Raw genomic sequence first — 72,089 nt, forward strand, 5'->3', positions numbered from 1 at the left:
TTTCCCCTATTGAACAGAGGTATTCATCCATTTTCTGCAAGACTACTGTACTTATTCTTTAGCGATATGATTTGTTGCCAGTATAAGCAGGTATCACTGTGAGAATAAGATAATCTTATAACCCCAGTTATACTGTACCCAATGTAGGGAGAAATCTATTCTAAATCAATTAAAGGCAGAATAATCGATGAGAAGAAAGAATATTGTAACATCACAGTCCATTACAATGCACTCAAATTCTAATGGGCAAAATGAGGGGGTGGTGATCATGATTCTTTTAGTTACCGATTTGATATTATCACTGATAATATTCCTTCAGAATTAGACATATTGTTTCACTTTTTTTTAAGGTAAAGCTTTACTTCTTAGCTAAAGGCTTTTAAAAACTATTTTATTTATCTTTAGAGGGGAAGGGAAGGAGAGAGGAAGGAAACATCAATGTATGGTTGCTTCTCATGCACCCCTTGCAGAGAACTGGCCCCTGCCGGAAACTGGCCTGCAACCCAAGCATGTGCCCTGACTGGGAATCAAACCACGATAGTCTGGTTCTCAGGCCCGCACTCAATCCACTGAACTACACCAGCCAGGGCTTGTTTCACATTGTATTAGAAACAGAGATAAAACATGTTGCCTTTGGAGAGCCAAACACATTTGGGAATTTCACACAGCTGTACCAAAGGTGTAATATAATTGCCTCAACCATGCAAGACATTATTTTAGTTGGGGACCTGAGCATTTATTTTTGTCTAGAAATAAAGTACAACTTCAGCCCTCGCTGTTGTAGCTCAGTGGATTGAGCGCAGTCTGCAAGCCACATAATCGCGGTTCGATTCTCAGTCAGGGCACATGCCTGGGTTGCAGGCCAGTTCCCAGGAGGGGACTCACGAGAGGCAACCGCACATTGATACTTATCGCCTTCTCTCCTTCCCTTCCCCTCTAAAGATAAATAAATAAAATCTTAAAAAAAAAAGTACAACTTCATTCACTCAAGTGTGAATTATGTGGGAACAGTCCACAGGGCCACAGCCTCTATATTATATATAATATCTACAAAATTGTTGATGGTCAGAAAAGATGAAGCAAAACTAAAAAATTTAAACATGTTCTGGCTTAAAATATACATTTGTAAAAACCTATTTGTTTTCAATGTGTATATTCCAATCCATTTTGTTGTTGTTGGTATTCAGTTGTTTTAGAATGTTTTGTCTTAAAAAACTCATCTTAAGGACTTCTGGCCAAGATGAAGGCATAGATGGAAACACTGTGCCTCCTCGCACAACCAAAATTAAGGACAACAAAGATTTAGAAACGAAAACACAACCAGGACAGAAAGAAACTTGAACTGTACAGAAGTCCTACAACCATTCATCCAGACCAGTAAGAGGGGCGGAGTCGGTGGCGGGTGGAGAAAGGCTGCTGCAGGAAAAAGTGGTAGCTGGCAGACCTGGGCATACAGACAGCATGGGGCTAGCAGATGCCAGGCACAGGGAGGAAATGAGCATACCCAGTGAGGCGTGCAAGGCCACTGGCTGACTATGGTCACACATTGAAGCCCAGATAAACAAGGCAAAAATGGGCAGCCAGACAGACTGTGATACCCAGGGCCCCAGTGCCAGGAAATAAAGCCTAAAAGCACTGATTGAAAACATGTGTGGGGGCAGAGGTTCCGGGATAGACTCCCAGCCTCATAGGAGAGTTTGTTGGAGAGACCCACAGGGTCCTAGAAAGTACACAAGCCACCCACATGGTAACCAGCACCAGAAGGACACAATTGGCTTGTGGGAAGCTGCAGGAGGGACTGAAATACGTGTGGAGCAAGCGCCATTGTTCCTTCTGGTTTCACAACCCAGCGACTAGGTTGCCTCGCCCTGGTGAACAACTAAGGCTCCGCCCCTCATCCATAACAGGCATGTCAAGACCAAAAAAAAAAAAAAAGGCCCAAATGAAAGAACAGATCCAAGCTCCACAACAAATACAACTAAGTAACAAAGAGATAGCCAACCTATCAGATGCACAGTTCAAAACACTGGTCATCAGGATACTCACAGAACTGGTTGATTTTGGTCGCAAATTAGATGAACAAATGAAAGCTACACTAAGGGAAACGAAGGGAAATGCACAGGGAACCAACAGTGATGGAAAGGAAATTGGGACTCAGATCAAGGGAGTAGACCAGAAGGAAGAAAGAAACAACCAAACAGAAAACAATGAAGAAACAAGAATTCAAAAAAATGAGGAGAAGCTTAGGAACCTCCAAGATATCTTTAAACATTCCAACATCCAAATTATAGGGGTACCAGAAGGGAAAGAGGAAGAGCAAGAAGTGGAAAAGTTATTTGAACAAATAATAAAGGAGAACTTCCCCAATCTGGAAAAGGAAATAGACTTCCATGAAGTCCAGAAAGCTCAGAGTCCCAAAGAAGTTGGACCCAAGGAGGAACACACCAAGGCACATTATAATTACATTGCCCAAGATTAAAATGAAGGGGAGCCCTGGCTGGTGTAGCTCAATGGATTGAGTGCGGGCCTGTGAACCACACGATCGCGGTTCGATTCCCAGTCAGGGCATATGCCTGGGTTGCAGGCCAGTTCCCAGCAGGGGACTCACAAGAGGCAACCATACACTGATGTTTCTCTCCTTCTCTCCTTCCCTTTCCCTCTAAAGATAAATAAATAAAATCTTTTAAAAAATAAAATAAAATGAAGGGGAGAATTCTAGAAGCAGCAAGATATAAGGGGACAGTCACCTACAAAGGAGTTCCTACCAGACTGTCAGCTGATTTCTCAAAAAAGACCTTATAGGCAAGAAGGGGCCAGAAAAAAAGTATTTCAAGTCATGAAATGCAAGGACCTCCACCCAAGGTTGCTCTGTCCAGCAAAGCTTTTATTTAGAATGGAAGGGCAGACAAAGTGTTTCTCAGATAAGTACAAGTTCAAGGAGTTCATCATCACCAAGCCCTCATTATATGAAATGTTAAAGGGACTTATCTAAGAAAAAGAAGATAAAAATATGATCAGTGAAAGGACAGCAAACTCACAGTTATTAACAACCACACCTAAAACAAAAACAAACTAAGCAAACAAATAGAACAGGAACAGAACCACAAAACTGGAGATGACATGGTGGGTTAGCAGCAGGGGAGTGGAAGGAGGAGAGGGGGGGTAAAGGTACAGAGAATAAGTAGCATAGATGGTGGGGAGAAAATAGACAGGGGGAGGGCAAGGGTAGTGTGGGAAATATAGAAGCTAGAGAACTTATGACACATGGACATGAAGTAAAGGGGGGGAATGTGGGTGGGAGGGGGTGTGCAGGGTGGAGGGGAATGAAGGGGGGAATGGGACAACTGTAATGGCATAATCCATAAAATATAAAAAACTCATCTTAAACATATTTATATTCAGATTGAAAACTTATTAGATTTTTTTGAAAGATGCTCAGAATTTAGTTAAATATCATTTACTTTACACACTGCTACATTTTAGAGAAAAACAAACTTGTTTTAATCACCATAGTCTTATATAAACATATCAAAATTGTTTTTTGTTCAAAATAACATAATTTTTGTGTTAAATTTTAAATATCCCATACCGCTCTGTACTCTACCTAATGATTATTTTTATAAGCTAAGTTAAAATTGCATTTTAAACTAGAGATAGTCTTTCTTATGTTTTTATTTGATCTTAATTGTGATCCATGGTTATCATATAAAAAGTGAATTTATAAACCATATTAATATTATTGCTTCATCTCTGTAAGTCAATGTTTTAAAAATATATCAGCCTAGTTCTGTAGTTTAGAAGTGAACCATCTCAATTCTGACTTCTTGTTAAGTGTATGGTCAATATAGCATTCATTACTAAGTATTAAGCAAATTTGCATTTAAAAAACATTTTTGATATATTGACCAAAAGTGATTTTTGAGGCTTTTATTGATAAATGCATTAACAATTATATTTCAGCATTTACTCAGAGTGCCCTTACACTGTGAACGGCACAGCCCATGGGTATCCACGCCAGTCAGAAATAGATCTTTTTTATGATAATCTCTGATAAGTGAACTGGCCACAGAGTCTGAGGGGCCACGCCTGCCCTGACTGGGCAGGGCTAGCCCATGCCCACGTGAGCATCGTTGGCGAATGTCATGGAGGTACAGCAGCACAACGTGGACAGATCCTGAACATCGCTGGGTCACCAGGATAATTCTCACCATTTTGCACAGTTTAGAGGTAAGCTATTTATTTTATAAATAAAGCCTAGAAACAATCTTAAGTGCCTCTCTTTTAACAGCTAAGAGGTTAAAAAATCAAAGTGTTTTTAAAATTCTAACAGAAAAAGAATGAGTGTTTCAAGTCCAGAGAAACAGTCAATGCAGAAAACGCTTGCATAGAAGTACATTGGCAGTCCCGTAGTCCTGCTTACAGCCACCTCCTGAGCCCACTTTCAGGTAGCAAGTCTACGCATAGCCTGTGGAAACAAAAGAGAAACAGAATGAATTCCCAAGTCTTTTTACACATATGTTTTGATAATGCTGATTGCTTACATTGAACCATCTCAGGTGTATATTGTCATAATTTATTATGATGGGTAAAAATTTTGTAACTTAACATATTTTAAGTATATTTTATTGAATATGCGATTACAGTTGTCCCACTTTTTTCTCCCCTTTATCCCCCTTGGCTGTGCACCCCCCTCACTATCATTCCCCCCCCCCCAACCATTGTTCATGTCCATGGGTCATACATAAGTTCTTTGGCTTCTCCATTTCCCATACTATTTATAACATTCCCCTATTTTGTACCTACCAATTATGTTTCTTATTCCCTGTACCTTTTCCCTTATCCTCCTCTTCCCTACTCCCCACTGATAGCCCTCCATGTGATCTCCATTTCTGTGATTCTGTTCTGTTCTAGTTGTTTGCTTAGTTTGTTTTTGTTTTTGTTTGTATCAGTTGTTGATAGTTATAAATTTGTTGTCATTTTACTGTTCATATTTTTGATCTTCTTATTCTTAGAAGGACCCTTTAACATTTGATATAATTTAACAGGGCTTGGTGATGATGAAGTCCTTTCACTTGACCTTATCTGGGAAGCACTTTATCCGTCCCTCCATTCTAAATGATTGCTTTGCTGGACAGAGTAATCTTGAATGTAGGTCCTTGCCTTCCATGACTTTGAATACTTCATTCTAGCCCCTTTTTGCCTGTAAGATTTCTTTTCGGAAATCAACTGATAGTCTTATGGAAATTCCATGTAGGTAACTCTCTTCTTTTCCCTTGCTGCTTTTAAGATTCTCTCCTTGTCTTTAATCTTGGGCAATTTAATTATGATGTGTCTTGGTGTATTCCTCCTTGGGTCCAAATTCTTTGGGACTCTCTGAGCTTCCTGGACTTCCCAGAAGTCTATTTCCTTTGCCAGATTAGGGAAGTTCTCCTTCATTATTTTTTTAAATAAGTTTCCAATTTCTTGCTCTTCCTCTTCTCCTTCTGTCACCCTTATGATTCAGATGTTAGAACATTTAAAGTTGTCCCAGAGGTTCCTAAGCCTCTCCTCGTTTTCTTGAATTCTTGTTTCTTCATTCTGTTCCAGTTGAATATTTATTTCTTTCTTTTGTTCCAAATCATTGATTTGAGTCCCAGTTTCCTTCCCTTCACCTGTTCCCTGTATATTTTGCTTCGTTTCACTTTGCATAGCCTTCACTTCTTCCTCAAATTTGTGACCAGACTCAACTATTTCTGTGAGCATCCTCATTACTAGTGTTTTGAACTAGTTCTATTTTTGGAGCTTTGATCTGTACCTTCATTTTTTTTCTCAGCACACCTGTTAAGGAGTGGAGCCTTAGGTATTCACCAGGGCAGGGCAACCCACTTTGCTGCTTGTGCAGCTGTATGTTGGGGAGGGGTCTGAGAGGGAACAATGCTGCTTGCTCTGCTCTCCCCCGGCTTTCAGCCATTTTCTCCACTACCCACAAGCAAATTTGGCCCTTCTAGTGCTGATTCCTGTGTGGGTGGATCTGGTACATTCTAGGACCCTGTGGGTCTCTCCAACAAACTCTTCTGTGAGGCTGGGAGTTTCTCCTGCTGCCAACCCCCCACAGGTTTTTACAACCAGAGGTTTTGAGGCTTTAGTTTTCCACGCTGGAACCCTCGGTTCTGTTCTCAGTCTTGCTCCCCAGTTGTTCCTCTCAGCTTATCAGCACACAAATGTGAGACTGCCTGGTCTGTCGCCTTGCTGCATGTCCTTTCCACCCCTCTTACCGGCCTGAATGAACGTTTCTTCTTTAACTCCTTGGTTGTTGGACTTCCACACAGTTCAATTTTCTGGCAGTTTTGGTTGTCTTGTTTTTGAATTTGTTGTTGTTCTTTTGGTTTTGCAAGGAAGCAGTGTGTATACACCTGTGCCTCCTACTTGGCCAGAAGTCCACTGTAACTCATCATACTTTAATTTGAATTATTTAAAAACGGTTAATACTACTTATTGAGTACTTACTATGTATCCTTTAATTTTCACAATTCTTTGAAGTATTATTATCTGTAGTTTACATGAAGACAGGATAAATAATTTGCCCTGGGCTACATAGCCCGTTAAGTAGCAGAATCATGGTTTGCACTCAAATCCATCCATTTCTAAAGTCCATGCCCTTAAAATCATACTGCTATACTGCCTCATGGTCTACAGGACTCATACCTGAATAATCTTTTTATGTGGCAATCAAAAGTGCTTCTACTAATGGCAGTTTCTTAGGTCCCAACTGTGATGTATGAGTTTCTACTCAACTGAGTTGGCCCGCTATCCATCGTCACGAAGTGACACTGAGCTGACACTACACAGCTCAGTGACTATGTTCCTGGGCTCCCTAAGCTGATGGGCTAAGATGCAGAACCTCAGATTTCACCCTAGCAGTGTATTTCCCCCTCAGAAGTTTTCTCTCCTGTCATGCTCACTATCTGGTTTTACCACAGGGCTTTGAATATATGCTTTTCAACATTTTTATCAGGACCTGGCATAAGGCAGAGAAGGAATGCTTCTCAGATTTACATATGATACCAGTGGGGGTGCATAATTATTATGCTGGATGATAGATTCAGAATTCAAGAGGATGTCAATCAATGGGAACAAACAAGATGTAATTTATCAGAAATGTGTGGTCCTGCGCTAGAGGTCAAAAGTCAATTACATAAATGTAAATGGAGAACCCAGCTGGATGACAATGTGTGTAAAAATGCCCAAGTCTCTTAGCTGACCCCTGTAATAGCAGCATAGATTTTGAGGTTACTATAAACACATTTTTAAGTCATCAAGGTAGGTCGCGGTCGTGTAATCATCATGTTGGCCCGTCCCTGTCTGAGGCGTTGTGTTCCCTTCTTTGGCAGAGGAGCATCGACAAAGTTTGTGTCTGAAAGGAATGATGGGGGGGTCCCACCTGGGGCAGAGTTTGGTGGAGACCTGAGAGATACTCTCAGATATTCAAGGGCTGTTTAGTGGAAGGGCTTGTGTTGCTGGAAAAGAGAGAGCTCAGTCGCCAGTTTAACTTGGTATTAGAGAAAGGCCAAATCTAATTTTGTAAGCACAAGTAACACTTGGACACGTTCAAGCATGCAACAAGCTCCCTGGAAAAGCTCCTAGCTACCAATGTCTGGAAACACTCACACAAAACCTGAATGAACATCCTTAGACATCGTGTATGAGGGATTTCTGCATGGGCTAAGGTGTGAGACTATTTGCTTTCTCAGGCATCTTTCATCTTTAAAATTCTGTGATCTTCTTTTGTTAGTCTCATTTTACCCTGTGGTGGAGCCACAAAGTTTATCCAGATTACTACAAGTTTCAATCAAGTTTCCTAGGAATTGACTCATGCCCCCAAGGGCATCAGAAATACATAAAATCAGTCTTTTCTAAGCCATTATCAGTCAGGTGAGGAAAGTCATGAGGTTCCTGTGTCACACAGACTATTTCTGAAGTTTATGAAACTTCTGGATTAGAAATTTCCTCCACTGGGGCGGGGGTCGGGTGGGGAGTGTGGGCTGGGATGGGAGTAAAAGACAGAAAACTGTACTTGAACCATAATTAAATAAATTTTTAAAAAATTTAAAAAAGAAATTTCCTCCAATCACCCTTCCTCTGTTCTTTAGGTCTCTGGAAGAAAAAGTACACTGAGGCTTAGACAAAAAAAACAGGACTAAAGTGTTGGCTGCTTCCGGTCACGGATTATCCTGTAAACCTGGGCCAGGAGGTCCCCAGGTTCTTTCTGTCTTCAAGGGGAAATTCTTGTTTTCTATTTCCCTCATTCTATTACACCATCCTTTAGGTATCTTTTAAAATTATTTTTTATGAATAGCTTGTATCAGACATAGTTACTACATGTATTATTCTATTTATTCAAGATTTCATCTAAATTATTTTCTTTGAAAGAAAATAATGCTCATACCTCATCCTCAGCATTAAGTTCTTCTTCAATCCGTTCAGCTTCCATTAATTCAAGAGGATCTTTGTGGTCTTGGATGAGGGAGATCTTGACAAAGAGAACACAGAGAATATTTGCTGAAAATATAATAGCAACAACCCACCCGATAAACCACTGAAAATTACTCAAAGCCCTGCTGGTGCTTCTCATATAATAATCTTCTTGTCCTTTTGTATTTCTCACTTACAATTTTCCCTGTACCCCTTTTCTCACATTCAAGTTTGAACTGCCACAGTTTTCCATCGTTAACCTCCTTTCAACTCTCTTTCCCAGGCTCTGAAGGGCAGTTACCCTTCTGCCTGAGTGACGCAATAGTCAAAGTGTCTTTATTTCAAAGGCTAAACTGAGAGCACTTAGTGCAGTGTTAAGCATGCACCGAATGGGCTCCTGACTGATGACGATAACCAGTCACAAGTTAAACTGGTTGGATATTAATTTTGTTGGAGATGGAAATCAACATCTATGGAGCAAGATGGTTTTTCAAGAAAGTTCTGCTTTTTAACAGTAAATCAACAACAGAGGAAACCAATAACATTTTGAGCTTTATCTGATACATAAAGAAGGATATTCCCAAAGCAACTCCAAATGTATATCAAGATAAAAGTGACATTTCAAAGAGCTTTTCAGCTATTTTTCACCTCACAAATAAATAATCCAATTCTCTTTGCTAGCATGGAAATGAATTAGATCCCAGGCCCTGTGCAGATGGTCAAACATAATGAAAAAAAGAGGATAGGTGTAACTACAAATTGGGACAGTCCTGGGATAGCCCTTGTGATGGTCCCATCACTGCATCCACAACATCCATAACACACGTTACCCTTCCTGAAGAAAAGGAAACTGCCCCATGCAGGGCTTTGTGCTAGACACTGAGGGTACGCAGACGCATGAGGCTGCCGACCTGAGAGGCTACCCCTAGTGCTCAACCCACTATCCAGTGAACCAGTAAGTGTATTCAGTTATACTCAGTTATACTCAGTCTGACACTCGTTCAGGGTGAAAAATCCATCCAAGGCCCGATGATGCCTCCCTGATTACAAACGGTGTTGAGTCTAATGCTGGTAGGGGCTCTGTCATCGGTGGGTTTTGTGACATTTGTGGGATCCAAGATCTTGGATCAGAGCAAGGTATAAACAAACAAAATAACTGTTTTCACATTGAGAAAGAAGTTGACACTTTGGTTCTATTTTACTTTTAATGAGAGGCCTTTTTAAGATACTTTATAAGATCCTGTTTTGTTGTCACCTATAAGTTAGAGAGTTTTAAGTTAGATAGAAAAAGTTTTATGAGTTTTCAAAAATGAGCATTTTGCTTGCATGTAGCTTTTCCCCCCATAGATTTGTGGTTTTACTACTTCCCTTTTTTTTCCCTTTTTTGTATTTCAGATACAGATCTTGGTGTTTAGAACCCCTAGGTTTCTCTCCCACAGCAGTAGGCTGAGCAATATCTCCACTAACAATAGCTTAAAAGCATAATGTGCTATTGTTTTCGAAATTAGTGTTACTTCAGACATTAACTTCCAGTTCACAATAAGAATCTATCTTAACTTGGTGGGGTAAGGAAGCAATTTAAAATATAGCAGATTGGGTCACTGAAATAATTATTATTGTTATTTTTATAGGTATTTGGAGACCAAAATGGTTTCCAAAATTCTCTGGCAGGGCTGATGAGAGAAGAGATTCTTATATCAGGCCCACCAGTAGGCTCAGGCCCATGCCCAGACCAGAAAGCTCAGTGACCCCCGGCATCTGACAAGAGAACTAACAAAATAAAGAATTTCATAGGAAATCAGGCTTTATTGTGTTTTGTGGGGGATAACTGAGTCCTGGCTAATTCATGTCCTTTATTTTTTTCTTTTTCAAAGATCACTTATGACCTTTGACATATATAATAAAGAGTTTCTAGATTGCTAAGAATTTAAACTGCATTTGTAGATACAAATCCGAGAAGACCTGAGATTCAGTGCCTACATTCTAAAAAGGCAGTATAGCTAAAGCTACTTTTATTAGTAAAAAACCTACATGTGATAGAACTATCATGTATTGAGTACTAGGTCGTCCCAGGTGCTTTCATATAAACTATCATATTTAGTCTTCATATCTACCCAGCAAAGTAAATGTTTTCACTTCCATTTTACTGATGAGAAAACTTAGGCTCTGAGAAGTTAACCACTGGCTTGACATCCCACTAGAATGGAATTTAAACCCAAATTTGTGGAACTCCTGCCACTTACAGAAATAATGATAGCTCAGGAAAGACACATAGGTAGAAAGATTAAATGTTTACCGTTTCTAGAATGGAATCTTGAATTTCTCGGGATTTAACTTGGTGCTGTACATGGAGGACAGCATCGTGGACAGTCAGAAAAAATATGTCCTTTCTGTTATCATTAAAGAAGCCACATTTCTCCAGCTTTTCTATTACATGATCTTCAAAAGAAAGATATAGTGCTTAGTTAGTTTCCAACAAAAGATAATTTTGTAACATGAACCAATACTAAGGTTTGGTAGTTCCTTCCTGCTTTTAATTCTTTTCTCATTTCCAAAATGTGACCCTGCTATACACTGAGTTTCATTTCCAGTAGCACACGTCATGGTTATACCGTAACTGGTTGTAGTAAATGGCCCTGGTTCCTGACCAGATCCCTTTTGCTAGAGTCCCCATCCTCCAGCTGCTAATGTGAGTCTGGCTGCTAACGGTTCTAGCTGTGGCCTTCTCTGGAGAACATTCCTGGACCAACGGGCACCGTGTCACCTGAAAAGGCCTGGGAGGTTGACACCCCCACCCTTGGGTGGCCTGCAGCACTGACGGACTGATATGGGGGTAAAAAGGCCTGCTTTGCTGCCTCCAGGAGGAATAACCCTCTGGTGCTTTTCCTGCTGTGTGGCCCCTGTGAAATTAGGCTAAGGTAGACTTTTGCAACCATATCTTTGTCCAGCTTCTTCCCAGCCCTATCCTGCTCCCCTCACTCCTTCATGAATTTTTCTGACAGCCAGTTTTTTTTCAGATCTCAGTAAATCACTTGTGCAACAGCCCTTAACTCAGCCTCTGGTTCTAGAGAACTCGGCCTAAACATTAGTATTTCCCCACATGCATACACTTGCCCATAGACACAGAATCACACCCTGGAGGATCCTCTAGCTTTAAGGGATCTAAGTCATCTCCAGCTCTGCTCTCCCTAAGACAGTTCTCCCACGGCGATCGGCACTGTTGGCAGGATCAGCTGCCATGCGTTACCAGCTCTGTGGCACAACTGGAAGTAACACCTCCCTAGGTACAAATATGCCCTCAGTGGGGCTGCTTAGTGGGTAGAGTTCTGTGTGTGGCGATGAAAACTTTTGGTGAGAGATAGTTGTGGTGGTTGCACAACATTGTAAATATACTTACTGTGCCACTGAAACAAATGCCACTCGAATGTGACTCAAAGAACAAATGCTATTATGCACTTTACCATAATAAAAAAACATTGGTCATGATATATCCATATTCCCAGATAGGAGAAAGGGCTTAGGGAAAAGTCTTATAGATAGATATGTACATATACGCAGTTACCTTGAAACGATGCAAAGTACACATTTACATCAATTCTTTGGAATTCTTTGACAATCTAAAAATTTAAAAAGGAGAATTTGAGTAACTTGACCTGCCCATAATTTAGTAGCATTCAGTTACTTGCTCAGAAGAAGCTTCAATATTTTCATGCTTAAATGGGACTTTGAGGAAAGTTCATTATTGGAAAACCACAGAGGTTTTCAACGTGGAGTGATGACATGATTAGGGATGAAAAGACCATATCTCAAGAGGTGGCAACATCCAGTGCTGGATGCCACAAAGGTGCCTGATAAATATCTGGAGAAGAAAGTAAAGAAGGGGGCACAGGGGGCTTCCTGATACAGCCTCCGAAGATCAGAGACAACACTGAGTTTCTATCTTTGAATGGAAAATATGTGGCTGTAGATATGTGGCCATCAGATCCAGAATGTAAAACCTGACCTAAAAACAAAAGGCTCTGTATTTTGACTATAGCAGTCTTAGTGTCCTGATTGTGATTTTGGATGTTAGTTTTGCAAGATGTTACCATTGGGAGAAACTGGGTACGGGGCACAGAGGATCTCTCTGTATTTCTTAAAACTTCATGGGAACCTACAGTTACCTCAAACTGAAAAGTTCAATTTAAAAAATCAATATGCAAGACCTGTAGGCAATAATAAAATAGAACTTGGAAGAGAAGTTTCTGGGGAGAAGATCATGACCTCTATGTAAGTATAAATGTTGAATTGTTCACAATTATCATTATAGCATTTGAAAGCAATTATTTGTTAAGTGTGAAAAATATTCTGTCATGAAATATATCAAGACTCTTCCCAAAAGTCAGTCACTAAACCTTTGGCCAACACAACCTACAACGCATCTGAGCCAATGCCCAGAGTGAAATGCACAATGAAAACAAGAAAATGCTCTCAAATGAGCTAATGACCAGGTCTGCTAAGAGAACTGGAAGAGGACCTGTCACCATTGTATCATTTTCTTTTGTCAAGTATAAATACTTTCTATAGTACCTGCATTCTGGAATGATTTCCTACTCTTGCAAAGCAGCCAAAAAGCCCCAGCTAAGCTAAACCTCAGCTGAGGGTCAGTTCCATATTATTGTATCTGATTGTTGGTGTCTTTAACCTTCTTACTTTTCTGCCTAACCTGCTTGATACCTGCTGGAAGCTTCACTTAAACTTAACACTCCTAATCAAATGGGGACCCCAGTCTGTCTGCTTTGGAGCACTTAGTACAGTTGTTATTTAAAAGATTACTTAATGTCCAGCCAGGTCAGAGGCCTAGGTAGATACACCGCCTACTCACAGAACCAAAAGAAGGACAACAAGTATAAAAACAAAAAATAACCAGAACTTCCAGAAAAATCAAGTTGTATGGAACTCCAACAACCAAGGAGTTAAAGAAGAAACATTCATTCAGGCTGGTAGGAGGGGGCGAGATGGGTAGCCAGGGAGAAGAGGAGATGGCAAGGTGGCAGCTGGCCGTCCCACATTTGTGTGTAGATAAACCAAGAGGAACAACTGGGAAGTGAGACATACTGGGCAACCCAGGGTTCCAGTGTGGGGAAATAAAGCCTCAAAACCTCTGAGTGTAAAAACCTGTGGGGTTGCAGTGGTGGGAGAAACTCACAGCCTCACAGGACAGTTCATTGGAGAGACCCACAGGGTCCTAGAATGTATACAAACCCACCCATCCAGGAATCAACACCAGAGGGCCCAATTTGCTTGTGGGTAGCAGGGGAAGTGACTGAAAGTTAACAGAGAGATGAGCAAGTTCCCTTTCTGACCCCTCCCCCACAAACAGCAACACAGTGCAGCAAAGTGGGTTGCCCCACCCTGGCAAATACCTAAGGCTCCACCCCTTACAACGTATCAGCTGCATCAAGACAGAAAAATATGGCCCAAATGAAAGAACAAATCAGAACTCCAGAAATAGAACTAAGTGATGAAGAGATAGCCAACTTATAAGATGCACAGCTCAAAACACTGGTTGGTAATCAGGATGCTCACAGAATTGGTTGAGTATGGTTGCAAAATGGAGCCCCCATTTTTTTTGCATTTTTAAATATATTTTATTGTTTATGCCATTACAGTTGTCTCATTCCCCCCTTCCCTCCCCTCCACCCTGCACACCCCTCCCCCACCATTTCCCCCCTTTCGTTCACGTCCATGTGTCACAAGTTCTTTAGATTCTGTATTTCTCATAGTATTCCTACCCTCCCCCCTGTCTATTGTCTACTTACCGTCTATGCTACTTATTCTCTGTACCTTCTCCCCCCTTCTCCTCCTCCCACTCCCCTGTTGCTAACTCTCTATGTGATCTCCATTTCTATGTTTCCGCTCCTGATCTAGCTGTCCTCTTAGTTTGCTTTTGTTTTAGGTGTGGTTGTTAATAACTGTGAGTTTGATGTCCTTTCACTGTTCATATTTTTTATCTTCTTTTTCTTAGATAAGTCCCTTTAACATTTCATATAATAAGGGTTTGGTGATGATGAACTCCTTGAACTTGACCTTATCTGAGAAGCATTTTATCTGCCCTTCCATTCTAAATGAAAGCTTTGCAGGATAGAGCAATCTTGGATGTAGGTCCTTGCCTTTCATGACTTGGAATACTTCTTTCCAGCCCCTTCTTGCCTGTAAGGTCTCTTTTGAGAAATCCGCTGACAGTCTGATGGGAACTCCTTTGTAGGTGACTGACCCCTTACCTCTTGCTGCTTCTAGAATTCTCTCCTTCATTTTAATTTTGGCTAATGTAATTATGATGTGCCTTGGTGTGTTCCTCCTTGGGTCCAACTTCTTTGGGACTCTCTGAGCTTCCTGGATTTCCTGGAAGTCTGTTCCCTTTGCCAGACTGGGGGAGTTCTCCTTTATTATTTGTTCAGATAACTTTTCCACTTGTTGCTCTTCCTCTTCCCCTTCTGGTACCCCTATAAGTCAGATGTTGGAATATTTAAAGATGTCCTGGAGGTTCCTGAGCCTCTCCTCATTTTTTTGAACTCTTGTTTCTTCATTCTTTTCTGTTTGGTCATTTTTTTTCGTGCTTCTGGTCCACTCCATTGATTTTAGTACCAGTTTCCTTTCCATCACTATTGGTTTCCTGTGCATTTCCCTTCATTTCAATTAGTTTAGCCTTCATTTGTTCCTCTAATTTGTGACTAAAATCAACCAATTCTGTGAGCATCCTGATGACCAGTGTTTTGAATTGTGCATCTGAAAGGTTGGCTATTTTTTGGTCACTTAGAATTATAGGCTCTGGCGCTTTGAGCTGTTCTTGAGCCATACTGTTTTGGTCTGTTCACACCTGTTATGTTCACCAGGGAGGGGCAACCCAGTCTCTGGGTTGTGATGTTGTATGTGGGTGCAGGGTCAGAGAGGGAAAAAATGGCGCTTTGCTCTGCTCAGCTCTCTCTCAGATTTCTGTCCCCTCTGTGGCTTCTCACAAGCAAATTGGGCCCTTCTGGTGCTGGTTCTCAGGTGTGTGGGCCCATGTACTCTCCAGGACCCTGTGGCTCTCTCCAATGAACTCTCTGTGAGCCTGGGAGCGTCTCCCGGCACCCCGACCCCGAAAGTCTTTCCAATTGTTGCTTTCAGGCTCTAATTCCCATCGCTGGGGCCCTGGCCTGCAGGGTCTGTCTCACTGTTGGCTCCTTTGCTTGGTTTATCTGCGAGCGAATGTGTGACCGCAGTCAGCCAGCCTCCCAGCACCCTCACTGGGTCCACCCGTTGCCACCCCACACCTGGGATCCGCCAACCACCGCCTACGCTCCTGGGTTGGTTCCACCAAACAATCTTTCCTGCCCAGCCCTGCTCCGCTGCTGACTCCGCCCCTCTTATCAGTCCGGCTGAATGGTTCGTTGTTGTCGGACTTCCTTACAGTTCAGTTGTCTGCGTTTTGGCTGTGTTTTTGTTACTAAAACTTCATTGTCTTTAAACTTAGTTGTGCAAGGAGGCACAGTGTTTCCACCTATGCCTCCATCTTGGCCAGAAGTCTGGAGCCCCCATTTTGATGTGGCACTTCTTTGGAAGCTCAGAGAGTCACAATGAAGCTGGACCCAAGGAAACACATACTAAGGCACATCATAATTACATTACCAAAGACTAAAAATAAGGAGAGAATCTTAAAAGCAGCAAGAGAAGAGGAGACAATTACCTACAAAGGAGTTCCCATAAGACTGTCACTTGATTTCTGAAAAGAAACTTTGTAGTCTTCTAGAAGGGGCTGGACAGAAGTATTCAAAGTCATGAAAGGCAAGGACCTACATCCAAAATTTCTCTATCCAGCAAAACTATCATTTAGAATGGAAGGGCATATATAGTGCTTCCCAGATAAGGTCATGTTAAAGTAGTTCATATCACCAAGCCCTTATATGAAATGTTAAAGGGACTTATGTGAGAAAAAGAAGATGAGCAAAAATATGAATAGTAAAATAAGAACAAACTCACAACTATCAACAGCTGAGCCTAAAAAATAACATGCCCTGGCTGGTGTGGCTCAGTGGATTGAGCATTGGCTGGTCATCCAAAAGGTCACTGGTTCAATTCCCAGTCAAGGTACATGCCTGTGTTGCAGCCCAGATGGGGGCATGTGAGAGGCAACTGATTGTTTCTCTCACTCATCAATGCTTCCCCGCCCTTTCTCTCTCCTTTCCCCTAAGTCTAAAAATAGATAAATATAATCTTTAAAAACAAAAGCAAACTAAGCAAACAACTAGAACAGGAACAGAATCACAAAAATGAAGGGTTATCAGCAGAGTAGGACTGGAAGGCAGAGATGGGGAGGGGGAATGAGGGCGAACAGGGAATAAGAAGCACACATGGTAGGTACAAAATAGATGGGGAGGTTAAGAATAGTATAGGAAATGGAGAGGCATAAGAACTTACATGTACAACCCACGGATATGAACTAAGGCTGGGGAGAATGCTAGTGGGGGCGGGGGTACAGGGTGGAGGGGAATAAAAGGGAGAAAAAACAGGACAACTGTAATAGCATAACCAATAAAATATACTTTAAAAATAAGTTTAAAAAAGATTATGGAATGTTTTCCTCTCCCTCTAGACTGCTTAGTCCCATGAGGACAGGGACTATGACTACTTCATCATTTGTCTCTTGTGCCCGGCTGAGTGCTTGGCATATATTAGGCTATTCACCTCTATTGTTGAAAGAATAAACTCAACCTTCCATGACTGGTGTCTGATATCATGCATGTTCCCGCCCTACATGCTCCTCAATCCTTTGACTGCCTAGATGACTGACCTGCTACCTGCTCCAGCCTCTTGATAATGCCTGGCTTTTTCAGTCCTATCATGTGCTCAATATTCCTCATTCTGCTGCTGTTTACATAACAAATAAAAACATAATACTTCACATAAACTTCCTCCTTTTCATATTCAATTTCCTATATACTCTCAGGAAAATAAAACATAATAAATGTTAATATTTTCTGAAGGGTGACTGGGTGCCAGATACTGTTCTAAACCATTACCATGCATGTGCTGATTTAATCCTCATGAAAACCATAAATAGGTACTGTTATTATCCTCATATTAGAGTAAAGAAATTGAGGTACAGACCAATTAAGCAAATTGTCTGTAGTCACACTACAGCAAATAGTAGAGCCAAAATTCAACCCCATGTAGTCTGGCTCCATAACCTGTGCTTTAATATATTAAACTCTATTGCAAAAGTATTCCCCTAGAAACAGGGGAATACTTATTGCATAGTGCAGAGCCTATGCAATCAGTCACCCTTTTGCCAGACTGGGCATCCCATGTGGTTTTATTATTGCCAAAGCTCCTAATCTTTTATTCAGAAACACTTAGAACCTTACCACTCGCAATGATCTCACTCCGACAACATCCAAGAAAGACACAGCTGCACAATCAAGCACAAGGCTATGGATGGGCACTTTCGGAACATTCACTTTCACTGGAATCTCAGAATTCCAATCCACTTGAATCTCTACTTCCTTGGTTGGGATATCAAGTTCTTCCGGATCTTCAATATCTTCATCAGGCTCGAAAGCGTTGTTTGATGAACCAGCATCACTTATAATACCATTCTAAACAAAGAAAATGCTGCCAACTTAATTGCCAATGATTTGGGATTTTTAAAAACAATTTATTTCAAATTACTTAAAAGTGCTACACACTTGATAAGCAAAACATTGAGGGGATGAACACTTAATGAATGTGCTTTATCTCAGTCCAAACTTTCATGTTCTCTAGGAAGAAAAATGGAAGAGCAGAGAAGCCAGAAAACTCTTGATTTCTGGAAGGTTGTGGAATTGGCCAAGAGACACATTGGCAGGAGAATAAAAGTAATTCCTATAAATGTTTATGAACTCACACCCTATGTTTTTTCTGATTTCATTTTATTTTCTCCCATTCCCTTTTGGCTATAAGGAAAACTCAGCTGTTCTCTGACAAGTGTATGTCATCTGCTTGTACACATCTGGGTACCAAAGGGGGTAGATTTAATTTTAGACTAATTGCTTTCATTTTCATCTGAGAAAGGGAGAAATTTAAGAGGGGGGAAAGCTGTTGTCTCACCTTTCTTGCTCTTAATTGCCCTTTTTTGATGAGTTTCTGTATTTTCCTCAGTGCTTTCAGCCTCTTATTATACACTCTAATGGCATCAAATCCAACCTTTGGAAAGAAATGTCAAGTTACTTAAAACATCTGGTTCTTAATGCTCATTAATGGCAATTGTCATCTGGAAAGGTAATTTCTCGAGTAGTATTTTTCCTTTAGACATTCTGCCAAATAAGAAATTCTTAATTGAGGTCTCCACTAGTGGCTCATCTACCCCACCCACCCAGAGACTCAGGGAAGACAAGAGCATATTAAAGACTCCAAGACAGTAGAAAACAAAATAGGAAAAAATAACTTCATTTATTTTAAGTCAGTGTTTCCAAATTTCTTTAACATTACAGAGCTATTTTGTTATTGCAAAATCTATGATTGTCCTTCTAGGATGAACCAGTAATTTACCCTAGAATGCACATAATAAAACACTGACCTAGAAACAAAACCCAACTTTGAAGCACAGCATGGAATTCAAGGATGAATTCCAGAATTTCCTGCCTTCAGATTCTGCATATACTGTTTAACCTCTTACCCCACGGGGCAACCTCTCCCCAGTACATGTTTCCACCTTTTCCTCTCTGTTCTCATAGTTCCCAACACCTGCTATAATCTCCTTCCTTCTGCTCACTGCCACACTGCCTGATGAGGTCCAACTAACATGGCTCACTCCCTACTATGAACTCTTAGCAAGTACTGTCTATACTATTCATTTGGAACTTACTCAAATTCTGCCTGGAGACAACTCTAGTGTTTTTGCCCAGCAGCATAGTTATTGCTACCTGGATTTTAACATCTGTTACTATTTCTTTCCTATCCCCAAAAGAGCATAAGTTATTTTAGGGCAAGGATGTTATGTTATAATTCTTACTGCCCTATACAAAGGGAGTAGTATATAGGGTCTTGTGTCCACTTTGAGCCCAATAAATACCTGTAGAATGAATGAAGTCTCAAAGGAGGTTAGCAAACAAATTTTTAGGGATAAAGCACTTACTGTAGACTTGATACATTTTTTAAAAACATCAACGTTGCCATAAAAAATAGGACTTGAAAACCTAAGAATCTTCATTCCTTCAGGTTCTTCAATCTAGTATTAAAAAGAAATTGAGGTTAAATAATTTCAGGCCTCAAATACTCAATTAAACTTCTGGCTCTTCAGGTAGAGGCTGAGTTACAATTGCCCTGAGGAGCTGGGTAGCAGCAGCACTGGACTCCCTCGTTAGGGCCTCATCCCGGCTGGCAGGCGGTAGGTCCCCCACACTCCTGAACCTCCACCATCCAGGAGAAGCTGATGAAAGAAAGGGCCTTGAAAAGCAATTATTCAACCCTTTGATTTCTGGATGAAGAAAAGCTCAGAACAATGACATGAGTTGCCTCAGGTTCATACCACTGCCCCTCTCTTTATCTCCCCAAATGCCTTTAAAACAGAAAAAAGGTAGCAAATTCAAGGGGATCTGCTGGGGCTGAGGCCTATGATGTCATTTGCTAGTAGTTCTTACACTGACACAGTAGTCAGACCCAAAGTAAAACCAGAATCACAGGCTTGTCTGGTGTTTAGGAACCATAACAATTTTAGTCCAGCCGATCAGAGAAGAAAATGCAGGCCCTGGGGGCCTGGGTGACTTGGGCAAGGTCTCTACAAGCAGGAGCCCAGAGTTCAGAACTCAGAACCTAAAGCTGAGAGATTTTCTAGAATCATTTGTAGTTCTTGATGGCACTTGGCTCAACATAACTGAGGACAGCTGTGGAAGTAAATTAAGTGGCAGCTACTGGAATTCCAGATTCAGTGTCTGACTTCTTTTTTGTCTTCTGCAATTTTGCCTTTATTATTTCTTTTTTAAATTTTATTTTAATTGTTGTTCAAGTACAGTTTTCTGTCTTTTACTCCCATCCCAGCCCACCCACACAGCCCTCCTCCCCACCTCCCATTTATACCCCATAACATTTTTTTTTAATGTTAAGGTAAAATTAGACTACAATTTCCTAGGGTTCACATTTTTAAATTTTTTGAAAACTTTTTTTTGCTAAATTAGCATTTTCTTCATTTTCTCTGCTTTTTCATCTTTGTTTCCCTTGCTGGGCACTAAGCAATCTTATTTGCAGGTACTACAAGCCTATCGGTAAGATGTTTCTTTTTTTTTTCTTTTTTAATTTTTTGTATTTTATATTATTTCTTCCAATTCCAAGCATAGAGCACAATGTCCACCAAGCTTCTTGGAGACAGAGAACGTGAAAGTCTCTTATTAAAAATTAGTGAAGCCCTGGCTGGTGTAGCTCAATGGATTGAACATTGGCCTGCAAACCAAACAACTATGGTTCGATTCCCAGTCTAGGCACATGCCTGGGTTGCAGGCCAGTTCCCAGCAGGGGACGCACAAGAGGCAACCACACATTGATGTTTCTATCCTTCTCTCCTTCCCTTCCCCTCTAAAGATAAATAAATAAAATCTTTTAAAAAATGAGTGAAAAAATCTTCCAGGGATTTTAGACAATTTCATAGATGATAAGGATTACATAGCAAAGAAATAGTGTTTTTTTTTTCTTCCTCTTACTGCTATAGAATTTTTTTAATGCCATGGCTTTCAGCAGTGTTACTTTAACGTGCCTAGGTGTAGACCTCCTTGTGTGCAGTAATTGGGTCCAATGGACCTTTTGGATTTGTATGTGATGTTTTTCATCAGTTTTGGAGAAGTTTTGATACTTATTTAAATATTTTGTCTGTCTTTTCCTTTCCTCCTCCTTTGAGACTCTCATTATGCATATCTCAATATGTTTTATTTTGTTCTAGATGTCTGTAAGATTCTGTCCACATTTTTTATTGAGGTATAATTGACATATAACATTTTATTAGTTTCAGGTGTACACCATAATTTGATACTTGTATATATTGCTAATGATCATCACAATAAGTTTAGTTAACATCTGTCATCCTACATAATTAAATTTTTGGGGGGATGAGAATTTTTAAGAGCTGATCTCTTAGCAACTTTCTACTATGTGATGTGCTGTTATTAACTATAGCCACCACGCTGTACATCACATCCCCAGGACTTATTTTATAACTAGAAATTTGTACCTGTAACTCCCTTTATCAAAAGAACTAGAATTTGATTCAACTTCTCAAAATAACTTAATTGCCTATATTTAAAAAAAATTTTACAGCCGTTTGACATTAAAACGACATTCAACTAGCATCGACAAAATTCATGTAAACCATGGATGTCAGGAGGCACATTGAGTCAAAACACCCCAGGGGACTTTTGGAACTTCCTGACAGAAGGCCCCCACCTGTGCCTACTTTGTCCCTAATATACTGGAAGAGAAATATGTGACCCAGGCCAGCAAACCCCAGTCCAGCAAATATCTCATACAGGCACTCACGTTTTTGTAGTTCTTGGTACTTTTGTAGATGTCTGTGCTAAGGATGCTTCCAAGACCATTCCAGGAGGGACTAAAACGAAATTACAGTCAGCATTTTTTGCAACAAGCATATGTTGGAATAAAAAGAAATCACAGAAACTAAAGAGCTCATCCTTCTGATGTTTTTGGACACTGTCTCTACTGGAGACGACATGTTCCTGTAGCTAACTCTGAAGTGAACAGCTGGTGTTTGCGTGCAGTTGGAGGAAGCAGGGGAACCGTGACTTCTCCAAAGGCTGGGAGAAATAATGAGCGTCAGACTTTCATGCGTGTAGGACTTTATAGGATAAGCAAAGATCTTTCACACCTGTTAAATCTTATTTAAGCCCTACCATAACCCTGAAGGGTCAGCAGTTTATCCTCATTTTTATTGGAGAGTAAACTGAGAACAGAAGTTTGAAAAGACCCCAGAGGTCAGGAGTAGCCTGGCTCTCTCTTTAGCCCATTGGTCTTCAGTGCCTGACATAGTGCCAGTGCCTGGAAATTCCTTGTGAGTTATCGCAACTTTCTGATGAATTATGAAGAGTCTGCAGTGATCAAATTAGTCTCATTTTATAAAAATAGGAGCCTGGAGAGCCAGAAATAAGCACTTCCTATTTCCTGTTCCTGTTGCAATCAAATAAATTTTGTCATTCTTCAAGCATGACTAGGAACAAATGCTAAATACAGTTCCTGAAGAAAAAGTATCTGTTTGGGGTACTCTCGGCAATGCGCTCTCTGGATTAGCCTTATAATTACTGGGAATTAAATACTGTGGAGGATACTGCTTTCTGTTGCCTAAAAGCCCAGTTAAGCCAACTGGGTTCAGCAGCAGCTGAAATGTGCCACCGATTTCTCCTCTGCTTACTGTGCTGTGCTAACTTTGAACTTAAAGCTCATAAAATTTACATAGTATCTCTCCACAAAACCCTCTTTTCCAAGCACACCCATATAAGGAAAGTTAACGCTGAGGCAAAAAGAGCAGGAGAGGCAGCATTTTTTAAAGACAGCTCTTCAGTTGTTACACAGAAATAAACTGGACACTTTGGGAGCTTGTGAACTCTTTTGGGCGCTTGGGCACCATTTAAGGGTATCACGGCAGCGTACAGCAGCCTTCTGTGGGCTCCAGCATGCTAGGGAGAAAAGAAGGGTGGGAAGAACTGGCTGGTGGAACACAAAAGGTGGGCTTATGCTAGATTGAAGATATCCATGTTGATAGTTTCCAGGTTTTATTCCTTCACTGCCCAAATACAGAGAAGGGCCAGAAGTCCAGAAAGGCAGCAAGTTTTGATTTTGGAGAGAAGTTCTGTCTCCTTCTCTGTTCAGACAATTTTGTAGACCCAGAAGGGTGCACACAAAAAGCCTTTCAAGAGTCAAACCAGAAAAAAATTGAGGGACTTCTGGTCAAGATGGAAGTGTAGGTAGATACACTTTGCCTACCCACACAACCAAGAGAAGGACAACAAACTTAAAAACAAAACACAACCAGAACTGCCAGAGAATCAAACTGTGCGGAAGTCTGACAACCAAGCAGTTAAAGAAGAAACATTCATTCAGATGGGTAGGAGGGGCAGAGATGGACAGCTGGGGCCTAGAGAATGTGCGGCAAGGTAGCAGCTGGAGGACCAGGTGGTCCCATATTTTTATGCAGATAACACTGGAGGAATAACTGGGGAGTGAGACAGACCATGCAACCCAGGGTTCCAGTGCAGGGAAATAAAGCATCAAAACCTCTGACTGTAAAATCCTGTGGGGATTGTGTGGGTTGAGGCTGTGAGAAACTCCCACCACAAAGAAGAGTTCATTGGAGAGACCCATGGGGTCCTAGAATGTACACAAATCCATCCTCCCAGGAATCAGCACCAGAAGGGCCCAATTTGCTTGTGGGTGGCAGGGGAAGAGACTGAAAGCCAGCTGAGAGCCAAGCAAGTGGCATTGTTTCCACTCTGACTCTTCCCCCAATGCGGCACCACAACTCAGCGACTTGGGTTGCCCTGCCCTGGCAAATATAAGGCTCCACCCCTTACTATGTAACAGGTGCACTGAGACAAAAAAAAATGTTGCCCAAATGAAAGAACAGATCAAAGCTCCAGAAAAAAAAATACAACTAAGCAATGAAAAGGCAGCCAACCTGTAAGATGCAGAGTTCAAAACTGCTAATCAGGATGCTCATAGAAATGATTGAGTATGCTCGCAAAATGGAGGAAAAAGTGAAGGTCATGCAAAGTGAAATAAAGAAAAATATACAGGGAACCAACAGTGAAGGGAAGGAAATCAGGACTCAAATCAATGATTCAGACCAGAGGGAAGAAAGAAACAATCAAGCAGAACAGAATGAAGAAACAAGAATTCAAAAAAATGAGGAGAGGCTTCAGAACCTCCAGGGCAACTTTAAACATTTGACCATCTGAATCATAGGGGTACCAGAAGGGGAAGTGGAAGAGCAAGAAATTGGAAACTTATTTGAAAACATAATGAAGAAGAATTTCCTTAATCTGGCAAAGGAAATAGACTTACAGGAAGTCCAAGAAGCTCAGAAAGTCCCAAGGAAGCACACACCAAGGCACATCATAATTACATTACCCAAGACTAAAAATAAGGAGAGAATCTTAAAAGCAGCAAGAGAAAAGGAGAAAGTTACCTATAAAGGAGTTCTCAGAAGACTGTCACCTAATCTCTGAAAAGAAATCTTGTAGGCTTCTAGGAGGGGCTGGACAGAAGTATTCAAAGTCATGAAAGGCAAGGACCTACATCCAAGAATACTCTATCCAGCAAAGCTATCATTTAGAATGGGAGGTCAGATAACGTGCTTCCCAGATAAGGTCAACTTAAAGCAGTTGATCATCATCAAACCCTTATTATGTGAAACGTTAAGGTACTTATGTGAGAAAAAAAGATGATCAAAAATATGAACAGCAAAATGACAACAAATTCACAACTATCAACAACTGAACCTAAAAATTGACAAAACCAAAAGTAAACTAAGCAGACAACTAGAACAGGAACACAATCACAGAAATGGAGATCACATGGAGGGTTATCAGTAGGGAGGGGTGGGAGAAGAATGGGGGGAAGAGGTACAGGGAATAAGAAGCATAAATGGTAGGTACAAAATAGACAGGGGAGACAGGAAATGGAGAAGCCAAAGAACTTATATGTATAACCCATGGACATGAACTAAGCAGGGGGGAGGGGGGAGCAGGGGGAGGTAATGCTGGTGGAAGGGGAGGTATGGGTCGAGAGGGAAAAGGGGGAGAAAAAATGGGACAACTGTAATAGCGTAATCAATAAAATATATTTTTAAAAAGAAAAAAGTCAAAACAAACCAACAAAATCATACCCCTTAATGCTGCCTCATAGATGATTTTTCATTACTTTCAACTGTCTTTGCTGCTTTCACTCTGAAGATGATCTAATTGTGTTTTTTTCATATAATTGTGGGGCTTACTGGGTACATGCCTTATTTGGCAGATTTGAATAAATTTTGACTACAATGAACTGTTTTTAAGTCTCCTGTTCCGGGTTACATAACTTCTGGATTACTAGCTTCAACCAAATGAGCTAAAATATATTTAGCAGCTATCTGGTCCTGAGCCTTGGGCCCAGTACCTCACAGACTTCATCTCATTTAAGAAACTGCAAAGCAACCTCAGTGTGTTGCTGAATTACGTACCGTTTGGTCTTACCATGACTAGGAAGAGCGCACCAGCATCAGAGCATGTGACTAAGTGCCCAGATGCTGGGGTGAGGTGCACCTGGGTTCAAATCCTAGTTCTGCCCCTTACTAGCTATGGGATCTTAATGAAGGTTCTTAAACTTGCTGAGCTTCAATTTTCTTACCTGTAGGATGAGAATAATATAACCTATTCACAGGACATTTTTTGAAGATTAAATATGGTTATATGTGTAAAGCACTCACTATGTGCTTAACTCACAGAAACATGCAAGGTATAGTAACTATTATGAAAGGGAGTCATTTTACTGTATTTATCAAAATGGCATAAGGAATCTCAGAGTGTGCTGTCCTGGCCACAGGTAACCTGGGTCTTATATTACTCACAACTGTACTCTCAGCACCACAGTCAGCAACCCAAATACAAGGCCAGAGAGCAACCCGAGATCCAGTCCCAGAATGATGGACATTATGCATGTGAAAACCCAGATAACCTAGGGAAATGGAAATAAAAAGAATTATATTAATTTATCATGTACCATCGGGTGAGAGATTACCTGCACAATTAATAAGATCAATTGTCTGTGAACAAATTACAGTTAACCCTTGGACAACACAGATTTGAATTGTGTGGGTCCACTTATACATTGATATTTTTTTTCACTAAGTACTCTAAATATACTTTTCTTATGATTTTCTTAACATTTTCTTTTCTTTAGCTTACTTATTGTAAGAATACACACATAATACATATACAAAATACATTAGTCAATTATTTATATTATTGGTAATTCTGGTCAACAATAAGCTATTAATTACATTTTGGGGGAGTCAAAAGTTATACGTGGAATTTTGACTGTAAAGGGGTCAGCACCCCAACCCCCCACACATTGTTTTTGATGTTGTTCCAGTACAGTCGTTCCCATTTCCCCCACCACACACTGTTCTATTTAATATTCTGATTTCATTTCATATTTAAGTAGAAGTGGAAATTGGCATTCCCAATATAGACCAATTGTCCCATTTAAATATTTTTTATTTAATTTTCAAAAAGGTAATATATTAACATGTTCAAAATGGAATAAAAAAAGCGTGTGCGATAAAAATCTTGCTTGCAGCCCCCTCCTCCCCTTACTTGTTCCCATCCTCCCACCCGGTTTGTGCCTTTTGTTTCTCTGTCTGAGTGTGTGCATACAAACACTCCTGCACAATTTTCAGCAGCGTGTCGTTTTTGCAAATACAAGTAAATATGACTACAAAGCATTGTTTTATTTTTCCATCTTTTATTGTTATTATGCATAGTATTCTATTCTGTGCTGGTCTCTGTTTTCACTTAACAACTTGGCTTGGAGATCTTTCCGTATCGACATATAGGAGGTTTTCCCATTCCTTTGATCTCTTCTGGTTTAAATTAGGGCGTAACTCTAAAGGGTTTAGTTTCCGGATTTTATAATTCCTCAGAAGAGTTGCGAAAGTTACTTTGGTCAGAATTACAATCGGCATGGGTTTTTGCATTTTGCTGTTGTTGTTCTTGCTTTGTTTTGTGTTTTGTTTTGTTTTTCTAAATTAGAGGGGGTTTTGTTGTTTGCTTTAATTTGCTTGTTTGGCTTTGAGCTCTAGAAGAAAACAGTATATGAATGAGCTTCTATGGGATTCTTGCTGGAAATGGATACAGGACCTCCAAAAACACAGTTCAAGTGGAAGAGGAAGACTTTAAATCTTTGGTTTATGTACACAATTTTAATTCCTGCCTTGGGAATCCCAAAATGCAAGTATGACTTAGGAGATAAGAAAACAAGGATACAGCAAAAAGCATATAAAAACCAAATCTCCTTTTAGAGAAAAATGGGTGACTTACAGCATCAACCTTGTTCTGCCTCCACAGACGAGGAATGTCACACACCTGCATAAACATCCCTTTGAGGTTGGCAATTACAACAGCTGCCAAGACCGACTGGCAAGAGAGACAGGGAGGGCTATGTTATTCGGAGAATTGGTTTCCATGTGATGATTTATAAATCTCCTGTTATTTCTCTGGTGGCAGAGCAGAGAAATTACACAATCGGTGTGCCGAGAAGCAGGGTTACCTTCTGCAAGGGTTCCAGCAGCTTCCCCAAAGCAACAATGGCGATCATCACAACCCCAGCAGAGACGATGCTAGCAACCTGAAAGACACACATCTCCCGTGAACGGAGCCCTCCTGCCCGCTCCTGTCTCCCAGCCTGCGGGGTGTGCGTGCCCGATCGAAGGGGCGCGTGATGCTTCCTGACCTCCACCCTTCTTCTCCATACCTTTGAGAGATAAGAACTATTTTCTAAAACTCTACAAAACTGAAGAAAAATAAAAACTGTATATATAGTAGCTATGGCAGAGAATTAAATAAAAGGTGGAGACTGATCCTGCTAAAGTAAAGCCAGTTTGACCTGGGTGTCACCTAGATATATCTGACCCCTAATTTTGGTGTCAATTCAGAGGCCCAAACTTCTAATTATTTTCCATACCAGGAGACATGGACCATTCCCTTTCCCCAACAACAGACCATGTTTGGGGAAAGTAAATTCTCAGAGTGCATATGGATTCTTCTGCAATGTTGAATCAGCAACCATAATGATTCTGATAACACTTTGTACTTGTAGCACATTGTTTCCACCAAAGTCCCAGAGAAAATAAATTTGCCAGTCTTATTGCAAACCCAAATGCTACATGAGCCTCCTGAGAGGTGGACCATGTCACCAGATGCAGGCTCAGAACTTTGCACACCGATTGCCTGGAGTAATGACAGACAATAGCAGAGTAAAGAAAGCTTCAGAAAGTTTACCTTTGCTGGCCAAAAAAAACTTCCTAAGATCCATAAATAGTTTGGAGAGGGGCTGAGGGATTGGGGACTATTCTTTGGTTTGATCAGATGGCCAATGAATTCTCTGTTGAGACAGCTAGGGCATGGCCAAGGAGAAGATTAGAAGCTCTGGAACAAAGGAGAAGAGAAGACAGGGAACCAGAAGCAGAGCAATTGGAGAGCAAGCAACAGGAAAGGTTGTGTTGGGTACAGATACTGCCTAGCACAAGATGTTTGAGTTAAAGGAGACATACAAACCAAGGAAATTTCATACTCGCACTCCCTCACTTCACCCAGCAAACTTATCATTCATGTTCAGCGTGTAGTGAGGTCAGCCTGAGGCAATATTGCGCATATGATGTACTAAAAATTTTGCTTTGCATCCACATCCCCTTTTCTAGGCAATCTGTTACCTCCTAGCAAAATGCCACCAGATTCCCAGTACCTTGGTGACTTTCCTTTCTCCCATCTCAGCAGAGAAGCTAATACCCTCCCTTCCTCCTTCAACCCTTTCATTCCTCTTTCTTTCCATGCAGTTTGCTCGGCCAGTACTTATTGTCTGCAAGGAGCCACTGGCATCTCGCTGTGGATGTTGGGCTCTGTGAATTGGGAGCAATATGGACACTGGGGGACAGGGACTGCAGCCAGCTGCCCAACACATGCCAGGTGGGTGGCCATCTACTTGCCAAGTTTCTGTAATAATAAGCCTCTGACTATGGGGGTCAAGACTAATTCTGGTTACTATATTGAAATCTGTGAGTGGGGGCCCATTACTAGTACTTAATTTAATTACAGCTGGTTTGTGGGAAATGCTGTAGATTTTGTATCTATAACCAGATTTAATTACTAGAAAATTCACTCTTCTGCTAAGTGAGAGGGTAATCAGAGCTAGAGAATAGTTTGTAATTAGAATTCCTTTTTCATGAACCAGTAGGAATCAGACAGAGGCACAGAAAGAACAGGCTGCAATGTTGACCTCTTCTACAATCTGCGGGTGTGCTGAAACAGTTAACAACCCACCAACACTCATTATTCCGTTGGTTCATGCATTCAGCAAGTATGTGCTCGGCAGTTCTGTGACAGGTGTAATATATGTCTCATAGGTATGAAGACACCTCTTATAAGTAAGGAGTTCATGACCGGAGCCATGAGCATTTACAAATACATATGTGCCAGGACTTCACGACATCCCTGAGCTGGATACAATTATTATGCCCATTGAAGAGCTGCTGAAACTGAGGCTCTAAAGTAAAAGAAAAACAGGAGAAGCCACACAAGGAAAGACTGACTGATTTATTCAGTCATGAGTTCCTGGATTTCAGTTCAGGCACTTAGACTTTTAACCCCAGAACTTAGTATACGTTTCAGTAATTAAATATCAAGCCATTTCCGTGCTTGTTTCATTCTTCAATACCGAAACCCTGGCTTCCTTCGCTCCTAAATATAATACAGGCCAGTGTGTGGCTGGAGGGTATTAGCTTACCAGAACAGCATTACCCCTAAACCCTCTGCCAAGGAATCGTTTTCCATCAGCATTGCTACTTGGGCAGCCAGCCTGTGCCTCATTTGAACCTGGAGGTGACAGCAGGGCGGTGAACTTCAGCAGCCGGGGACCTGCCTGTGCCTGCCTGGACCGGGAGACCTTGTCAATGCTCTATCTCAGATGAAAGCAGCGGAAACTCTGGCTGCTGACAGCTGGCCCCGAACGTGGGTACGGCTTTGGAAATCACCTCTGACCTCTTCTCCTTTGACCACAGGTCTCTAGCTATGCTCCCTGGTATGGGCTATCTTGTTTTACTTGCACCCCCAGAGCTAGAAATGTTTGCATAAAAAGTGAACTCAATTTTACAAGGAGAAATTATAAAAATTAAGATTAAAGTTTTGTTCAATACGAGCCAAGAAATCGGGAGAGATCCATTCTTCCAGCCCTGTCAAAAAAAGACCCAGTATAAATAAGAAAGGAGTATCATGTGTGAGACCATTAAAGCTCTCCCTGGGCAAGCCACTCTTGAAGTCATTGGCTTTCTCGGTCATTCTTTTTTATGCTGATTTGTAGTGTCTCTGCTCTAATAAAACCCGGTTTTAAAGATTCTGTGTGTGTGCAGGTGTGTATGATACTATTTACTTTGGATTTGTTGTTCTCCTTTATAGTCTCAATTTACTCTTTACTCTTAAATAATAGCTCTTTCTGTGCTGGAAGGAGAAACTCTCCAGGTGTTTCTCAGAAACAACTCCTGAGCCTGCCCCTTGCCCTCAACCACTGGATTTGGCATCTTTGACTCCATGCTTGGCTGGAAAGCATGGGCTTTGAGAAAGTTTTCTGGACAATTAAAGGAGAGGCTGCCCAGAGATTAATTGGGATGCAGGTTTTGGGGTCACCTTGTAAAGCAACAACTAAGAACACATATAAAAGGCAAGATTAAACTGACATTCAGAACTTGAGGGAAAAAGATCTTACTCAAGAAGAAATGTCAAAACGTTTTAACAAAATATTCTTGGCTAGCAAACTGTTGTTCTGTGGGACCAAAGGTCTCTGGAGGAAGTTCCTGATCCTTGTAAAGGAAATGTAAATAGACACTCAAGTTTTCTGAAAATATAATAACTCAGTAAGCCATGAATATGCTTTTACTAGGCCTTCTCTAGCTCCAGACAACAAATTGATAACAGTCAGCTTTCTTCATTACTGGTTCTTTGTCAATTGTTATTATCCCTGGAAAAACAGGTAAATGTAACTATCTGCCAGCTCAGCACTGCCATACAGAGATTTGAGAATTTCTGCCTCAGAAACCCATCAGTGTTGTGGTTTGAAAGGTTCCTGGCAAGGGGGTGAAACAAGATGACCTGCGGGAGTCAGGGAAGGAAGAGCAGGAAGCATGCTCTCTCTTCTCAAAGGCTTATTGTCCTGCCCCGTTCTTGGGCAAGCCTTTCTGAACTGCTATTCCAGACCCATTCTTTCTCTCTCTCTCTTTTAAATCCTCACCCAAGGATATGCTTATTGATTTTAGAGAGAGAGGAAGGAAGAAAAAGAGAGGGAGAGACATCATTATGAGAGAGAAACATCTATCAGTTGCCTCCCATACACGCCCCAAACCAAGATTGAACCAACAACCTAGGTGTGTGCCCTGACCGGGGATTGAACCCACAACCCTTTGGTGTATGGGCAGATGCTCCAACCAACTGAGCCACCTGGTCAGGGACCAACTCACTCTTCACAGTGGATGGATATGACCATACTGTTGCTCCCTACCTGTGTCTTTCCCCCAGTGCTTTCCTGGACAGCAGTGCGGGACAAGGCAGTGGTAGCCACAAAACAAGAGAAGAACCCGGAGAAGATGTTGCTGATCCCAAAGGCAATGAATTCCTAAGGGAGAGACTGGATGACAGTGATGCTACAAATATAATCTTTTCAAGACCCTTGCCAAATGTTTAAGGAAGAATGTTAAGGAAACAAATTCCCAAACCCACCCTGCCTGATAGTCCTAATTTAATTTTTACCATGAAAATTGCCTGGGTCCTGAAAAACATCAGGAGTTTGGGGTCCTTAGTCCCTAAAGGAGGCCTCACTGCTCTCAATTGTTTTTTCAAGGTTCCTGAGGATGAGTAACTGGTGTTTTGCTAAACTGCTTATTTCACTTCCTGGTGAGTGGCATATCTGCTACAGCTCTCACATAAAACATTTTTTCTGCTCTCACATACAGTGTTATTTCCGTGGTTGAATATTTGCTGTGAAGCCTATTATGACTAGGAGAACTATTATTCTGCCTGATTACTGATCATTTAACTGCTGTTATTGCTATGCTGTGCTTTCAGAAACACGCCATAACTGAGAATTTGTGAGCTCACCTGGCAAGGTATCAGAGGCATACAAAACCTGTCCTGTGTCCTTAATTGTGCAGTGAACCATCTGAATTTAAAGTGACCATATCTATTATTAAAAGTGTTCATTTTGTCATATTATAGCCACCATTTAAAATATTACCAGGAGGTATAGGGTAACATGAAGAATTCTTGTTCTGATCTAATATGTTAACTTTGAATGTTATTTATAACCTGACTGATAACCCTTTAAAAATTCTTATCATTTTAACTGATTTCTTAAAAACCAAGGTGACGCAGTATGCATGTTTTAAAATAATTTCAAATTAGCAATGCACATGAGGGAAACCAACTCAATAAGAACTGGTAAAAGAAACCAATCTCTTCTTTAGCAGACAATAAAATCTTCTCCAAGTATTTATTTTCAGCCCTTCAAAACCAGTTAGGAAAAGGGTGACCATACCTGGTTCCCATCGATGGCGTAATCATACTTGACGGCGTATACTTTTCCTACAGACACTCCAATAGCATAAGCCACCACAGCGATGGAAAACGATGCAGCCAGCATCTTAGAAAACAAGTTGACAGATGGCAGTGCCGGAGGCAAGAATCTAGTGAGTTTTCAAATGAAAAGTGCTATGAATATTTGAGCAAAATGATCTGTTTCCCCCTCACCAACCCAGCCACAAGTTAGACAAAGAAGCACCTGATCCAAGAGGGCAAAAGCACATAAGCATAAATGGCAGCATTCAGTTTTATAATTTTCAATCAGAAGTTGGTGCCCTCTCATTGGCTAATTTTTTATTCCCTATTGAGAGCCTACAAATGCTACCTCATTTGTACCTTTGATATGAATAAACCTGCCATTACTGGCTCTTTAATATCATAAAATCTGATGGCATGCTCTGTCCACATTAGTGTTTCTCCTTACACAATTTCATCTTAAAGATCTTTGATTTTAAAGCATATACTGGTCACAAAGTGAGATTTACCCTGTATGAAGAGATGTAAGGTTTATTAAAGAAACAATGTACAGTGCGAAAGAGCTAAGTGGAAAATCGGTATCTCAAGAGCCATGGTATTTAGCCCTGGCCAGGAAGCTCAGTTGGTTAGAGCATTGTCCCAATATGTCAAGGTTGCGGGTTTGACCCCTGGTCAGGGTACATATAAGAATCGACCAGTGAATGAATAAATAAGGGAAACAGCAAATCAATGGTTCTCTCTCTCTCTCCCCTCCCTTTCCCTCTCTCTCTAAAATCAAATTTTAAAAAGAGCCTTGGTATTTAAAGTCTTCTTGAGTTGAGAAAAGAATTAACTTTGTGTAATCATCAGAATGCTTCATAGTCACAACAACTAATATACCCTAATGACTGTGGTGGGGTCAAATAACCACTGTTTCACAAAACCTGAGCTATACTACTAACTGTACAAAGTAAAAAAAAAAAAAAAAAAACAACTATTACTTTATAATCACATGGTTGTTTCCAAATGTGAAATTTGGGTGACGACCTTCATGAACCTGTATCTTGAGGTTCCAGAGGTCTTAGGTATAATTAATTCCAGAGGTCTTAGGAAAAATCTCCTTTGCACATAACTCACATAAGCCTAAAGTTCTTTTAGGAAGAAGTTATATTTTCCCCTCTATAATTAGAGGGATGTGGTAAAGTCGAAATAAGATTCTTCCAGACATAAGATTCTTCCATGGATTTACTGGGGACTGAGTGATCCTAGCATATGGTGTTGATCCTCAACAGGAAGAAAAGGAACTGCCAACAGCAGCCTTGCTTTCACTCCCTTTAGAGGGATCGAAGGGGAGAAAATGAAAAAGTGAAAGTGCAGACACTCAACCTTTCTCTTTGCTCCTCTTGCTTTCGTTGTTCTCAGCTTTAGCACTACTTTTTTTCTCTTTTCTAATCTCTCTACTCCATCCTTTCTTTTTCAGGCTGTTAACGTCTTTAGGCTTGTTTCTGTATGGTCACATTAGATCAGGCAGCAAAGTCTTCTCTTATGGCTTGCTTACAATGGCACAGGCTTGAGTGTTTTACTCCGTTACCAAACATATTCTGGGACCCCACTGTGAGATAGGTACCGTGGTAGGAAGACAGGGCTAAGTAAGACAAATGGGCTCACTGCCTTGCAGAGGAGCTTAGAGAGCCTGGGGTCAGGCAGGTTAGGTTAGCTGACCACTCACACAAGGTGGTCTGTCAGAGGATTCAGCTTGACCAAAGCCAAGAGCAAGAGACTAGAGATCCATTTGCAAAGGGAGAGCAGTCAGGAAAGCTCTGGATCGGGGAAGAAAGGATAACTTAGGGCAGCAGAAATGAGTTCCCCATGTCAACAAATGAAACATGGATTTATGGGACCAGGCACCTAAGTGTTACATCTTAGGAAGCCTGACAAAAGAAGTCTATAATACATATGTTTCTGTGTAGTCATTTTTTACTACTCAAATAATCTAATGTTCTGTTGAAAATGCTATAACTCAAGAAGCCACACTGTATCTTTTATTTAATTCCTTTCAACGCTAGGATTTACTATCAAAATGTTGATCCTCTAAGGTAAAATTTCTCAAATATACCTGATCATAAGAATCACTTGAGACACTTTTGAAAAATATTAATTCCAAGGCCCCTCCTCTGGCAAAAGCCTGATTTAACAGGTTTGGGGTGAGAACCAGGAACCTATGTTAACAAGGGTCTCATTAAGTCTGAGAAACATTACAATGGATCCTATGTTAATTAAGGCCCATGGAGCCAGTTGCAATTTTTCAAATATTTTTTGAACAGATATTAGAAGAAATCATAAGATGGATCAACTGAAAAGGCAGCAGTTCCCTGTGGAATGAGCACTGGTCCTCCGCTGTCCAGGATGTGACTATGGGGATCGTGGAGGAACAAAGTCTGGTGCAAGGCCCTTCAGCTAGTATAGGAGAGGGGAAACTGGTGTTTAGTGGTTTATTTAATAGCAAGTCTAGTCACAGATGCTGTAAGTTAATGTTACAACCCTAATAAACATTTGGGCTTCTTTTAAAATGCCATGTGATAAAATTATAGTGTAGGGCACTTGGTCCACTCTGTGCATTTTATGAGAGATCTCGTTAGTGTTTCATGACTAAGCTCAAGCTGAAGTTTCAGCAGCTGTCATTACCCATGTTTTACAAGAGAACCTCTGCCCCTCAGGGCCATAGAACTAGACTGTGTCAGAGATGGACAAAGGACCTTAGTTCTTTCCGGCCATAATTCACCAAACTACCAAACATGCATAAAAATTCCCTTGCAGGTTATGCATTTTATTTAAAGGGACAAATGACATAAGTATTACCTAAGACTGATTAAACTAAATGGTGGAGAATTTAGACTAGATGTCTCTGATTTCTTAAGCAGATTGTTCTCAGTGCAAAAAAGAATTTACTATCCATGATTCTATTTATATTATTATAATTATACATGTAAGTTTAAATCAGGAGTCTGGTGGTAACTGTACATGTCTTGCCACTTTTTAAGAAAGTGAAAGACAAAGGAAGAGTATATGGGGGTTGCTCTTAAACAAATGGATTGAACATACTGCTTTTCTGATAGTTTTTGCACAAATGGGTGCTTCTTTTTTTAAAATTTATTTTAATTGGTGTTCAAGTCCAGTTTTCTGTCTTTGACTCCCATCCCAGCCCACCCCCATGCTCCCCACCTGCCTCCCATTCCCGCCCCTTTAGTTTTTGTCCACGCGTCCTTTGTAAACGGGTGCTTCTTCATGATCGTACACAAATAGAACTGAAGGAGCACCACTGAAATGAAGCTTGTATTCAAAGGGTTCATTTAAATACAAAGGACTGACTTAATATACTAGTATTTTCTAAGAGGAATACTGTACTCACCCCCTTGGGATGGACTTAACAATGCCAGCATTATAATTTTTTTCCAGGTTGGCTCCATATGAAATGGCAGTAGCAATTACTGTCTGAAATAAAACAAAAGAGGTCTTAAAAATTCATTTGTTTTAACAATTCCTTTCTTGTCAAACTAATTAATGCTGAATTTTCTAATTACATATTCTACTTACCACAATGACTTCTATAGGAATAGGGACTGGGATTTTGTGTTTAAATCGATCATTTAATTCCTTAACTGCCATACAGATGATAATGGTGAGTAATCCAGCCACGAAATCCGCAAGATTGGTGTGACCAATATTTTGAAAAGTCTCCACCAGAGTCTGTAAAAAAATAATTTTGTGCACTTCTCATATGAAAAACTCATGATATCATCATCGCACGGCATTTAAAAGGGGAAGGGTTCACAGGAGCAAGTATAAAGGACACGTGGACAAAAACAAGGGGGTGGAAATGGGAGGGAGGTGGGGAGCACGGGGCGGGGGTGGGCTGGGATGGGAGTAAAAGACAGAAAACTGTACTTGAACGATAATTAAATTAAAAATGCTTTAAAAAAAGAACTCCACGTAAAACCAAAAAAATATGTTGACTAATACAGAGACCATTAAACACATCCAGCCTTTGGTATATATAAACAAAGTACCTTTGGTACCTTTGATATATAAACATATCTTTGATACATGTGTATGTGTGTACCTTAAGTTATCAACAATGGTTTACCTCTCTAAAACTATGGGTGATTCCTACTTTCTTATTTTTGCTATCCATGTCTTTTAAAGTAAAAGTGAGATGTCTTAAAAGAAAAACATTATTATATACTGTCTCTTACTTGCAGGAAAACTTTAAAAGTTTGTATCGTAACGTGGTTTTACAGGTGTTATTAACTGGCCTAATTTTTATCTTGTTGATGTGGTATCATTGAAACCAAATACTAATAAACCAAAAGGTCCCAACTAACCAGTATTTTAGGTAAAGCTCTTGCTGGTGATGCAGCCGATAATAAAATACCTAAAATACTTCATATGTGTAAACATACGGGCTGACCTATTCATTATGACAAAGAAAATCTATTGAATTGATATATAGGTCAAGTATACATTTTTGGAAATTAATCTGGTACTTAGTGCAAACTTGAACTAAGATGACAAATAAAAGTAACTCTTTCCAAATGGAGAGATAAACCAGCTAAAGAAAAACTAGTCTTGTTTTGTAAACAGGAGGCTTCTGGGAATAGAGGGATATTAGCAAGGGAGAATCCCAGGGAAGAACACCAATATCTTTGTTATAGCAGCTTCAGTCCTTGAAGAAGGAATGACTGGAGAAAGCTTTCATCAGTTCTTTGAGACAAGTTAATCTCTCAGTGAAGGTTACTTTTCTTTAAATGGGTCCTTTTATATATTTTTATGTGACAATAAAGGAATGGAGCATCTTATAGTTCATAACATATATCTTATTTCTTTTTATAGATTTATAATGGCAATCTTATAGAAACTATGTGTTGTGAACATGATATAATCTAGGAGTTGCTGTGCCAGCCAACTCGGCTTCCTGCAACACCTTCAAGAGTGAAGGAATGAGGGGAAAAGTCATAGTGCAAACAAAATACATTCCATCAAGTGCTTGAACTAGAGTGCAAGTGTTCAACTTGGAGCAAACCTCTTGGCTTTTCATTCAAAGACTATTTCAACTCTTGCTCTAAACTCAGTACTAACAAGTCTACTCTGTTTCCCAGAGTCAGTAAAAATTGCTGCATGCAGATACACTTATAATAACAAGTTGAGGCAAGTGATAACAGCTTGAAAAAGAAAAAAAATGGAGAAACTACCACAAGCAGACATGATAACTCAAGAACTTAGCATAGAGGTACCTACCATAGAGGTAAACAGCCCTAAGTCCTGCAGTTATTGTACTCTAGCCCTTTACTTACGCAGTTCTCTGACAATGATCCTCACTAATTCATGAGATACAATATTTTTATTAACTGTCTATACAAAGAAGGTTTACTTTCAACTCAAGACGGAAAAATTCAAACTTAAAAAGAATCAGAATAATTATCCTAATTATAAAAACATTTCACCTTATAAGAGTTATCACTACGAGAGTCTCATTTAATCTGTGAGAGTCACTTAGGCCTTTGATAAAAAACACCTCTGTGCTCTGACCGGTGTGGCTCAGTGGACTGAGCACTGGAACGCAAATGAAAGGGTCACTGGTTTGATTCCCAGTCGGGCACATGCCTGGTTTGCAGGCATGTGAGAAGCAATCACAAATTGATGTTTCCCTCCCTCTCTTTCTTCCTCCCTTCCCCTGTCTAAAAATAAATAAATAAAATCTTTTTTTTAAAAGCACCTCTGTTATATTAACAATGTAATAGGAGTTCCAAAAAACAAAATCAGTGTATATCACACAATTGCGTCAAATAAGGCATTTGAATATATTAGTTGCCTGTACATTGAATGATCATTCAGGATCTCCTACAAAAAGCTCTACAATAGAAAGTTTAACCTATATGAAATAAAACTCACCCACATAAACTGAAGTAGTCAGATTGTGCTCAAAGATATAGAAATGAGACTGAAAAAGCACTGAAAATTAACCCTTATTTAGTTTATTATTAAAATACTTTCTAAAATATGTTTAAATATGGATAAACACATCCAGCCTAGTCTTCTAAATAATTCAAATCATGAAAATAAGCTTTTCAGTAATGGATAATGTTTCACTATATTTTCTCCATGCTTGGAGAATGTTAGGACCATTTCATTGAGATAATTTCTTCATTCTTACCTAGCATTGCCTGGGTGTTTGAAGTCATAAGGAAAAAATATACCTGGTATTACATATGAAGACATTTTTTAGTTAACTTTTAAAACCAATTTTATTTTACTTCATCTTATTTCTATAAATATAACAGACCCTTCATAATCACCATTTATTGTCAGACATCTCCTGACAGTCTAAATATAAGATGAGATGTGTGTGTGTGTGTGTGTGTGTATGTGTATCAACCCTTATAGTGTTTCTTTATTATAATGGCTTAAGTTTACATACTTAAATAGATTCAAAGTAATTAAACTGATAAAGCTTAGGAGTGGCTTTCAAAATTCTCACCATCTGGGCAAAACTTTCAATGTGTTCTTCCTCTTTGTTAAGGGAAAAATGGGGCGGGTAGCATCAATCTAGTAAGCATGAAGAAAGTTTTCTTTTGTCTATTGAGACAAACCATTCAAAGTGGATGGTGGGAAAATAATCACTCTGAACTAGACGTTGTGATTTACTTAGAAATTCAGTAGCTACATGGTGGCATGAAGAGTATTTCTAATTCTAAATCCTCCTTTCTGCATCCTCTATCCAGTATCTTTGGCATTTGTAAATTAATGTCTATATATTTTTTCTCTTCCAGTATTTCATCCTCCATTTTTTTGTATTCATTATTTCCTGTTATTTTTTGTGGGGTCAGGGGTTAACCCAAAGTACAACCTTATAACAAAAGGAATGTTGACTACAGGGGATGAATCTAACAATAATCTTACAGTCTTTCTTGGAAGAATCCGCTACCAGTCTGCATTTGTTAAAGGATTCTTTCATGAATAATTGCAATTGGTAATGTCAGCAAAATTCTCTCTTCACTTACTGAGTGGCTCATTCAAGCCTTATGCAATCATTTCCCAACATACTGATTCTTTCTTCTCAGAAGACGAAGCTTATATTCGCCATCACACAAGGATGATTGAAAAACATCTTCATCCAATTTGGCTGACCTGGAAGGAATTCTGGCAAAATTCTATGACAGATTCTTGCCTAAGACTTAGAATAATGTCTAACAGGACATGTCACATAATGATTGTGTTTGGTTTCAAAACCCTTTCTTTGACCTTGTTCTAGTGTCTTCTGGTTACTTTTGTCCTTGTTGATAATGGGATCTTTGCCAGCAAGCTTCCCCTTAAACTCAGTCCTAGGAGACCAGAAGAAATACTTCAGTTCTCTATCTGCACAGGTCCAACAATGGCCAGGGTCCCAGGGGAAACACTGTCCTAGGCCCCCCATGATCTGTGTGGATGCTGATCTAGCAATGTTCACACAAGGTGAGTACACTCAGGAACGGATATCTTGGTGGATTCAGGAACCAGTGGGTTTGTGTAGGGAATGAATAGTGCCTGGCACATGGTAGGAAGTCAATAAGTACTTAGTGAATAGCTGAATTGAATTAATAACAATGAAGGGATAAATGAATGAATACTTGATGGAGAAAGTATGAAAGCAAGAAAAAGCAAGCTGTGTGAGGAAGTGCCAAAGTGAGAGAGCCTGTCAGAAAAAAGGCAGTTGGAAGGTTTCAAAGTGAACCCAGGACTTGGTAGGGAAAAAAGCAACAATAACAAAAATAATTTTGAATCAAAAAAAGCCTGCACTCATGTGTTCTAATAGGTTGAGTGCCTGGAAAGTGAACAGCAAGCTCGGTGAGGTCTGTCCATTATGATCATGACAATAATAATAATATTACTACGAGTTTTTACTGTGTGCCAGATATTGTGCTAAGTGCTATACACAATTGTTCTTTTTTATGCTCACAACTCTAAGAGGTACTCTTGTTATCCTCATTTTACAATTGAGAACATTGAGGTTTGGGGGAATAGAACATGCCTAAAGTCACATGGCCAGTGGGTGGAACCAAGACTACAACTCAAGCTTACTGAAGTTCAAAGTCCATGATCTTAATTACTGGGTTATATTGCCTCCTCCACCACTGCTTAGCACAGTACCTGACCTTTAGTAGGCACTGGGTAATAATATTTGTTGAATGGTTGGAATACTGTGGGGTTATGGCACTGTTGTGAAACCGAGCAAATTCCTGACCACCTCACTATTTTTTAGATATGTGTGCATTACCTTACATTGTTTTAGAAGCTAATACATGGATCATTAATGACTCCACTGTAAATGTTGATACATTATTTTTTTCACATTATCGTTCCCTCCAAGCTAGAGTGACATCATGTCACTATTATCATCACTTTTCAATCTAACTAATGTGATTTACATGTTTCTTTTGCATCTGTTTTTAATGTTGAATCATCTCTGAATCTAACGTTCCTTTTCATCTATAACTGCTGAGATATTTACATTATACATTTTATGGACTCTCACAGTTAAAAACGGCTTTCGAGTTACACATCCAATTGTTTCATTTTACAAATAAAAAAGAAAAGAAGACTTGAGATGTGAACTAGTAATTTCAAAATAACTGCTTTTATTGAGTACTTGTTCTATGTCAGCCTCTGGGCCAAAATGCTTCTCATCTATCCTTATTTGACTTAGTTGGCAGATACTTTTACCAGCTCCATTTTGAATCCAGGTCATCCGGCTCCAAACCTGAACTTTTTTCAGCCATGATCTATGTGCCAGAGGCCACTTAGCTTGTCAGAGGCAAAACTGAGACTGGAGCTCCAGCCTCTCACATCTTAGATCAGTCCTGGCGACCATCTCTGATGTTACTCCTGATTCTATGGCTTCTTTTGGAAAAGAATGCTTTCAATGGGTCCCAAAGTGTGGCTCGGAGGCATATAGGCTCTACAGACTCAGGTTAAAGAAGAAAAAAACACATTGTTCTTGGTGAGACATCCCTAGAGTAAGAAGAAACACTTACATAGATAATGGAGAGAATGCCATCATAGTTTTTGGTTGAAACGTTGAGGATGATCTTTAGCTGTGAAACCAACACTTGGAAGGCAGCAGCTGTCGTGAATCCACCAATCAAAGGATCAGCCAAGTACCTCACTATAAATCCAATCTGCAAACACCCAAACACCAACTAGAACAAGAAAAGGAAGGAAAAATGAGATGTTGGCCTGGGAGAAGAAACCACTCCCTTGAACTATTAACAAATTAAAGTTAACAACAATTTAAACTCTGGTATCTGGCCTATAACACAAAAATACTTGTAGGAAACAAATCGGAATTTCTTAATGCTCTATCTCTCCTCTCCATCACTCTAAAACTTGAAAACTATGGGTAAGATGAGCCTTGAAACATTTCTAGACATGTACTAAGAAAAGTAAAAAATAATGTAGGTTATTTCTGTGAGCTTTTACAAAGATAACAAGAAATCGGTTATTCTGACTACTGAACTGTTAACTACTGGACTGAAAATTAAAGACATGATTTAGAATTGACATTACTATATTTTGTTATCTGCATGACTAGAAATGCTTTCCTTCTATTGATGAAATTGTTCCCCTCCCCTTTCTCATAAATTCCCAGTGTTTAGCCTCCTAGTTGGAACATTATCTGGGCTTCTACCTGAATCAATGCCTCTGGAACAGCTATTCTTATTACGCTCAGTAAATGATTATTGTCTCCCACTTTGAAAGGTCTTTCATTTTGAATCAGCAATGGTTAGTTTCTTCAAATAAAAATCATACCAATCTATATTTTATTTGTAAGTCCATTACCTGTATGATCCCAACCAAAAGAGTAAGGGTGCTTGCAACCAACACCCTTGCTGCATCTCTAGCCACAGTGTCTACTATGGTAACATTTGATGCAGTCCCGTTACCGCTGGGTATGAGAAAGTTTTCGTCTGGGGCCAGGCTCAGAACAACAGATCCCACCATTAAACTGACCACCGGGAAAGGTCCTGGGGGAAAAAGTCTCTATCAATTAATATGTACTACTCACAAGTGTTTAGATTCAACATGCATGTCTACATAGGATTAGAAAGATGTGTGATGTAAATTAGCAGTGATTGGGAAATTATTGCCTATTCATATAAGAAGCTAAAAAGGCATTCAGGACTCAGAAGTGAGCAAGCGAGACTTGCAGGTAGGTTATTGCAATACAGCATTTAGGATGCTTTCTAAGTATATGGAAAGGGTGTCTGACTTTGTGTGATCTTCATGCGAAGGGAGTGGGGAGAGTTGTCAGGATAAGTTTTCCAGCAGAGGCGGCACACAAGCTGAGTCCTTACTTGTTCTGTCTCATTTGTATGCTACAGGAGCCCAGTTCCTAGAGCATCCACTGTCCTACTCTGTGGGGCTGAGTACCTTGATCAATAACCAGGGTTCAATTTAGGGTAAAGAAACAACAAAAGGAGTGCATAGATTCCCTTTTCCTCTTTCCGGGACAATAAATTTTTTTATGTCAAATGACGGTTTATAAGATTCCATGTTTTAAACGTGCTCCCTTTCTTCCAGCAACTGCTCCAGTCGCTGCTGGTATGTTTACCCATGAGGATGATGATCCTATCCTTCAACCATGGAGGCTTTAGTGACTGCGAGGCTCAGTCCCCAAATCCACTAACTTGAATGTCTAAATGGACAGAATACCAAAGAGGAAAAAATCAGCTTCTATGTTCCTTACCTCACCAAGCATTTGATGCTGATCAGTTCTCCCAGGTGAGGAAGTTCTTTCAATCACAAACCTCTTCCTGACTTCCTTCCACAGACAGGGCAATATGCCAGATATTGGGGGAAATACAATTAAGGACAAGGATATGGATTGGGAATATAGTGGACAGTTGTGTTTGTTTCAAGAGGATTGTCCAGGTAGACATGTCTAGTCAGCAGATGGATATAGGCACAAAATTATCAAAGTTGCAAAGTAGCATTAAAACATTTATTTACTAGAACATTCTAGCAAAAGAGAATTCAAATTTTAGGAATTGCAGGAAATAAACCTATTTTGAGTCATACCAAGAAGGAAAGCCAAGCTTAGTTTCTAAATTGTTTTGGCATGATTTTGCCAGTCTTCCGATCTTAGTGTCTTAAAATAAGTATGCTCTTTAATGAAATAATGAATATGTATTTGATGAACATAATTTAGTAAATGCTAAGTTAATCTGGTAATACAATAGTTTCAAAGATCTCTCGAAGATTTTCCCCTGTCATATTTTGTTTCAGAAGAGAACACTCTCTAAATATGGAGCCAAATTTATTACATTTTCAAAAATAAAACCATGCTAAAATTTGAAGGTAGGCTATAATTTTAATAATTTTTCAACTTCTCTTCCTGTAAAAAGAGTCAAGTATAAAGCAAACTGAAGGCACAGTATTTTGAAAGGTAAGAAGAGCCATTTGCACTATTGAATAGAAAAAGGAGGCAAAGCGCTGAAGCCCTATTTCCCTGGAAATCACTAACAAAGATATGGAAGCATAATACACATAATATGGCCAAAATTACATTAAACATAAACACTGCAATTGTAGTATTTGCTTATAATTACCAACTGAGATGTGTCTCGATGTTCCAAAGATAAAGTATGTCAGGATAGGAAAAAAAGCAGAGTAGAGACCATATCCAACAGGAACTTCCGCTAGTAAAGCGTACGCCATGCCTGAAAGTAAGTATATTCAAAATGGTGGAGTTCACAAACAGACATTACAATATATTTCTCCTGTAACAACAAAAGGCCTTTTCATAGAGATCCTCAGTGTGCAGCTTGTCCTAAGCTTCCCCTGGTTATGCACACAGTCTGTGGCCATGCTAGGGAAATGAGGGCACCACATGAATCAACTTCTCTAGTAAACTGGCTCGACTGCTCAGTAATTCAATTATCTACTGATCGCATGAGTGGTAAAAAAAAACTCAAGTCAGTGGCTGATTAAAAAACTTTGTCAGTTCAGTCCAAAGGTTATACCTCTTTGCATGTAGGCAGTTTCATATGAACTCATTGTTTCTCTGTGTTCTCAGGGACACAATAATTGTTGCTCTGTCCTTTCTCTTTTCTTCTTGGGAAACAGAAGTTAGATTCAAATAAAGAAAAAATGGCAGTTGTATTTAGTGACAGTCAAGGCAACTCCCTTGGGCTCCCTGCAGGTGACTGACCTCTCCACTAAGCCAACCCCAGCATGAATTATCATCTGGTATGAGGAAATGTCAGCCTTCCTATGTACATAGGGGCTGGAAGATGATATGACATGTTCTTTTCCTTGGTTAGATACTTCTTACATAGTCAGTACATGTTAGTCCATGTTACCTTCTCATATATCATTTACTTAAGTGGGAAAAAGTCAAGCCCTTTGGCTCTTGGGTCACTAATATATACTCACATTTCTAACCGTAAAAAACCAAAAAGTGTGGCAACAACCTAAATATCTTGGCCCAGAGATACACAAAACTATTTTTTGAATGAATGCCTCAGAATATGAAAGTGGCTAACTAAATCAAATTATATTTTATATACTGTTATTCAATGAAATGAAATTGATGTGATGTATACAAATACACTTACATGGAGATATGTAAAATATAAAAAAGTGAGAAAAAACAATTTAAAAGAGTAAGTATGCATCCTCCCACCTTTGTAAAAGTACCTTGTATGCATCAAAATAATCTTGAAAGATTTTCAACATATTAGAAAGTAATTCACATATGCAAAAAGACTAACATAATAAACACCTATGTATCCACCATCCAGCTTAAGAAAGGAGTGACTGTTGCCAGTGCAGTTGAAACTTTCTGTATTCTCTTCCTCAACCGCATCCCCTTTCTTCCCCCCACCCCAAGAAGACAGCCACCATGCTGAATGTAGTGCTTATCACTCTTAGACATTTTTATGCTTTCATACAGATGTGCCTTTATGTGTCTAGCAGAACATTTACTAAAATATTAATGGGCTGCAATGCATCAGGGTTGGGGGCTTGATCCTCAGGGAACATATAAGGATCAACCAATGAATGAATAAACAAATGGAACAAATTAATGTTTCTCTCTCTCTCAGATAAATAATAGGTAGATAGATAAGTCATTTAAAAATATTAATGGGTTGCCTGTATGTTAGGATCAAAGGAAACTTACAGTTTGTTGAAGAGATATTTTTTCATGTATTTTCTAATTTCCTACAATAAGCATTCATTCATTCAATCACCAACTATTGATTATGTGCCCACCGCATCCCAGGCACCATTCTAGGTTGGAGGAATACAGGAATAGACTTAAAAGGTCTGTGCCCTTACACAGTTTACAATCTAGAAAAAATCTCTGTTACTGATGCAATTGTTTTAATATATAAAATTAAAACAAGAAATTGCAATAACCAATTGCCCCAAGAACATGGACAAGAAAGGTAACTCCACAAAGGGAAGACAAGAAAAGAACGAGCAGGGAATGAAAATAACCTATTTTCTATAGGTTTCAAGTCTCTAAACTTTCTTTCAAGTCTTTAAACTTCCACTTCCCTAACCTGAGAGCTCTGCTGTTCTTACAGTCCTGGAAAACAGGGCCTTTTTAGTTTTCATATAGTGTCCTGTTTAGGGACAACTGCTACTTAAATATATTGTAATCATCTTTATTATAACAGGATTTGGTACAACAGTTTTGAAAGTATACAATTTGTAAGGAAATCTAAGCCATTGATACAAACTGTGGCTTTTCTGTTGTTGATGTACTTCCTGTGCAGGAGAGCTCCATGTACTGACACAGGGAGTGCTAGCAAACATTTGGAAGCATCTAGAAGGCAAAAATAGAAAGAAGAGAGCTGGCTCCCCATAGCTGTATGAAAAGGTTGCACTGATCTTTTGCTTATTGGGAATTTTTAAAAATAACACAAGTCAGAAAGATCCCATTATCCTTAGCAATAAGTGGCTTCTCAGTAACTTGAGCCCCACCCCCCCACTCCTCAGCTGCCCAGCCGCCGGGTTCTGTCGTGGACCTGCCGTGGACCTGCCGACACCAAAACCAGCAGCACCGGCTCAGAAATCTCAATTTCGAGCCTCCTCTTTAACTACAGCTTCCTACACACCTGCTGCAGTATCCTTATGGCCACATTTCTTTGTCTTCACGAGGCTTCTAATGAACTAACTGATCACCTCCTCCCCATCCCTGGGGTCCTCCTGTCTTCACTGTCTCCTTGTCCATGGAATTTCATACATACTCTGAACCCCCTCACTTCACTCTCTCTCCCCTTCCCTTTTCTTGTCTGGCAAAACCCCAATCTGGCTAACCCTAAACACTCACTTTTTCATGACAAGCATTTGAGCAGCTGGATGAACTGGACTAAAGACATCTACATCTGGGCTGACCAGTTTCATGTGGTGATCAGAAGCCCCAGGTGGACCCTTAATCCTGCCTGGCAACCCCACTACATTCCTTCCAGAAGTGTGCTTTTCTCCTACTTCCCTTAACGGCCCACCCCCGTTCTCCACAGAGGTGCAGTCCAGAGATGAATCTTGGGCTTCATCCAAAACATTGATCTGTGAGATGCCCCTCATCTGCCTTTTACCAAAATGTCAAACGTCTCTGCACTGTGTTGTCTGTCCTTTCTCCCTTTGAGATGGTGGAGCCACGCCCCCTCCTCTGTCTTTAAGGAGCAACCCTCTCACTTCTGTCCTTAAACCCATCCACGCTTGCCTCTCCTCATCATTTTTAGTTGTTTCTCCTCTACCTCTTGGACCACAGATCTCTTTCTTTCTGCTAGGTTATTCCCACTAAGTAACAAATATGTTCTAATATCTCCTATATTAAAAGAAAAATAAATCAGTAATATTGTAATAACTATGTATGGTGCCAGATGCATACTTGAAATAACAAGAGGACCACATTACAAAATCTGAGTGTCTCACCGCTATGCTGTACACCTGAAACTAATACAGAATAATACTGAACATAAACTGTAATTGGAAAAGGAAACTAAAACTTCCTTTCACTCTACCTTCATCTCTCCTCTCCCTCCACTTACAGCATGTCGCTGTTCTGCTTCACAAAAAAACCTTTTTGCAAATGTTGTATGTATTCTATTATCATACTCTCCCTTCAAGAGTATTCGATGCTATTGTCTCCTCTTTTTTTAAACAAACCTCTTCTCTTGGCTGTGATCCCACGTTCCTCCAATTGTTCTTTTTCTCTAACTTCCTGAGTCCAACTTCCTCATGTTTCTTTTTTAAAAATATTTTATTTATTTATTTTTAGAGAGAGGGGAAGGGAGGGAGAAAGAGCAGAGAAACATCAATGTGTGGTTTCCTCTCATGCGCCCCTGCTGGGGACCTGGCCTGCAACCCAGGCCTGTGCCCTGACTGGCAATCAACTGGCGACATTTTGCTTCACAGTCTGGCGCTCTACCTCCTCATGTTTCTTTGTGGCCTCCTCTTCACCTCCCCGACCTCTGAGTACTCCAGCTGTCTTCTCTTCTCATCTGCCCTTTCCCCCTAAGTAGCCTCAGGCACTCCCACTCTTTTAAATAAGCACCTCTAGAGTGGTGCTTTCCTGGTTTTTATGTCCAACCCAGCCCTCTCCTCTGCCCTTCACATTTGCAGAACTTTCAACTCTATATCTGGCATCTCTGCTTCACTGTCTCACAATCATTTCAAACTTAGCAAAAAAAACCCTTGATTTTTCTGTCCCAAGTCTCAGCCAGTCTTTGCTATTTTAATAGATGATATAACCACCTACCCAGTTGCTGAAGCCAACAACCTTGGGGGCACCTGTGGTTTTCATCTACATGCAATCCATCAGTGTATCTCAGTGATTCTTTTCCCAAAACATATATCAGATCTGTGCAGTTCTCTCCACCTCCTGCTGGAGCTGGTTGAAGCTGACATACCTATGCTCAGGGCTGAGATGAGGATGAGGTGCCTAGGGCACAATATTTAAGGAGAACAAGTGCCTCACTGGCCTCATTCTGATCCCCATCCTACCCAACCTTAACTCATCCTGCTTACCCATCTTCCCCTCATTGCACTCCACCTGCACCAGAATTCTTTTCTTTCCTCCCTTGAAAATACTGTACTCCTTTGGCCTGAAGGCATTTGCACCTTTGCCTCATATACTCCTTTCTGATCAATACATGGCTGCTCCCTTTTATCCTCCAGTCTCTGATTAAATTTCACACACCCCCAGCAAAGCCTTCCTTGACCATTCTAAAATATACTCTCTCCCAAATTAACCCCTATTGTTGCACATTTAATCCACCACCTCTGAAATATTTATCTATCTATTTCTTTCTTTATTTCCCCTACCTACCACTGGAAATGAGCTCTGTGGGGTCAGTACCTGTGCCTGTCAAAAACTATTGAATCCCCATGATTGGACACTTGGCATACAGAATTGTTCTACAAATATTATCAAGTGAATGAATAATAAATGAATGTATAAATGGACCAGGTTAACCTACCAGAAATTCACCTGACAGAGATAAGTTTCTGAAAAACAAATTATTATAATAAAGTAAGGCACTGTACAGTGTACAAGTTAAGATCCTCGGACTTAAAGTCTGGGTTTGAATCTCAGCTCCACCACCTACCAGCTCCATGATCTTGGGCAAGATTTAATTGACAGCTTTCTCACCGAGCCCTGGCTGGTGTGGCTCAGTTGTCGGAGCACTGCCCCATACACCTAAGTCACCAGTTTGATTCTGATTAGGGTATGTGCCTAGTTCCAGGTTCTATCCTCATTTGGGGTACACAGAGAAGGCAACGGATCCACGTTTGTCCCTCTCATCAATGTTTTTTCTCTCTTTCTCCTCTGCTCTCTAAAAAGCAATGAACATGATCTCAGATAACAAAAAGAAAAAAATAGATCTTTCATCTATTAAAAAGGAGTTAATAATTGTTGTGAGGACTAAACAAGATAATTGGTCAAAGCCCTTAGCATAGTGCCTGATAGTTAATAAATAAAACTAAAATTAAAATGAATTCTTGTAAGGTACTTGTCTATAAACACTTGGAAGAAACCCAACTTGAAATACCATTTTTCCACCATAAATATGATTCATGCTCTGCCTGGTGTGGCTCAGTGGGTTTAATACCAGCAAAATGTCGCCAGTTCATTCCCAGTCCGGGCACATGCCTGGGTTGGGAGCCAGATCCCCAGGTGGGGGTGTGCAAGAGGCAACCAGTTGATGTTTCTCTCACACATTGATGTTTCTCTCCTTCTCTTTCTCCCTCCATTTCCCTCTCTCTATAAATAAATAAATAAATAAATAAATGAAAACTTAAAAAAAAAAAGGTGATTCATTTCCAGTAATACAATTCAATCCTCTTCACTAAATGTTTACAGTGCCATCTATTTTGTGCCAGTCTTTTTGCTAGGCACTGACTAAACAAACATGGATTTGTTGCTTCCTGTCCCCCAGAAGTCACAGGGTGTTTCCATGTCACAGCTATGAGAGCACACTGTGCACACAGGTACTTACTTTGTTTAACTTAGGAACTGCACAGCCCCACCGGACCACAAAACATCTACTCAGACCACAAAACATCCTCCTTCTCTGTGGGAATCTACCTGTTCTGCTCTGAGTAATCTTTAGAGCTCCACAGGAAAATTTTGACTCATGAATTGCGCAACAACTATTACTAACTTCTGAAGTAGTCTATTATCAAGCCATCTTTTTACACACATCCCCATCCCACCCTACTTCCCTTACTTAGCAAACTTACACTGAACCTTCAGGGAAACTCAGCTCTGACAGAAAGCCATTCCCAATCCCCTAAGGCTGTGTGCACTCCCTTAACACGCAAAGTTACATTGCATACCCCTGCTGCAGCCCTTACATCCAACTGTTACCTTCTTCCCCTCTGGACTGAGCTCCTTGAAAGCAAGTGGTGCATGTTATTTATGGCAGTTCACTTAGTACCTGGCACACACAAATGCATCATAAAATTATAATAAATAAATGAGATTTCTGTTTCATGATTCAGGGGATTTGTAGAGTTGGGGGAAGAGCAGAAAAAAGATGACAGGGAGGGAGGACAGAGGAGAATATTATTCACCAACTAGGCAACAGATTTCCAAGATGCTCATGGAAATGTGATATAAAGCCAGTTTAAAAAAAAAGTAATAACCACCTACATTGGGACATTTTTCCAGAGATTAAAACAAGGGGATGGATTAAAAAGAAGGGGGGAGGGGAACAGAAAAAACACTTATGTGTAATCCAGGCTAAAATACTTTCTCCACATTCCCTTAAGCTAGTTTCAAAACAGCAGATCAAGAGCATGTGTGAGAGGTAAAGTAATTTAATGGGATGCAATTATCATTAAAAAATAAGTGTAATAAAATAAGACAATAAAAATAGCAGAGTCTATCACTTGTAGTGAAGGTAAATATTCTTTGACAAAACCTGGGCTAAATGTATAAACATCATAATGTAACACATATTTCTTACTGTGAGTTATGGTCGGTACAAGTTGGGAAGCCACTGCTTCTGTAATAGGGCTCTATTGGAGCCATGCAGTTGGACAACCAGCTTGGTTTCCCAGAAAGAGAACTCTAAGGAAGAGGAGGAGGAAAGAGGCCACTTTCTCCACTAAGGGGCTGTAGAGGAGAAATGAGGCATTCAAGGGTGAGCGAGCATGTGGTGCAGACCTATGGAAGCCTGGGGCAGCTTAGGAACTGCTTCTGGAGACTATGATTTGCAGTCACTCAGAGCCGACCCACCAACACCTTACCTTGCAGTGTGCCTACTAGTCCAGTGCTAACTCCTGAAATGATGTCACTAAGCAGCCATTCCTTGACTCGGTATTTGGGGAGCCAGTCCAAGATGGGCAAGAAAGTCTTCAGCACACCAAGGACTCTCTTCCTTGAACAACTGTCAAAAAGCAAGGAAAGTGGGCTTTCGATCCAATCTCAACCACAAGCAATCAGAAAGTTTTGAACTGAACTCTGCTGATGTTTACAACTATTTAGAAAAAGAATGGGATTGCAAATACGAACACTGAAATGCTTTCCATGATTTTGCCAAGAGCTCTGTCTACCCCTTTAAATCCATTGTGCTAGAAAACACAGAATGAAGTGCCCGTCCCCATCCTCTGAGAAAACATCCCTATACAAGAACTCATTTTTCTGGTCTAGCCATACGTTGATCAATGTAGAGTCTCTAAGTCTAAATGAAGATTAATTTTCAGACTTCTAACCCCAGGTGCCTTCTTCTACTTCTCTTTGTCTTTTAATAAAAATAAACAGGCTCTGTATATTTTGGCAATACAAGCTTGAAATCAGTTTTTTCAAACTCTTAACCTGTACACCTTGTTGTACATGTTTTTTTAATGTTTTTCGTGTTTTTTTTTTACTTAGAGTTTTTTAAATTCCACAGCCTCTAGATAAAAGAAAAATATATTAACGGTAAGTGAACATTCTTTGACCCTTGATAATGGGATTGTAGTTATATTTTTTAAGAGTCCGTAGAAATTTTATGTGTCTATAAAATGAGAGAGAGGTGGGATTTGCTTCGAAAACAGTGCGGGTGGGCAAGTTGAAACAAGATTAACTTTGGGTAGATGACAAGATCATAAGCTGAGCGATGGATAAAAACATGGAGAGGAAGTTCATTATACTAATATGTCTACTTTTGTATGTATTTGAAATGTCCTAAAAATGAAATTTTTAAAAAACAAATAAAATCTAGCAGTAGTTGCCAGTTCTCTGATTATTTTTGTTTGTGATATCTAATACGGGTGGCCCTTTTTTGGCTGAGACCGTTGTTGGTTTTCCAGGGGTCCCACTATCCGTTGTGAAGGACTTGGAGCGCAGCGCGCTCTCCGGGTTCTGGCTGTCATTCAATGTCTGACTGAGTGGCATCTTGCCTAGATGAGCTTGGGCTTTCCAAGACTCCTGCTGGTCAGGTGTTGGGTTTACCCACCATCTCTTCTCAGTGAAGCCCCTTTCTTCCCCGCTCTCCTCAGAGCCTTCACCAGAAGATACTTGGTAAAGTACCTCCAAGGAGAACTCCGTACGTCCACAAAAGAGGAGAAGGAGAGATGGGACTCCCGGAACACACTCTCCCCAAAGATAACTTTCTGAGACTAGAGTCAACTTCGGGCAGAGAACGGTGCAGCCTTCCTCCCACCGGGAAGGACGCGTAGCGGACCGCGCAGCCGGAGCGCGGCCTGTGAGCAGAAGCGCGGGCGTCCCCACCGCGACGGCTGACCCGCTACCTGCAGCTCTCCGCCAGTCGCTCCCGCAGCGTCTTGCGCTCCTGCAGGCGCCGCTCGCACTGCTGCTGGAAGGCGAGCTCGCTGTAGACCGGCCTCGACACCACGTAGCTGCCACTGTACCTGGGGTTCGGAGCTTCCCCGGATCTGCTGCCCGGAACTTCCATGACCTTCGAGCAGGAGGAGGAAGAGGAGGGAAACGACGGATCGAGGAAGGAGAAGAAATGGTGAAGAGGAAGCGGCAGGGAGAGGCGACCGCGGATTAGCCCCCTCCCGGCCCCACCTGTTGCAGCGGACGCTGGGGAGCCCGCCCCGCGCGCAACCACCCTGGCGCTCGGGGTCCCGCGCCCCGCGGCGCGCCCCGCCGGCTGGAGGGGGGCTCCCGGCGACTTCCGGTCCCGCAGGCGGCACCCGCTTCCCGCGGCTCCCAAACTCGGGAGAGAGTGAGCCCCGCGCGGGGGCTTCGGGAGCACGACCCAGTCAGTCCTCCCCTGCGAGCGGTCGGGGCGCTGTCCGCGTTCTGAAATCTCCCCAGACCGGGGCTGGGACTCGGGGCGGGGAGGGCTGGGGGAGGACCCGGACGGCGTTTCTCCGTCCCCGCCCGGGGCTCAGGGCGCAGCCCCAGGCGCGCACTGGCGGAAAGCGCAGCCCCCGGCCAGTCGCGGGACCCTCCGGCCAATCTCCCGGGTCCCGAGGCTGCGAGCGCTGCAGGCAGATTCCGGGCGCGGGCCGCCGCTCTCCTGCGGGCAGAACTTTGGGCGTGTGGGGCAGATCTCTTCCCCAGGTCCGTTTTCCTAGCTTCTTTCTCACTCTCAGCCTCTCAGAAAGAAGGCTGTCCAGCCCCCCGCCCGTCCGCTCCAGGCCCCCACACTAGTCCCACCCCCCAACCAGCCCCCTCTCCCTAGGAGTCAAGCCCCCCGGGGGTGGTGTGGGCTACACGGATCTCACCTGCTGTGTCTCTGCTGCTGCCCCGCCCTGTGTGCCCCGGGCGCGGCCGTCTCGCGGCCTTTATAGCGCTCGCAGAAGGCAGGGACACGTTTTATTTATGGAGCAATAGAGACACCTAAGTCGAAATGAGGGACACACAGGCAGCGGCGNAACCCTGGCCGCGGCCCCCCCCCCCCCCCCCCCCGTCTATCTTACAGGGAAAGAAATCCTACCCTTTCCTCATTCTTTCTCTTTCCCGAACAGAGAATGCAGAGAATCTTACTGGATGTCCCGCACGGGCCCACCCAGATCCTCACTCACCTCCCTCCCAGTTACTAACAGAGGCTAAGAAATCAGAAGAGTCACAACCCTGGGGTACTTGTTGCAGAAATGCGGAGTCCACGTAGGAGAGGTCAGAGACGTACTTGTTGCAGAAATGCGGAGTCCACGTAGGAGAGGTCAGAGACTGCTGGGGGCGCGGAGCCTCGGCCGCGTCCACCAGGAAGCTCCGCGGGCTGGCGCACAGCTCTCTCGCCAGGTGGCAGGAGGAAGGGAGCGGTGGCCAGTTTTGTGTCGAATAAGTCTTTGGATTTATTTTCTTTAGGAGTACCCAATGAATGGTGGCTATAGAGAGTTCATAATTTATTCATAATTTTTAGATATAGTTTGCACTTCTGTGTATGTGTGCATTATTTTCACAATCAAATTCAAGTGTCCAGGTGGCCCCCTTCCTTCGCAGACTGACTCTTGGTTCTTTCTTTCTTCTCATTTATCTGGACAATCAGAGGGAATAAGCTGGACTAGACAGGGGTCTAGACTAGAAAGGAATGAGGGGAAGGTGGATCTCTTCTACTTCATCTGTGTTTTGTTTTCTTCTGGGAAGAATCTTGTTAAAACTAGCAAATGCAGGTTAAGATGAAGGCAGGGCGAGTTCGGAGAACAGGACGACTTTCTTTTCGTTAGCAATGCTCTGAACGCACACGAGGCTCTAAAATATGGACCTTCTGGGCATCAGCGTTCAGTTACCCACCCAGCTGGAAAATACAGACCATAAAATTCTGCAAGCTCTCAGAAACAGGACTTTCAGGAGAACCCAAGTGTAACTCCCTGAACTTGTATTCGTGATGCAAGCATGAGTGTTTTTCTGAGGAATGAATGAAACAAAAGCTTTCAACAGATCTTCAAAACTTTCCTGACCCAGTATGGTTATAAACCCTTGAAAAGGGGACCTAAAATCTAAATCACCAACTTTAAAATTCTTAGTGGATAGGAATTAAGAACTAGTAGTTCTTAACTAAGAATTTTTCTGTCTTCCAGGAGACATTTGGCAATGTCCAGAGACATTTTTGGTTGTCACACCTGGGGGTGTTACTCAGATCTAGTGGGCAGAGGCCAGGGCTGCCACTAAACATCCCATGATGGAGTTTGCAGTCCCTCGGAGATTCTGTATGTTATTAAAATGCACATTTATTGCCCTGGCTGGGTAGCTCAGTTGCTTGGAGATGTGCCCAGGGTGACTCGAAGTCCCAATGTGCCAGGGTGGCAGATTCAATCTCCTGTCTGGGCACATATGGGAAACAACCAATGAATGAATAAGTAGGTGGAACAACAAATCAATGTGTCTCCTTCTCTCTCTCACACACACACTCACACATCAATAAATTTTAAAAATAAAATGTACATTTCTCATTAAATTCCTATGTGTTCTAAACATGCATCTCTCCATATATATGGAGACATATCTAGTACACACACATACACAGTGTAAATGCATTTCTATTAGCATATTATTGTTGGATGGGAAACTCAACTACACTGAAATAGAGGAGAAAACATTTTTAAGTTGATTCTGACTGCACCTACTCAGTACATCTTCACACATACATTTAAGGCCCACTTAAATTATTGTCTCCTCCATGAACAGTCCTTGATTTTCTCAGTCAGAATTATTCTAATTTCTTTTCTAGATTCTCCTGGTACCTTATCTGATTGTCTCTTAAAATGCCAGTTACTATGTACCTTGGTATCATAATTTTATTTATGTACAAGTCTCATCTCTTTCACTAGACAAAATCTTCTTGAGGACAAATACTATGACTTCTTCCAACCATTATCTTCCACAAAGTTTTCTAACAGATATACCTATAGCCCAAAGATTTTTTTAAACTAATAAAAATACATTACATATTGGCCTACCACTTGAAAACATCAAGGCTATACCACAAATATCTTTCCAGGTGAATACATATAAATTTTTCTTAATACTGTCAGCAGCTGCCTAGGATTTAATACTATCAACTCATTGTACACTGAGTCCCACAGTAACTTAAAAGGCTCACAATTCTTCCCTGAGTTAATTAGGAGGCATTCTGTACAAAAATAAATAGAACCAATACCCCAGTCTAATAATGGGCGTGGTTGCTCCCTGTTACTTATATTTTGACAATTTTGGTCTGGTTCAGCCAGTTTTGTGGACCACTTTTTTTTTGTGGACCATCAAAACCTGATGATGATTTAGTAGTGTTGGTGAATCCAAGGAATGAAGAGTGCGGTAGAGGCAGGTGTCAGAAGACAGAGAAGAGAACTGACGACCAAATAACACGAGGCGTCAGGTGTGCGCCTTCCCTTGGAAAACAGAATTCTTTTTTGAGCATCTTTTAATATAAAAATTCAGTTTAATAATTACCACCCTATAATGAGCCCTACATGGGCCTATATGAAGAGATTGCTTTCTTCTCTTTTCAGCAGAAGAAATAAGTGGTACGTGGCCAAAATGGCATCTCCCTCACAGGTTTTTATAAAAGTAAAAAGCTGCTTTTCTCCTGGATCTGAATTTGACTGTCTTTTAAAAACAGAGAAGAGTAGGAGGTGAAAACAGCTTGCTCTCCCCACCCAATTTACTTGTTATATTAAACACCTCAAATTACTCACTTAGGCTTCACAAATCAAGCTTCACCTGTTTCCAGGGGAGGTGGGTGGTTCTTTTTTGTGTGTGATAATTTCATCATTTTCAGAACTTCTTTTCAAGCTGACAGATACCACTTCAAAATAAATTGTTACTTTCCAGCACTTAGCAGTTAATGCTGATTTAAAATGCATTTTCTTATTTATCATTTAGGTGCTTGGACTATAATGCAAACTTCACTGTTAGATCTGCACACTCACTTATCTGTTCATTGATCCATCCAAGGATGTATTAAGAATTTATTAGAACTGGCCATGGTATAATGATGAATAAAAAAAGCACGGACCGTGACCTCATATCTGTGGGTGCAACAAACATTTATCAAATGGTCACAAAAGTGTAAACCCTATTTCGCTGATCTAAAATGCAGATTTTTCACATTTTATCAGGGCTCGTCTTACAATTGATGCTGTGCTATAGTTCAACTGGCAGTAGTTTTTCTTTCTTAGTGATTCATAGAATAATTGTGAGTTTTACAATGTATGGCATACTCGAATTAATAAAATGTTGATATATGTATAAAATCATAAGTGTATGTTTTTGAGTGAGTTTGTGTGTCACAAGAATGATTTTCTTTGAATTTTTAAAAAGGTCTTTTTAATTTATTTTATTTTAATTATTGTTCAAGTACAGTTTTCTGTTTTTTACTCCCATCCCAGCCAACCCCCTGGTGCTCCCCACCTCCCTCCCATTTCCATCCCCCTTAGTTGTTGTCCATGTGTCCTTTATACTAGTTTCTGTAAATCCTTTCCTTTTTCCCCTGAAATTCCCTCCCCTCTCCTCTTTGGTCACTGTCAGCCTGTTCTCTATTTGAGTGTCTTTGTTTATATTTTGCTTGCTTGTTTGTTTTGTTGTTTAGGTTCCTGTTAAAGGTGAGATCATATGGTATTTGTCTTTCACTGCCTGGCTTATTTCACTTAGAATAATGCTGTCCAGTTCCATTCATGCTGTCAAAAAGGGTAGGAGCTCCTTCTTTCTTTCTGCAGCATAGAATTCCATTGTGTAAATCCACCATAGTTTTTTGGATCTATTCATTCTCTGATGGGCACCTAAGTTGCTTCCAACTCTTGGCTATTGTAAATTGTGCTGCTATGAATATTGGGGTGCATAGTTTCTTTTGGATTGGTGTTTCAGGGTTCTTAGGATATAATCCCAGCAGTGGAATTGCTGGGTCAAAAGGCAGATTCATTTTTAGTTTTCTGAGAAAATTCCATACTACTTTCCATAGTGGTTGTAATAGAAGTCAGTCTTTGCTATTTTTTTAATCTAAAGAGCAGATTTTTATTTTTCATTTCTTCTTCCTTTAAAAAATATAATTTAAAAAGTTTTCTAATCAGAAAAATTTCAAGTAAGTAAAATTATACCCTTTTTTCATTTCTCTCCAGCATACTTTGGCATATTATGGTAATGTAACAGGTATTGGAAAAATATTTGTTAAATTATTGATTGATTGACCATTTAATAATGGGATCTTAAGAAATCATTGGGTAGGAAAAAACTATTTTAAAAAGATGAGAGTCCATTATTTAAAAAGAACACTAAATAAGAGAATTTTTTTCTGAATCTATGTGGCAATCCATTCCAATTTAAAGCAACTTTCAGTGTCAATAAAAGTTTATTTTTATCTAATTCAATAAATGTCTCAAACAGTAGAGGACATACCACATTCTTTAATATTAATTCAAATTTGATATTTGATTTAGTAAATTTGTCATTCACTAGCATGAAATAATGGCATAGTTTTTTTTATTTAAAAAAATTTTTTTTATTTAACTCTTGTTCAAGTACAGTTTTCTGTCTTGTATTCCCAGCCCTGCCCCACCCCCAGTGCTCCCCACCTCCCTCCCATCTCCACCCCCCACCTTAGTTATTGTCCATGTGTCCTTTATACTTGTTCATGTGAGTCCTTCCCCCTTTCCCCTGTGATTCTCTCCCCTCTCCCCTCTGGACCCTGTCAGCACCTTCTGTATTTCAGTGTCTTTGGTTACATTTTGCTTGCTTGTTTGTTTTGTTGTTTACATTCCTGTTAAAGGTGAGATCATATGGTACTTGTCTTTCACTGCCTGGCTTATTTCACTCAGCATAATGCTTTCCAGTTCCATCCATGATGTTGCAAAGGGGCGGAGCTCCTTCTTTCTTTCTGCAGCATTGAATTCCATTGTGTAAATGTACCATAGTTTTTTGATCCAGTCATTGACCGATGGGCATCTAGGTTGCTCCCATCTCTTGGCTATTGTAAATTGTGCTGCTATGAACATTGGGGTGCATAGGTTCTTTTGGATTGGTGCTTCAGGGTTCTTAGGGTATACTCCTAACAGTGGAGTTGCTGGGTCAAAAGGCACATCCATTTTTAGTTTTCTTAGAAAGTTCCATACTGTTTTCCATAGTGGTTGTAGCAGTCTGCAATCCCACCAACAGTGAACTAGGGTCCCCTTTTCCCCACAACCTCTCCAACACTTGTTGCTTGTTTCTTTGTTTATGATAGCCATTCTGAGTGGTGTTAAGTGGTATCTCACTGTGGTTTTGATTTGCATCTCTCTGATAGCTAGTGATATCAAGCATCTTTTCATGTGTCTCTGGATTCTCTGTATGTCCTCCTTGGTGAAGTGTCTGTTCAAGTCCTTTGCCCATTTTTTAATTGGGTTGCTTGTCTTCTTTGAGTGGAGTCATGTGAGTTCTTTGTATATTTTGGAGATTAAACCTTTGTCTGAGGTGTCATTGGCAAATATGTTTTCCCAAACTGTTGCTTCTCTTTGTATCTTGATACTGTTTTCCTTGGCCTTGCAGAAGCTTTTAAGTTTGATGAGATCCCATTTGTTTATTCTTTCCTTTATGTCTCTTGCTCTAGGGGATGTATCAGTAAAAATATTGCTGCGTGGAATATCTGAGATTTTCCTGCCAGTGCTCTCCTCTAGGGCTTTAATGGTTTCCTGGCTTATATTTAAGTCTTTTATCCACCTTGAATTAATTTTGGTGTATGGCGTAAGTTGGTGCTCAAGTTTCATTTTTTTGCATGTAGCTGTCCAGTTCACCCAACACCATTTGTTGAAGAGGCTGTCTTTACTCCATTTTATGTTACTGTCCCCTTTGTTGAATATTAATTGACTGTAGAGAGTTGGGTTTATTTCTGGGCTCTCTGTTCTATTCCATTGGTCTATATGCCTGTTTTTATGCCAGTACCAGGCTGTTTTGATTACAGTGGCCTTGTAATACAGTTTTATATCAGGTATTGTAATCCCTCCTACTTTGTTCTTTCTCAAAATTGCAGCTGCTATTCGGAGTCTTTTATGGTTCCATATAAATTTTTGAAGTGTTTGTTCTATGTCTGTGAAATATGCCATTGGCATTTAAATAGGTATTGCATTAAATCCGTAAATTGCTTTGGGTAGTGTGGACACTTTGATTATGTTAATTCTTCCAATCCATGAACACGGTATATGTTTCCATTTGTTTGTGTCTTCCTTGATTTCTTTCTTCAGTGTTGTGTAGTTTTCTGCATATAGGTCTTTTACCTCCTTGGTTAGGTTTATTCCTAGGCATTTTATTTTTGTTTTTACTATATCGAATGGGATTTTTTTTCTTGATTTCTGCTTCTGCTGTTTCATTTTTGGTATACAAAAATGCCTTTGATTTCTGGATATTGACTTTGTATCCCACTGTTTTTGCCAAATTCGTTTATGAGTTCCAGCAGTTTTTTGGTAGAAGCTATAGGATTTTCCATGTACACTATCATGTCATCTGCAAACAATGCCAGTTTTGTTTCCTCCTTTCCGATTTGGATGTCTTTTATTTCCTTTTCTTGTCTGATCACTGTGGCTAGAACTTCCAATACTATATTGAAAAGAAGTGGTGAAAGTGGACAACCTTGTCTTTTTCCTGATCTTAGTGGAAAAGCTTTTAGTTTTTTTCCATTGAGTATGATGTTGGCTGTAGGTCTTTCATATATGGCATTTATTATATTGAGGAATGCTCCCTCTATTCCCACTTTGTTGAGTACCTTTATCATAAATGGGTGTTGTACCTTATCAAAAGCTTTTTCCACATCTATTGATATGATCATGTGGTTTTTGTCTTTGCTTTTGTTTATGTGGTGTATTACATTTACTGATTTACGAATATTGAACCATTCTTGCATCCCTGATATGAATCCCACTTGGTCGTGGTGTATGATCTTTTTGATGTATTGTTGGATGCGATTTAATGGCATAGTTTTTAAGCAAAGAATAATGTGAGAGTCTACCTAAGTTTCTTTTTTTTAATTTTTATTTAACTCTTGTTCAAGTACAGTTTTCTGTCTTGCATTCCCAACCCTGCCCCCCCGAAGTGCTCCCCACCTCTCTCCCATCTCCGCCCCCCACCTTAGTTATTGTCCATGTGTCCTTTATACTTGTTCATGTGAGTCCTTCTCCTTTTCCCCTGTGATTCTCTCCCCTCTCCTCTCTGGACCCTGTCAGCACGTTCTGTATTTCAGTGTCTTTGGTTACCTAAGTTTCTTATTATTTAAATATATTTAACTTTTAAAGTTATCCTTGCACATCTTATCCCATAGCTCTATGGTTTGTCCACAGTGAGAAAAAAAGGAAACTTGAGAGTTGTTTCAAGTAAACATGATGGGCTGTGTTATCCTGAGTTGGATGTTTTAAGTATTCCATTTGTCTATCTATCCCTCCATGCATACACTTATTTATTCAGTGAGTATTTATTGAGCCCTTTACTTGTGTTAGGGACCATCTTCAGTGCTGGGGATATAGCAGTAAGCAAGTTTGACCAAGTTCTGCCCTTAAAGGACTTAGAGTCTGGTGGGTGACTCTAAGTAAACATTGTGTCATGATAAAAGCTATGAGAGAAACAAGCAGAATGATTTGTAGAATTACTGAGAGGGCAGTGCACAGCATGGGGAGGGAAGGACTGCTTGCACTGGGGTGGTTAGGGGAAGCCTGTCTCTCTCTCCAAGGAGGTGACATTTGAAGAAAGTTGAAGTACAAGTAGGAGAGGGCTTCCTAGAAAACAAAACAGCAAAAGCAAAAATGCTGGGTCAGGAAAGAGATGGATGGGCTTGAGAATCTAAAAGGAAAGCAGTGGCTGACATTCAGTTGAAGTCAGATCTAGAGATAACAACCTGCTGTCCTCAGTGAGTATGTGGCAGGTATTTAGGGAGTGGAGGCAGATAGACTTAACAAGGCCAGCAGCTAGCCCTTGAGATCACAGGAGGAAAATAAGGGGTTCCTTTTTCTTCTGTAAAATGCAAATAATCCTTGAACTCAAGTGAAGAGAAAAAAATTAAAAATATTTTTCATTGGATGTGCCATGTTGCCCAGTGTGATCTGACTTGAAAGTTGACTTGAAAGCTGAACTGCTTTGAGATAGATATTGTTATTCCCATTTTACAGATGAGGAAATATACACAGAAAGGTTAAGTAGTTTGCCCAAGGTCATGCAACAGGACTGAGCTGGAATACAAACCTAAGCAGTTTGATTCCAAAGCCCATTCTCTAAACTTTCTGCAAAACTATCCAGGACTTCAGCAGCATCAGTTCACCTCCCCACTACATCAGAACTTCTTGTCAGTGTTATTACCCTATCCCAGGCTTCATGGTCCCTCTGCTAAATTCAGCTTTTGATTCTCCTCTTTCAATATGAAAGTATAATATAATTTAGTATCTTGGGATACTAAAAAAGTGGACCAAAATATATGGACATGGAAAGAAACCCAAAGTCTACTATAGATGAAAAAAACAATAAGGTGCAAAGAAAACATGCATAATGTGTTCATATTTGTGTAGAAGGGAGTACACACTCATACATGATATTCATCAGAGTCCTAGCAAGAAAGAGCTAACACACTGAGAGAAAATTAATGCAGGACTCTTTTAAAAATTGTGGAATGGGTCAAAGAATACCACAAGGCCTGGGAAAGCCCCTCAGGGACAGCCAGCTGCCAGGAGCTTTAGTCAGGAAGGAGAGCTGTCAACAATTCTAGCCTCAGGGGCAGAGGGAGGAAACTGTTACCAGAACCCAGAGTGTTGATGGACAGGGCTACCCAGCAGGAACTATGGCCTTCAGGAGAGGAGCGGAGCCACTGCTAATTCCCAGGCCCAACCAGGAAGGAACTGCAGAAATAAACACTCCAGTTTGCCCTCCTACCTCTGGTCTGCTGGTAGGTGCATCCCTACTCCTCCATTCCTCCATTGCCCACATTCTACAGGAAGAAGCCTGAGATCTAAAGAACTTACAGATTGCCCATGAAGTCAGTCTTCGGGGCACACAGCAGAGAAAGATGGAGAGAGAAAAGGAAGGGGTAAATGGAGACTATCTCCACATATAGAGTATTTTGGAAAAGATTCACAAGACAGGAGGTTCTGATGGAAGCAAGAGACTTTAACAATTTTTACATTTTATTTTTAGAACAGTTTTAGAGTCAATAAAAAATTGAGAAGATAGTACAAAGAATTCCCATATACCCCATATCCAGTTTCTTCTACTAAGAGCATCTTAAATCTGTATGATATATCTACCCCAATTTAAAAAAACATACTGATAGTGGATTGAGCATGGGCCTGTGAACCAGAGAATTGTGGTTCGATTCCAGTCAGGGCACATGCCTGGGTTGCAGGCCAGTTCCCAGCAGGGGACACACAATACATTGTGTGTCCTCAGCAGAGGCAACCATACATTGATATTTCTCTCCCTCTCTCCTCCCTTTCCTCTCTAAAGATAAATAAATAAAATATTTAAAAAACATACTGATACATTGCTATTAACTAAAGTCAATAGTTTGTTCAGATTTCCTTAGTTTTTACATAACATCATTTTTCTCTTCTAGAATTATAGCCACATTATATTTAGTTGTCATGGGTTTTTTTTTTTCTAATTGATTTTAAAGAGAGAGAAAGAGAGAGCAACATCAATTTGTTGTTCCACTTATCTATGCATTTAGTGGTAGAGTCTTGTATGTGTCCTGACTGGGGATTGAACCCACAACCTTGGCGTATCAGGATAGCACTCTGGACACTGAGCTACCTGGCCAGGGCTGTCATGTTTTCTTAGGTTCCTCTTGGCTCTGACAATTTCTCAGACTTCCTTTGTTTTGATGATCTTGACAGTTTTGAGAAGTACTGGCCAAGTATTTGTAGTATGCGCCCTTATTAGAATGTGTCTGGTTTTTCTCAGAGTTAAATTGGTGTTAAGGGTTTTGGAGAAGGAAAAGTAACAGAAGCATTTTTATCACATCGTACTAAGAAAACATAGTATCGACTTGCTTATCATTGTTGATACTGACCTTGATCATCCCCCACCTCCACCCCTTTTCTGTACTGCACTTTGAAAGGATGTCGCTGTACAGCCCAAAGTTAAGGAGTGGGGAGTTAAACCACCTCCTTGAGGGCAGAAAATCTTCATAAATTACTTGAAATTCTGAAAGAGACATTTGTCTCCCCTGCTCCCCATTTATTTGTTCAGCCATTTCTTTATGTCAGTATGGAATCAGAGAATTTATTTTATATTTTGCATCATGACCCAATATTATTTTATTTTGTTGATCAAATTGTTCCAGCTTTGACAATTGGGAAGTTTTTCAGTTGGTTCCTGTGCCCCTCTGACAGCCCTCAACACGTAGGGTGCTTTTGTTTCTTGTTGTGGTTCACTTCCTTACTTTCTGGCACTACAAGATGCTCCAAGGAACCCTGGTTTCTTTCACTGGAGAATTTTGCTGGAACCAGAATGTCAGCAATAGGTGTGCTCCTTGCTATTGAAATATCATTGCTTCTAGGCCCTATGAGTTGATAGAGCGAAGAAATATATGTGAGTATATTATGAAATAATATTATGTAATATTTTATATACTATAATATATTGTGAAATATGTATATAAGCACATATAATATTTCTATATGTAACTATCTTATCCTATTAATCTAAACATAAGTTCACACTAATTAATAGAATTACTTTATTGCACAGTGTTTTGTACCGTTTGAATTATTTTTTACTAGGTCCATAACTTATTTTTTCAGTTACCTTTTTAATTTATTGATTTGAGAGAGAGAAAAGCATCACTTTGTTGTTCTACTTATCTACACAATCTTTGGTTGATTCTCATGTGTGGTCTGACCAGGGATCAAACCCATAACATTGGCATATGGTGATGATGCTAACCAATAGAGCTACCCAGCCAGGGCCAGTGTTTTAATTAATTATTTAAAAAGTCATTTAAAAGTATTGCTCATCTTAAAATTTGATTATAGAATCTTAAAATCTCAAAGCTAAAAGCATCCTTAAAGCCTTTTCTTCCAGAACTAGGACGCTTACAAGATTAAAAAGAATAGTAAAGAATATACAGGTCCTTTTAATTGAAGAATACTTTAAACATTTTTTATTGACTGATTTTAGAGAGAGAGAGAGAGAAAGAAAGAAAGAAAGAAAGAAAGAAAGAAAGAGGATTCCCAGAACCTGTCCCCAAAGACCCCTTTTCTCTGACTGCCCAGTGAGCTCAGGCAGCCCCACCTAGGCTCCTCTGTTGCTTCGTCTATGCTAAGCCCTTCCTTGTCTTACTGTTTCCCCCAGCTTTAATAAAAGTATCACCAGGACTCATGTTGTGAAATCTTTCTTACATGAAGTCAAAAACCTACACACTACAGCTGGCCCTAGACGGCCCTTCTCAGGGCCAGGACCCTGTCTGGTGGCAACATCAGGACAATGCTCTAAGCAAATGAGCAATCTGGCCAGGACTAAGTTGAAGAACTTTTGTCTCCTTTCTTCTGGGACAGTGATGTATAGACCCAAACCCAAACAAATGTTTGAAGGCCTCTAATTATATCAGACTGTATCCATCTGAACCTGATTGTTCCCTCTCCAATTTCACACATTTTAGAGATAAAAAGCCCATTTGCTTTTCTGAATCATTAGTACTTTTTAGCTTAAGTCAGGATTTCTCTTATTCACTTCTCCTCCATCTTTACATTCAGACTGAGAGTGATGCTGGAGACAAGCATGTTATGGTCAGATTTGTGCCAATGTCACTTCCAGCTCTTCCTCCATTGGGACCTCCGGCACCAGGCAGCGGCATTTCTGTTTCCCTGGATAGCTCTTCTGTCTGTTCACAACAGGTGCCTCCATATTTTTCTATTTTTTAAAATATGTTTATTGATTATGGGAGAGAGTAAGGAAGAGAGAGAGAGAAACACCGCTGTGAGAGAGAAACATTGATTTGGGTTGCTTCCCATACACCCCCTGGTCACGGGTTGAACCTGCAACCTAGGTGTGTGCCCTGAGCGAGAATTGAACCAGCAAGCTACTGGTGTACTGGACGAGGCTTCAACCAAGCAACACCGGCAAAGATGCCTTCATATTTTTTAAACCCTGACCCAAAGATCTTCTCTCACTCCCAGTAACCTCTTCAACTTCACAAAGAAAGTAGAAGCCATTAGAAAGAAACTCCCTCTTTGTGGAATCTACAAACCGATTCTCTGTCCCCTCTGTCCACTGCACTAAAAAGGGGGTTTCTTTTGCTATCCAAGGCTGATCACTTTACCTTTGCCCTAGTTCCCATCCATTCAGCTGCTCAGAGGCCTCATGTCAATTGATCATCTTCTCCCTCTCTTGTTCATCAGCCTCTTTCTGTCTTTTGGATATAATTACAAGTGAAAAGGGCCTGACACAGTGTCTGGTACTTAGCCCCAGAGACATCAACAGTTGCTTCCATCCTCCTTGGGGGCCAGGAGGGTGTTGACAGATGAAGGAAGAAACTAAGGTCCCAAATGACCTTAGGCAGACCATTTTCTGTATCAGGGCCCAGGATTCTTTGTCTGTGGAGAGAGATAAAGGGATTAAATGACCTCTACTCCCTGCAGGCTCCCACACCGTCAGTTTCTGCCCTGCTGATACACACATTGGCTTTCTATACTTAATACAACATTGTTACCTCCCAGGATCTATAAACTTTGTGCTATTACGTGGCAACATCATTTCCACTTGCTCTGCAATATTTTACTGTAAGGAGGATATCATGATGTTACTTACCCCCTTTCATTTTGGGCATTTGGATTATTTTCAGTTTTTGACTCTTCCACAGATACAGAAGTAAACCTCTTTAATGATACATCCTTGAATAGCATCTTATTTTTTCCCTAAGAACAAATTCTACATATGGAATTGCCAAGTAATTGTTATTTATACATATTGCCCCTAAATAATACAGAAAGTAACAACTTATATTCCTATAAAAACACTTTTTCCTAATATGCTCTTTAAAAATTAGTTCTTTTAAATATTTGCCAATTTGATAAGCAGAAATAGGATCTTACCCTTGTTTCAACTTGCATTTCTCTGATTACTAGTGAGACTAACATGTTAAATGATCACTTGTTTTTTTAATATATTGTTCATCTTTACCAACTTTTCTATTGTTTTTGACTTCTATATCCTATATTGATCATAAAAATTAAATAATAAATAAATAAATAGAAAATAGTATGTTTAGTAAATAGTAAATAGAAATAGGACAATAGAAATGTCCTAGTGATAAGGTAAAATATATATGTATAACATATAACCAGATGCAAAAAAAGTTCTATTGGAAAATATTTTGTGAGTTAATTTTTTTAAAAAACAAGAGAACTAGGTGATTAAAATAACTCACATGAGTTATTCTCTTATAAAGAATGATCCTCCTATGTATTTATATGTTACATAAGTATCTCAATACAGTAAAGATGGAATCACGTTCTTGCAAAGTGAATTCTTGAACCCGTTACTCTCCTGGATTTCCCATCTTGGTGAATGGTACCCCATCTGTCCAGTTCCCAAGGCAGAAATATAGGATCCATCCTTGACTGTGTCTCCTTTGTTGCCTTTGATGCCATTATATCAAGTCTGTCGTGTGAATAATTCTGCAGTTGCTCTGCTTCTCTGCATTCGCGTGGCTCTGCCTTGGTTTACACCCAAGGCAACAGCCTCTTAACAAATTTCGCAAGTCATTCTCCAAGCCAGCCAAAAAAACTGTTTTAGAAATGCAAATTACATCCATCCTTAGCTTAAAATCTTTCAAAACATCTCTTCATTGCATTAGCCCTCTCTTCCAGGCACCCTCGCTTTCACCTCTGAGCTCTCCTTTGTCTCTAACTTCCTCCCTTGCACCATTCCTAGCTTCTGTCTTGGTTTCCGCTGGCCCTTTCATCCTCCTCCATAGCCAAAAGCAAGGTTAGATGGCCTTCCGACATAGGTCCTTAGTAATTTTACTGCGCATGCTTACCAGACTGAAGGGTGCTGGTCTGAATCCAGTGCAGGGTTACCAACTGCACAACGGGAAGAACTTTATCTAGAGTGTGGTAGAGTCTGACTGAGTTTCAGCCCTGGCTCCGTCATTTTCTGTCTTTTTGACCTTGGAAAGTTATTTAACTTCCCCTTGATTCAATTTCATCATTAAAAAAAAAGATTATGTGGCAATAGTACCTAACTCTCCGTGCTGATGTTAGATTTAGATACGGTGCCTGGTACATAGTGAGCACTTGAAAAACGTTAGCGGTCCTGGCTGAGTTTTGGGGCCATGGGGAGTAGTTTGAGTTAGATCGTGGTATATTTTGAGCTTCATTTCAAAAAAAGGTACATGAGTATATGTATATATGTTATTCGATGTTGCTAGGAATAGTTAATTTTATCTGTTAAAAATTTCTTCCTAGCACGCTCTTTGAGTCACGGATTTTGGCTTTTAAGTAAGTGAAAGGTTGTTAGTTGGGAGAACAGCCAGGAAAATTTATTCACGGCTTTTGAATCACATGTTGAACAAATGTGGCAACGCAAGCGTCAAGCTGCCTTCTGCTTCTAATCATTTCTCTTTCTAATTTAGTTTCTCCCACCAAAAGGGATTATAATTGATTTTCTTTGCAGCGTCCATGGGAGATGTCACACGATGCAAAGGCAATGACTCTCAAGCAGACGGAACCCATATTGTTGACTGTCACTGTGGACTTCGTGCAGGGCGCTGAGCAGCGGCAATCCCCCATCCCCCGCACCCCCCAACCCCGCCCCGGGGCCTGAGACCTGCGCCACTGACCTGAAGGAGCCCCAAAAATGTCTTTTCACCCACACCCCTGAATTTCTTATTTAAAAAAGTGTGGCAGTATCCTATTTACGAAAACCTCTCCAAGAGCATAGAGGTCAGTGGGTTGGGACACAGAGGCTTTGAATCCAACTCCTCTCTCAAAATAGACTTCCACTGGAGAAGTTCACTTTTCTTCCTAAACTGAATTTTTCTGCCCTTTCATCAGATCATTTTCCAGCATTTCCCCTCTCCTTCTTTTTGTTCTAACCTTGAAAGAACAACCATCCTCTTCTTGAGTTACCATATTCTGCCCTTTCATCCATACTTATCATTTTTAAGCTTACACATTTGTCTCTGCTTTGAAATTTCTATAAAAAGAGGGGAATTTAGAAATGATTTTTGTCAACATGAAAGCCAATATTTTGTAAAATAATAAACATTTACAAAAGAGAGGAAAATATCAAATATAGCAAAGAACAATCACCAGGAAAAATGCGGTTCATCCCTCCTCTCTGTCTGTCCAAAATAAACACAACGAGCCCAGGAGTCTCACCAGCATCTCCCTTAGTTTCCACATTCCTTCCTTGAAGATCTTACTATGATTTTATTTATAGCACACATTTGACATCATTTGTAGTTGTGCCAGTTCCTATTGTTTGTGTTAACTCCCAGGAGAAGGTTTCTTTAGGGTCGAAGCTTATCTCTGTGACTCTGAACAAGTTTCCAAACCTCTCTCACAAGTATAAGGAAGTAATAATCATTCATTACATTGCTATGATAACTAAATACAATGATAGAACTTTCTACCATAGCAAAGTGCTCAGTAGTTAATCCATTTCTATCTTTTCTTTGGTTTTATAATCTCCTCCACAGGCTTGATTCCCTGCTCCACTGTTTCCCAAGGAATTCAGAAAACATACCCATTCTCTCTATGCCTCATTTTCCTTGACTGCAAATTGGGAATGATTTGCTTCATAAATTTCCTGCAATAATTAAATGAGGGGTAGGGAAAACAATTAGAACCTAGAACACAATGAATACATGACTATTAGCTGTTATTATTATCATAAAGCTCAATGTAGAGAGGGTCTCTAAAACTATTCAAAATGAATTGGAAAAAAATTTACATCATGACCCTTCTAATGAACAGATACGTTGAGGTAACCTTGATCACTGTTTTCTACCCAATGGTCGTCTTATTTTCTATTGAGTTTGCCAATTTATCTTACACCTGGACATTGTAAACCATCTGCTGGGCTGGTTCAAACTGCATTCATGCAATAAAAATCAAAAATTGTTTGGAAGACAAAAGCCAGAAGGAATTAGTAAGTGGAGTTATAATCAAATAGAAAAGGTGTTTAACAAGGGAAAATAAGAGATTCCTACCAGCATACTTATTATAAATCTTAGAGTTCTGGAAAAGGCAATGTCATATGCTATCATAATGTTAAAATAACTATATTAGGAACAAATAGAAATGTTAATATGAGCTGAGGACCAATATAAAGAAATAGCCCTGGCTGGTGTGGCTCAGTGGATTGAGTGCCGGCCTGTGAAGCAAAGGGTCACTGGTTCAATTCCCAGTCTAGGGGAACCATGCCTGTATTGCAGGACAGATCCTCAGTAGGGGACGTGTGAGAGGCAGCCTCACATTGATGTTTCTCTCCCTCTCTCCTTCTTTCCCCTCTCCAAAAACAAATAAGTGAAATATTTGATGACTTCTGGCCAAGATGGAGGTGTAGGCACATACATTTTACTTTTTCGAACAACCAAAAGAAGGACAACAACAAATTTCAAAACAAAAAACAACCAGAACTGCCAGAAAATTGAACTGTATGGAAGTCCAATAACCACTTCAACAAAGGTGTTAAAGAAGAAACATTCATCCAGACTTGTAGGAGGGGTGGAGATGGGCAGCCAGGATGGAGAGGATGAATGGCAAGGTGATGGCTGGAAGACTGGGTGGACAAGGCAGCAGCTGGCAGACCCAGCAGTCCCACATTCACACGTGGATAAACCAAGAGGAACAACTGGGGAGTGAGACAGACTGTGCCACCTAGGGTTCCAGTGTGGGGAAATAAAACCTCAAAACCTGTGGCAGTAAAAACCCATGGGAACTGAAGCAGCGGGAAAAACTTCCAGACTCACGGGAGAGTTCGTTGGAAAGATCCACGATGTCCTAGAATATACACAAGCCCACACACCCTGGAATTAGCACCAGAGGGCACAATTTGCTTGGGGGTAGCGGAGGAAGTGACTGAAAGCCAGCTGAGAGCCAAGCAAGTACATTGTTCCCTTTCCGGCCCCTCCCCAACATACAGTGCCACAACTCAGGGATGTGGGTTGCCGCCCCTGACAAATACCTAAGACTCCTCCCCTTACAATATAACAGGCTCATGGAAATAAAAAAAAGTATGGCCCAAGTGAAAGAACAGATCAAAGCTCTAGAAAAAAAAATACAACTAAGCAATGGAGAGATAGCCAACCTATCAGTTGCAGAGTTCAAAACACTGGTAATCAAGATACTCACAGAAATAATCAAGATACTCAGAGAAATGATTGAGTATGGTCTCAAAATAGAGGGAAAGTGAAGGCTATGAACAGTGAAATAATGAAAAATATACAGGGAACCAAGAGTGAAGGAAAGGAAACTGGGACTTAAATCAAGGATTTGGACCAGAAGAAAGAAAGAAATATTCAAACAAAACAAAATGAAGAAACAAGAATTTTTTTTAAAATGAGAAGAGGCTTAGGAATCTCCAGGACAACTTGAAACATTTCAACATCTGAATCATAGGGGTGCCAGAAGGAGAAGAAGAGGAAGAAATTGGAAACTTATTTGAAAAAAATAATGAAGGAGAACTTCCCCAATCTGGTAAAGGAAATACACTTCCAGGAAGTCCAGGAAGCTCAGAGAGTCCCAAAGAAGTTGGACCCAAGGAAGCACACACTGAGGTACATCATAATTAAATTGCCCAAGGTTAAAGATAAGGAGAGAATCTTAAAAACAGCAAGGGAAAAGAAGAGTTACCTACAAAGAAGTTTCCATAAGACTATCAGATGATTTCTGAAAAGAAACCTTGAAGGCTAGAAGGGATTG

At 40.4% G+C, this 72,089-nt stretch overlaps 1 protein-coding gene and 1 long non-coding RNA gene across 6 annotated transcripts; one reads left to right on the plus strand and one right to left on the minus strand.

Moving 5' to 3' along the window:
• Positions 1 to 3,921: 3,921 nt before the first annotated feature.
• On the minus strand, positions 3,922 to 54,157 carry SLC26A4 (solute carrier family 26 member 4). 5 transcript variants are annotated; one of them, XM_037065855.1, is made up of 21 exons: positions 54,009 to 54,157; positions 53,064 to 53,230; positions 51,579 to 51,718; positions 44,420 to 44,530; positions 42,651 to 42,835; positions 41,846 to 42,010; positions 36,372 to 36,524; positions 36,187 to 36,269; positions 32,779 to 32,926; positions 31,747 to 31,860; positions 27,751 to 27,828; positions 27,522 to 27,617; positions 26,051 to 26,157; positions 21,973 to 22,042; positions 19,586 to 19,678; positions 18,559 to 18,654; positions 17,838 to 18,068; positions 12,014 to 12,068; positions 10,748 to 10,890; positions 8,426 to 8,509; positions 3,922 to 4,465 (listed from the first exon to the last, which is right to left on the minus strand). In XM_037065855.1, the coding sequence occupies exons 2-21, from the start codon at positions 53,225 to 53,227 to the stop codon at positions 4,442 to 4,444; spliced, it is 2,340 nt and encodes a 779-aa protein (XP_036921750.1). In that variant the 5' UTR covers positions 53,228 to 53,230; positions 54,009 to 54,157; the 3' UTR covers positions 3,922 to 4,441. The 5 variants fall into 5 exon arrangements, with proteins under 5 accessions (XP_036921750.1, XP_036921751.1, XP_036921752.1 ...); XM_037065856.1 differs by lacking the exon at positions 44,420 to 44,530; XM_037065857.1 differs by lacking the exon at positions 54,009 to 54,157 and having other exon boundaries at positions 53,064 to 53,668.
• Positions 54,158 to 54,193: 36 nt separating this feature from the next.
• Positions 54,194 to 55,222, plus strand: LOC119000739 (uncharacterized). The gene is made up of 2 exons (XR_005069395.1): positions 54,194 to 54,399; positions 54,446 to 55,222. It is a non-coding gene; the product is annotated as an uncharacterized LOC119000739 (long non-coding RNA).
• Positions 55,223 to 72,089: the final 16,867 nt, after the last annotated feature.

The sequence above is a fragment of the Sturnira hondurensis genome, unplaced genomic scaffold (genome assembly GCF_014824575.4).
Source record: "Sturnira hondurensis isolate 20B ecotype Veracruz unplaced genomic scaffold, ASM1482457v3 Scaffold0016273, whole genome shotgun sequence".
NCBI classification, from domain to species: Eukaryota; Metazoa; Chordata; class Mammalia; order Chiroptera; family Phyllostomidae; genus Sturnira; species Sturnira hondurensis.

Bases quoted from the DNA above. Each gene is read 5' to 3' on its own strand.
- SLC26A4 (XM_037065855.1), bottom strand. From the start codon at position 53,227: ATGGAAGTTCCGGGCAGCAGATCCGGGGAAGCTCCGAACCCCAGGTAC. The intron at 19,679-21,972 runs GTGAGTGCCTGT...TTTTAATACTAG, and splicing joins GTACCAAGAACTACAAAAAC to ATTGAAGAACCTGAAGGAAT. The intron at 8,510-10,747 runs GTAAACATTTAA...CTCTTTGTCAAG, and splicing joins AAGATTCCATTCTAGAAACG to ATCTCCCTCATCCAAGACCA.